Source organism: Cydia splendana, chromosome 8, assembly GCF_910591565.1.
Source record: "Cydia splendana chromosome 8, ilCydSple1.2, whole genome shotgun sequence".
Classification (NCBI taxonomy): domain Eukaryota; kingdom Metazoa; phylum Arthropoda; class Insecta; order Lepidoptera; family Tortricidae; genus Cydia; species Cydia splendana.
The window spans coordinates 16664714-16725661 of NC_085967.1; the positions used below are offsets into that span (position 1 = coordinate 16664714).

The 60948-nt window shown below is 35.8% G+C and overlaps 3 protein-coding genes and 1 non-coding gene across 4 annotated transcripts; 1 reads left to right on the top strand and 3 right to left on the bottom strand.

Moving 5' to 3' along the window:
- Positions 1-9082: 9082 nt before the first annotated feature.
- LOC134792924 (troponin C, isoallergen Bla g 6.0101-like) lies at positions 9083-15794 on the bottom strand. Its single transcript, XM_063764385.1, has 5 exons — positions 15653-15794; positions 14828-14971; positions 13774-13902; positions 9931-10062; positions 9083-9304 (listed from the first exon to the last, which is right to left on the bottom strand). Exons 1-5 carry the CDS (start codon positions 15741-15743, stop codon positions 9276-9278), a joined length of 525 nt encoding a protein of 174 aa, XP_063620455.1. The 5' UTR covers positions 15744-15794; the 3' UTR covers positions 9083-9275.
- A 3727-nt stretch (positions 15795-19521) lies between these two features.
- Positions 19522-27030, bottom strand: LOC134792925 (troponin C, isoallergen Bla g 6.0101-like). The gene is made up of 6 exons (XM_063764386.1): positions 26936-27030; positions 26808-26835; positions 23003-23146; positions 21141-21269; positions 20372-20503; positions 19522-19811 (listed from the first exon to the last, which is right to left on the bottom strand). The coding sequence occupies exons 1-6, from the start codon at positions 26936-26938 to the stop codon at positions 19783-19785; spliced, it is 465 nt and encodes a 154-aa protein (XP_063620456.1). The 5' UTR covers positions 26939-27030; the 3' UTR covers positions 19522-19782.
- Trnah-gug (transfer RNA histidin (anticodon GUG)) lies at positions 22276-22347 on the top strand. Its single transcript has one exon. It is a non-coding gene; the product is annotated as a tRNA-His (tRNA).
- Positions 27031-36339: 9309 nt separating the features above from the next.
- LOC134793060 (troponin C, isoallergen Bla g 6.0101-like) lies at positions 36340-59922 on the bottom strand. The gene is made up of 6 exons (XM_063764583.1): positions 59812-59922; positions 50927-50954; positions 48243-48386; positions 40589-40708; positions 38245-38376; positions 36340-36573 (listed from the first exon to the last, which is right to left on the bottom strand). Exons 1-6 carry the CDS (start codon positions 59920-59922, stop codon positions 36539-36541), a joined length of 570 nt encoding a protein of 189 aa, XP_063620653.1. The 3' UTR covers positions 36340-36538.
- Between the last annotated feature and the right edge of the window lie 1026 nt (positions 59923-60948).

Sequence of the window (60948 nt, forward strand, 5' to 3'; positions counted from 1 at the left end):
AAACGATGCGCCGGAAGCTCCGGCCCGGACACGGCCCGGTCTAACGTGAGTCATCCTTCTGCCTATGTTTATTTTAAAGTGATGTAGAAACAAAAATATAATTTAATTATTTTTTTAACACGAATGTTTGTTGGACCGTGTAAACTGTTGCAGGGTCTCAAAGCTTCAATTGCATAAAATGTCCCTTTATAATTGACAATAAGAAGTATGGCGAATTGTCCATTGTCATCGGGGGATTTAGGCTGTTCATTGTGTGGTTTCGCCATTTTACCTTGCGCAGGTCATTGGCGAGTGAAGCTTAGTTTAGTAACCTTTTGTTGGAGAGATGAGGGAGATCTGATCGTCCACAGGGTCAGGCTATGCTTGGATGGTTAGCAAACGTTTTGATATCAATAGTTTTCAAGCAGGTTTCCTCACGATGTTTTCCTTCATCGAAATATAAAATGGTAAATATCAAATGATATTTCGTACATAAGTTCCGCATAACTCATTGGTACGAGCCAGGATTTGAACTCGCGACCTCCGGATTGAAAGTCGGACGTCACATCCACTCGGCCACCATCGCTTAGAAAAAGAATTTAAAAAATGCAATAAAAAGAAATTCAAAGATGTATGTGAAGTCCCCAATCCGCATTGGGCTAGCGTGGGAACTATAGCCCAAGCCCTCTCGCGCTTGAAAGGAGGACTGTGCCCAGCAGTGGGACGTATATAGGCTGAAATTATTATTATTATTTTAGTTTTCAAGCAATTCAAGATGAAAGGGTGAAAGTATAAAAAAACAGGACAAGTGCGAGTCGGACTCGCGCACGTAGGGTTCCATATCATTACGCAAAAAACGGCAAAAAATCACGTTGTATGGGAGCCTCACTTAAATATTTTTTTTTTGTTTTTAGTATTCGTTATTATAGCGTCAACAGAAATACATCATCTGTGAAAATTTCAACTGTCTAGCTATCACGGCTCATGAGTTAGAGTCTTGTGACAGATAGACAGGCGGACGGACAGTGGAGTCTTAGTAATAGGGTCCCGTTTTTAAACTTTGGGTGCGGAACCCTAAAAAAGGGCGAGACACAAAAACTTTTTGGGGACAACAGCTCATTAGCGTGCTTAATCTCAGTTTCAGCTGAAGATTCCACACTTTTCTATCGGCGGAAAAACCTCCAATCAATATAAAAAGTGATACAACAGTAGTAGTAGTAGTTATCACTTTATTGTACACAACACAGGTTTACATAATATTTACAGAAATGAAGGTACAAAGGCGAACTTATCCCTGTAAGGGATCTCTTCCAGCTAACCTTCAACAGTACAAGTTCTTAGTAAATATTAAGTACCTACCTATGTTAAGCAAGCTTACACCCGATTAATAACAGAACTTTGTTTAACGTTGTACATAATTACACATGTTCTCATGCTCACGTGATATAAAATAGTAATAATTAGTGTGTTATACCTCGATTAGTCGAGAAAATATTTACAATGTGATAATAAACTGTGGGAGACGGCTGCAAGGCTACTCGAGTTTTCGAGGCATTACAGCCCATTTAATGTTTGAATATTTTGCCCATAATTTTAAAAATATATAAATTGTTGTTTAATAAAAAAATGTTATAAGTTGTAAATGTTTTATCAAATTTCCAATTATGTCCCATTTATAAATAAACAAAGACATAACTATGTTAATTTTTTTTTATCTAAAATAAGTGGATTTAAGGCAATACAATTTTAAAAATCAAACGAAGTATGCACGAATTTAGTTTGTATCAAAAAAATATACTCGAATGTTATGTCAGAAATCGCACCTTAATTGAAATAGATTTCTAATTACCTAAATATGTATCACAAAATTTTATTATGTTTCAACCTAGCGACATTGCTCGCATTTTAATTTCAGGAGACTGTTATCACGTAATTTGTCACGCGCTTGCAACTGATATTCAGGATGGTTAAGTTTTTATCGCCTGTCACTATGCCTCTCAAGTTCTAACAAGTAAGTATGTAAGTGGGAAAGTGACATGCGATAAAAACGCGACCATGCTAACGCTGCAGAATCAGGAACAATAAATTGACAGTAGTTAAATTATTTTTCTAAATCGTATTGTAAAAATAGTATTTACCTATTTAGTCATTCAAAGCATGTATAATATTTATACAATAACGCTGATAATGATAAAAGTGATAATGAAATACCTGCATGCCTAATTCTGAAACGGGGTATCAATAATTGATCCTCCAATTGTTAACCATTAATGTTTCCTGCTCCGTTAAAAAAAATATAAATTATAAATTGTACAACGGGACTTTATCGCGTATTTAAGTTCTAAGATTTACCTCCGACGTTTCGAGGAAGGCGTTGTTGTTATAGTTGTGTAAAAATCGTGAAAGTTTAAATTAGTGTTATACATGAACGTGTAAAACTATTGAATATGGTTTGAAATATAACTATTTAATGTGCCTAAACTCAGAAGTACTTAATATAACTAGGTAAGTATTAAATTATACAGCGACGAAGACTGGAGGAGGAACGATAATGTATCAAGTTCTCAGTGTTGTTAGTGGCGTGTGGACCAACATTATGAAGACAATGTCGGTCTAAACAGAAGTGTGAACAAAGAATCATAATGTTGCAGATAATCGCATTCTGTGCCTAATGAGTTTTATCTGATAATGATGGGTGAGTAACGTAGAGTAATTTATGACTGCTTTGATTTATTTTGGATATTTTGGATTGTTCAGTTACTAATCCATTATACTTACCTATTGTTATAGAATTTAGTTGGTGACAATTTTATAACGTAATAAATATGAAAAAAAAATCACTTCATTAATTCAAATTCAGTTAAGACGAAACAGCAGCTGAGTTTTAAATATTTTAGGTAAATATACCCGTCTCGCTGACGGAAGCGGCACCTAAAAGTAGTGCGATAAGGACAAGGCGAAAAATCCTGCGTAAAAATCTCAAAAATCGAGGTTTCGTACTCCTCTGTTTCCTCCTCCAAAACTTAACCAATCGTAACCAAATTTGTAAATCTAAATGATTATGAAATTATCTGTGTCGGACCGTTTTGCTTTTTTGGCTAATTGATATCAGTTTTGAATGCCACGCCTCTCATTGCGGCATAGTCAATTAGGCCATTTTGGCCATTTTTGAAGGGCTCTAGCGCCTTAAAAAACAAAAATATAAAAAAAGCAAAACGGTCCGACACAGATATTGACAATATTAATCTGTGTTGAAAAAATCATTGCTCTAGCTTCAAAAATCACGGAGGAAAACGAGGAGTACGTTTGTATGGAGAAATGACCACTCCCGTTGGCTCTTAAAGGCAGTTCGAGGCAGAGGCAGGCCAAAAACGAGATAGCGAAATTACCTGGAATCATTTTGTGGCGACTGGCGGGAGCATGCACAAAGCCCTGACGAGTGGCGGAAAACAGGGGAGGCCTTTGCCCAGCAGTGGGACACAGAATAAGCTTAAAAAATCGTTAATTAATGACCAAGTAAATTAAAAAACTAAAATAACCTAACAATAAGCATAACCTGAACTTCATCGTCGCTTCGAATTAAATCAAAATTCAGCTGTCGGCAAAGATTGATTTAATTACCGATAACAATGACCCTATGCGCCGTCCGGTCTGTAATCAACATGTCTAAACCTCTATGTTTGACAGGTCATAGATCATCTAACAATAGGCCTTAGGCTGTTCGTAATAAGGGCGGTGTGTTGATCCGGTTCGGCCTTGTCCGCGAAGGAGTCGTGTGGAAATGACCTTCGTTGTCTGACCTTAAGAAAGCTTGGAGCTACTTATTAATGTGATCAGGAATGCCGGCATGTGCACGCTATGCTTTGTTTAGCGTCGTGCAGTGTCATGGCGTGTTTATTTAAGCTATTAGCCTAAAATATGAATTACATTCTGTAGGTATCTGTCTATGTTGTAACTATTGTTAAAACTGTTTATTAACTAGACAACTAGTACAGTAAATATATACTAGAATCTTCATTATATTCGTTAAACTAAACACTCAGCTGTTATAAACCTATTTCCAATTCGAAACACCTACACGTACTTCCGGCCCATAAAATGACTGGAGTATGTTTGTTATACTCGATTTAACACCGACTAAATACATTGGTAAATATTGACTAGGAACCTATTCTGCAAACATAAGAGGAGCCTAACGCAAAGTTTTAGTTTTTATATTTAATTTTTCACGTTTTATTGAAGAGCAAATACTATCAAAAAATTCACTCGGAAATTAAACTATATTTGCGAGGGCAGAATTTGGGCAAACCATAAAAAGTTACAGTTGGCTCTATAGAACAAAATCACGAAAATATGTCCAATTTTAACATATTTTCAATTGTATAGCGTTACTCGTCTGCGTACCATAACAGTACAATTTTAGTATGAAATAGCTAATGATATAGCCGGAGGATTCGACGAGCGAAATTTTAAACAGAAGTATATCTTCAGAGTATTGAGGAAAAACTTCAAAACCTGCGCGATCGCGAAATCTTCCGTCGCAATTTTCGCGAGGCGTACGTAATATTTTATTCCTGTCTAATTTCCTGGTTTTACGCTGCCTTTTAACGCATTCACTGCCAGGGGGCGTGGCCTAGGAACAAACTTATATGACGGTGAACGCACATGTGCGTTGGGGGCAGTGAATGTGTTAAGGCATTAAATGTATAAGAAGATAAATAGCATTTAACGTAGCACGCTCCAGCGCTCCACCGTAATAGTAGGTTAGCTTACAGATTTAGGGCCACTTGCACCAGCCCACTTACCTGGGGTTAACCGGTTAAACCTGGAGTTACCATGGTTACCAGTACGATTTGACACTGGGTTAACGGTTTAACCGGTTATCCTCGGGTTAGTGGGATGATGCAAGTGGCGCGTAGAAAACTAATAATGTTATCCTTCCACGTGTTATCCGCTTAGTGGCCCCGACGTGAGCTGCCACATGCAGTCAGGCACCACAACTCAATCATGGGACAAATATTAATATATTGATTTCTTTTTAGGGTTCCGTAACAAAAAGGTACAAGAGGAACCCTTATGGTGCGAATCTGTCCGTCCGTTTTATTTACGTTACTTTACTAATAGGAGTATATCGACATGTTTAGTTTTAGATTTTATTCTAGAAATTCTAGACTAGTATTTTTTTATACAATCTTTTTAATGTTTGACGATCCTTTTGTGAAATTCTTAGTGTTAAATTTGATATGTATAATAATCCAATTTTATTATGGAATAATATTAACATCAATAAATTGCTCTGATAATTAGATTAAGATTAATTACGATTCATAAGAGCTTGTTGCTAGGCCTACATGAATAAAGTATATTTTTGATTTTGATTTTTGATTTTTGCTACAGTTAGGTATTTGCTAAATTTATTGAGCTGATCAGTCAGACGTCAAGGTTTTGACTTAAACAAGTTATTAGAACCGTTTTAATTATATGACCTGCATTTTTTTGTAATCGTTAAAGACAGCGGATTACACTGTTCGTGACAGCGGCGCGTGCGTCCAGCTGACACGCGATCTTGGACCACATCTGTTTATTTTCATTGCTTACGGAGCGCAAGCGAATATATCGTTAAGCGGAACCATTACATCTGTATACTGTATCCGTGACGACAATACGTAATCGGAGAGCATACGTATATTGGGTTCGCCTAAGCGCTGGACTCGCTTGTGCTTGGTCGGTAAGGGAATACGTCGGCTTAAGTCGCAAACCTCGTAACTCAATTTCAAGGAAATTAGTAATTGCTACCTTAGACAACAATACTTACAAGCCTCATAATCGTAAACCTCGTAACTCCCCCGGAGGAGTTCCGAGGTTTGCGATTGTGAGGCTTGGGAATTCGAATGTCATAACCCGGTGGAATGTGAGACTTTGCCGTCCCCGTTTAAGCACGCTAGGGGTAAGCAAAGCACGCATTGCAAGTATGATGACTTGATTATTTGGTACAATATTTTTCAAGAATTAGAACATTTTGATGTACTGCAGATGTTTTTTTTTTGATGCATTTGCAGTAACTTTTTGAGTGGTCATTTGTGGCGGCGCGTGAATCATACCGATTGGGTAAGCCAGAGTAATTTTACCAGCTTTATCTTTAAGATTTATATAATAACATGCAACGGGAAGAAAATTGACTCTCCCGTACAAAATATTAACACCAGACCAGCCCAAAATGGGTTGGTCCCATAGTAAAAGTTGCTCAGTATGACCCGTATTCGACCCGTAAATAATTGCAAGGGACTACAAAAACATCCTGCATATATTATACATATAAATCAATCGTGCCGACAAATAATAACCATAATTCTATTTTTGTAGATCACGTAAAGTGTGACCCATAATGTGGGGTATCGTTGGACAGGTCTTTCAAAACCAACATGTGAATAGGGTACCATTTTTTATTAAGTGAATGTTTCCTGATAAAATCGCTCCGGAAGGGAAATAAATGAGCCCCCCCTCGCCTCTCTCTATCTGTTGAACTATGGACCCAAAAAAGGTTTTGCCTGTCAAATCAAAAAACGCCTTCTGTATGTTACATGACATGATACATTATTATATCACTTTTATCAGGCAGTATCTTTTTAAATATATCCGGCAACTTGACATGTTGTTCTTAATATTTATTGCTAAGCTTTAATTAACTACATTAACTATCAGATGAATGAGTACTTAACATTCCACATGATTGCAACCTAAAGTGCCTATAAGAGGATAGCGGACAAACGCCTCTCCAGACAAAAGTAAAGCCTGACCAGGAATATATGATCACGCGCCATATTGCGGAATTTCACTAGAACTAATTTTTTCATACTTTACTGTCTGTCACCCTGTCAATGAGAATAACAGCGCCCATATGACCATATATTACCTACTGGTCAGGCTTTAGTCCCCATGCCCTTTTATAAATACCGACATAATAAAAAAACGGAGATAAAATTAGACATCCACTTTCCTTTTAAGCATCAAATCGAGTATGTAATTTCAATCACGTCATCTTCCGCCATGCAACAAATCAGCCAAGAAAGTTGGTGACCACAAACTCTGCGTAATAACACCATAAGTTAAGGAAACGAATTTTGTACCTTCGTGGTTTCCCTTACTATTACCAGAACGAGCATGGTTTTAGTAAAGTATTCAGTGGGCTGGAACGAATCTGTTTAGCTGTTATTTTTTAGACACACCTACCTATATGATGTCAAAAGCATTGCATCAGTAAGGTAAGGCAGTCAAGTGCCGGCGATATCTTATTAAAATAAAGAAGAAATCCCTGGAGGCGTATCCAGTTTTTTAACATGATACCAATATTAAAATATCCCTCTCGAATCATTACTCGAGATATGTTATGAAATCAGCTTAAAATCAGATTATTTTTTCCTTTGCGTATCGCAAGTCACTTATTGCTGCTAAAACCTAAAAGCTGCTAAAAATATAAACCATTATAAATTATGCCGTGATTTTGTTTCCAAGTTTTTTCGTCTAAGTTATTTAATAGGTACTTTTAAGTATATTTTTGCAAGCGCACAATAATAGATATCAACTTAAATGATAATTTACGTTTTTAGTGGTTTTCTTTATAGACGTACAAACTGTTTAACGACGTGATTGAGGGCAAGCACAACTAATGCAAATAACTTATTTCATAACGTAGCTTAAGTTTATTGTACGTTTCTTTTCATTTGTCGTACCTTTCGAATTAAATAGGACATAGGTTTGGCAACTAAATATTTTTCCCAGTCACTCGATAGCTGAAAAATTATAGAAAATGATTATTTTTTAAGCTATACCTGTTATCTTGAAATAATAGAGATACACCTAATGAGGCAAAATTAATTTAGATTTTATGTTTAACATAAAAATAAACATTATCTTTACTAACCGGACTATTATTTTGGGAAAGCGCTAGTGGCCTAGCGGTAAGATCGTGAGACTTTAAATCCGGCGGCCGCGGGTTCGAACCCTGGCTCGTACCAATAAGTTTTTCGGAACTAATGTACGAAATATCATTTGATATTTTAGTAGCCACTCTTCGGTGAAGGAAAATATCGTGAGGAAACCTATTGCATTTAAATGCACTGCAGTTAACTTTTAACCTTAAAATTTATTGATACGTTACATAAATACAATCAAAACCAATCTTGAAAAATGTAAGACTACAAATTATTTACAACTTCTGTCAGTTTTCTCAGTAATCATAATCAAAAATTATACTAACAAAATTGCAATCAACTGTAGTATAATGTCCTAGATACATGTCGCAATTTAGTCGGCATGTTTATCTGGCTTGGCCACAGTCTGTCATACAACTGGCACGGGTCCAGCATTTCAGGTGTCGTGCAATCCGTCTCGTCATTCGTCAAGGCGCGCGCAGCCAAGTCCAAGGCGAGGCTTTTGCAGCCAAAAAAAGTTGTAACTGTTACAATATGAAGGTTGACGGATTGAAACGATACGATAAAGTATGGTTGTTACGTTAGATATAATTATATTAAATATAAGTCGAAATATTAGAAGTCAATATGAGTTTAGATGAATAAAATTGTTTGAAGGTAACTGTCTTTTTTTAATATACGCGGGAATGGTACAGTCAGCTATAATAGTAGCGGATGACACGACTGCCACCCCGGAATACTTTTCTAAATAGGCACATATCTCTACAATTCGCATTGAAAAGTATCTTTCACATTCTATTTAATTGTTCTACCTACATATACAGAAATGTCCCTTTTTGCTAAGTTATTTGAGATACATTTGACGCGTAGTTTGATCCGCTACTTTTGATGCTGACTGTACTACGAGTAAGTAAAATAAAACCAAAGTTGAATATTTTAATTTATTGTTTATTTAAAATATTTTTAATCACTGCTCGCAGGTTTTTATTTTTTTATAAAATATATAGTAGGTGTAGGTGTAGGTATAGTAGGTGTAGTAGGTGTACTCGACTGCGATCGCCAACCCGCCTGCCAAGCGTGGCGATTATGGCATACACCCCCCAAAGGGGGAGGCCTATGTTCAGCAGTGGACGTCTTATGGCTGAGATGATGATGATGATGATAGTAGGTACCCAATAATAAATACATTAAAAGGTATCATCAAAATTCAACCTTCCAGTGCCTTAAACAGAGTAAAGGCTCAGCAAATTTGAATTTTGGTCGAAACTTAATCTAGATATCACTTAGGTTGTTTAATAATATAGTTAAATAACATATTTATAAATAAACTAATAATATAAAAGAGAACCTAAACCAGCCAGAAATTTATTCACCAGTCATGACTTCAAGGAACTCTGTAACAAAACGAAATAAATGAATGAAGAAACAACTAATTAACTCGAACGTCCCTTATAATAGGTACCTACATAATATTCGAAATTGATAACCTTAACCAGCCTCAACCTTATCTATTTCAAATAAAAAAAAACATTCAGGAAAAATTTGGAACGTCAGTTTTGACTTCTAGCTATTATCAATTTATCAGGTAGTGTGTGTATTTATGTACGATCCCGAAAAAAATCATCAATACAAAATATTGGCTAATGAGGCTACCTATCTTGTACATTTTTTAAACTTAACGAATAGTGCAAATAGTCTGATTATATTGAACAAGTTTAAAGTGCGAAATGAAGACGGAACAGGCAGTACCTAGTACCTAACTAGTTATCTTCGCTTGAGCTTGACTAAATATTGGTTAAACGCGTTTCAAGAATAATTCTTCGTTAGCTGCATACTTACTTCCACGTTAGTTATAAAATAAAAAATATTACAATAGAACAACATTAATGAGCAAAAAAAAGTTCTCGTGTCGACTTCGTAATCTTGAAGATAACCGGAAATCCTAACCGGTTACGTTGTGGTAGATAACGCTAACCTGTCATACCCGGACGCCGACTCAATAATGGAAGTAGAAACTTACCCTCAAAGTCAACAGTGCCCGAGCCATCAGAGTCAATGTCTTCAATCATGGCGTCCAAGTCATCTTTCGGAATAGAAGCGTCCAGTTCCTTGAAGATCTCACGCAGTACGTCCGTCGTGATGTAACCGTTACCTGGCAACATGAGATCAGACCATGTTGTCAAATTCACAAACAAAATCAAGAAAGCCGGGACATCACCGACAAAAGCTGTTCAGGATTATGTTTTCATTGCAAAGTAAGTATGTTTAATAATTATTGATTGGTACATATGTATTAATCTTAAAACTACTCAATAAGTTACAAATACCTATTCATTATACAATGGATTGGTATTTTGAAGTAATAGTAGGAAAATGTACAACCATGAATATGAAAGTAGTAAGGTCAATGCGCCCAAATCCGTCTGCGGGAAAGTCCATAAACGAGCGCGTTTTTCAGACAACAGTAGGTACTCTATATTGTCAACTCCATCGAACAAGCAGCGCTTAGTTTTAGTTCCAGCAGTCAAAAGCAAACGGTGACGGTAAAAAAAAATGCTCATGTATGGTATACGGAATTTCCCGCTGACGAATATGGCCACATTCACTTTAACTTCAATCTTTAAATTTACACCTTGACGCGATATTTAATTCACGATAATATTTTTATTTTAAACGAATGATGATACGGTTGATTTATTAATAATACCAAAGACATATGTAACTTCGTATAAGACGAATAAAGTCTAAGGAAAAAACGTGCCTCGGAATTCAAGCAAAAGTCATTCTCGAATAGATGGCGCACACACCTTTAGCCTATCCTCGGCTAGATGGCGTGACGACACCGTTTCATACTTAACAATTTTAACACATAGATATCAGTGAATGAACATGGATCAAAATTATATAAAAATAATAAAATCATTTATCCATATATATACATTTTTTGATAACTTTATACGTTTTCTTTTTGAGTTTTAGTCGTGTGTCGATAGATGGCAGTAAATTTACAGTGACTACAAAATTTACAATGACAGGACCCCTCTATACTATTCTTTTTGATAATACGAATACAAAGACTCGAGTTGCCCAATGACAAATATCCCGATGTTCAAAGACATTCTAAGAAAAGATATTTTGCGTTAGTAGGTATGTGTTTGAGTTACTTTTCCTTCACAAACTTACACCACAGAATAAGTTATAGTACTACCCTACAGAAAGGAAACTTCCTACAAATCTGAAGTTTGACAGCGATTCAGGGACGAATCATGCTGTCCCTTTCTTATGTATGTATGGTACGATCCATGTGATCCATGTGACGACCAGCTCAAATAGTGATGATACCGATGCGTCGAGCTTGCAGCGCAATTATAGAAAAGCAAACTTTCCCCTGCTCTATTATAGGTTATCTAACACTGATTGGTCCCCATTGATTACTTGTACTACCGTTGATGAATGTGTTAAAAGTTTTTACTTAATATTGGATGCAATAATTTCAGAATGTGTCCCACTAAAAAAGATCGCAAAAAATAGAAAAACCTACCCCGATTGGTTCACTAGTGAACTAATCCAACTAAATCAATTAAAAAACCAACACCACAAAATTTATAAACAAACAGGAAACCAGCTCCATTACGCATTCTTTTCATACTACAGGAAGCTAGTATTGTCCAAGTCTGAAGAATGCCAGAAATCGTTTCTTGAAGCCCTCCAATCAAATATAGTAAAGGACCCATCCTCATTCTGGTCATTTGTTAAACGAAATAGGATGTCTAACCAACCAGCAACTTTTGTAAACTTGTCCCCTAAAGGAGTTGCCGATTCATTTGCCGACTTTTTCAGAAATGTCTATCTACAGACACCTCCGACCCTAGATGTATCTGTCGCACAAGCGTCCGCAACTGCACGCGGTATCCAAGAAACCCATCGCCATGTAACTATTGATAACATTAGTGAGGATGATGTCCGTAAAGCAATAGCACGCTTACGCTCTAAACACACTCAAGGCCCTGATGGGATTCCTCAGTATATAGTCAAGGACTGTCGAGAAGTATTCGTGCAGCCTTTACGAGTAATTCTTAACCTTGCCCTAGACTCGAAGACATTTCCCTTGGCCTGGAAAATAACAAAAGTACTGCCGATACACAAGACTGGTTCAAAAACGGACATTCAAAACTACAGGCCAATTGCGGTGTTATCCATATTCGGGAAAATTTTTGAAAGTATCCTCTGCTCACACATAAATCGGCATCTCAAAGGCTGGTTCTGTGATGAGCAGCATGGGTTCTTATCAAAGCGTTCGACCTCATCGAACCTTATAAACGCAACAACCATAATTGCCAATAGCCTAGATAATAAAAAACAGGTCGATGTTGCCTATTTTGACTATCGAAAAGCCTTTGACACAGTAAATAACGACATACTACTTGGGAAAATGGCTTTAGCTGGTTTTTCCTGTCAGCTCTTATCCTTCTTAGCCTCTTACTTATCAGGGAGGCAACAGTATGTGCAATATGGCCAATCTAGGTCAAATCTGTACCCAGTACACTCAGGAATTGGTCAAGGTAGTAACCTGGGTCCTCTCCTTTTTCTGGTCTTAGTTAATGACCTGCCAGCAAATATTAGGCATTCCACTTGCTTAATGTTTGCTGATGACCTAAAATTAGTCAAACCGGTTGGAGACCACGACGATTGTCTAAAGTTGCAGCAAGACATTGACAGTGTCTGTGCTTGGAGTGTCCAAAACAAATTGTCTCTAAACGTAGGGAAATGTTCGGTCATGTCATACACCCGTGCTCGACATCCTCAAAAATGTTATTACAGGATCGGAAATAATTCTCTGCAGCAAGTTGCATCAGTTCGTGATCTTGGCACAATATTCGATCAACAGCTCACATTCAATGACCACATTGTCAGCGCCTGTAAGGTTGCAAGAAAATACCTAGGTTTCGTAATCCGCCAATCAAAATCTTTCAGTACACAGAATGCACTTAGAATACTGTACAACGCGTATGTACGAAGCCGACTTGAGACGAATGCGATAATTTGGAGTCCCCATGAACAACACTACACACTTATGTTGGAGAGGGTCCAGAAATCGTTCATTCGTCATCTATATAATAAAACTTATGGTTACTATCCATACATGTACCCTAGTCTATATATTCTCGGAATGGTTAACTACACCACCCTCGAGGCCAGAAGAAATGTGGCACTCGTAAGATATTTTTATCTCCTAATCCGTGGCCAAATACATAACCCTCAGTTGCTAGCACTTGTACCGTTTCGAGTACCTGTCCACAGCAGTATTCAGCTGCGCCCTCGTCGCCGCGCGCTGTTTGCAGTCCCGGCGGCGCGGACCCGGGCATTATCCCACTCACCGCTGCACCACGCATTGTCTCTCCTGAACGATATATTGGACAGCGACAGCGAACTTGACATATTCCAATGCACGGAACCTAGTTTTTTGTCAGTTAGTAGCCGATACCTGGAGTCAATAGCGACGCCGAGCTCAATTAATGTATAGTTAGCACTTAAGTAAAATCTTACTCTCAATGTTTATATAATGTCACTCCTTTTAACATGTGTAGCTTGACTGTAAATGTTAATTTAAGGAATAAATAAATAATAAAAAAAATAATAATAAAAATCCCTTTCGGCTATTTAGGGTTGTCAAAATTCAGGGTATTAATTATCTTATCTGTGGTCGTACACGCAAAGGGACGTCAAGTTGTGTCAACCCTAATAATTGATTGGAGCACTGCGCCGAACGGAGCCGAAAACGCCCCGCACACTAGTTTCCTACCCCTGCTTAAACTTGTATTTCCTTTTTCTTTACAAAATAGTGTATGATATGTCAAATTACCTTCTTTGTCGTATAATCTGAAGGCCTCTCTGAGCTCGGCCGTCATGGCCTCACTGTCGGGCTCCTCGTCTTCTGTGAGGAACTGCGCCGCCAGCTTGCAGAACTCATTGAACTCCAATTCGCCCGAACCTATAGTTTTTTTTTTAATTAGAATTAACTAGGTCTTTCGCCGTTGTTTGAAAATGAGACTTAATTGTAACAGGTCCTTCGCCGTTGTATATTTAATGTTAATTTAATATTGCCTCGATTTTCAGATAGGTTAGTAAAACCGTTTTCCGAAACGTAATAATTGCGCTTTATACACATGTACAAACAGCAACACTCCTAACATCGGTGGACCTTATTACAAAAGGCATAAGGTCCACCGATCTGTAGTTTTTTTTTATTTTATTTTTTTATGGCATCGCGTTCCTGGCGCATTCAGCCACGATGTGTAGTTAATAATGTGGGCGATGGTACCAGTCAGCCAAACTATTAGCTTAGCACTCCTGCTTACGAATATGTATTCAGGGATGCTAAGCAAATCATTTTACAGTACATATAGTCCTATTTTCCCGCACTACGTAAAATAGCATATGTCAAAAGTTTAAAGGGCCATATGCACTGTAAAACGTTATACGATACACGTGCGAATAGGTAATTCGAATTTCCTCTTTTCCTCACTTGTATCGTAAATAACTATTCCTGACTGCTATATAGATTCTTACTTATACAATATACATCAATTTTATTAATTTATGAATAATACACATACGTACAGCAAGCTGCTGAGATAACTGACCGCCCTGCATATAAACTTGTTTTCAAGGGGGGTCGTCTATATACCTACAAATGCCTATTTATTTGACAGTAAAATTACAACCCCCACTTTTTTTACCAGGCGGGTCTAAAGATATTTGACAAAATTCTCTATTTTAATTTTAATCTACCTAAATTTCATGTAACAGCGCCATCTGTCATCACACGAAGGCATTAGACTGCAGTATCTGCTCATGCTCGTGGCATAGAGCGCCATCTACATATTTTATATAAAACTGCTAAGCCAGTGACTTACCGTCCTCGTCAACCTCGTCAATGATTTCTTTTAAGGAGTCATCATCAATCTCGTGTCCTAACATTTCCAGGATTGTACCAATCATGTCAGTGCTGATGATTCCTTTCTTCTCATGGTCGAAGGCGTCGAAGGCATTCTTCAGAACTGAGGAGAAAATATAATTTTAAAAAGTCTACCTTGATTATTTTTACGTATTCTCCTTTCTTCTACGATTGCAACATAGTGGTACCGGTACCTAATATTTAGATTCATTTACTTAGGTTGGTATTCCACTTGTCCAATTTCTTGGTCCAATGTGCATTGCGTCTCACTCTCTCACTAAGCAAACTGTGAGACGCAAATACACATTGGACAGGTGAAATACCACCCTTACTCACTGCGTCTAAATAAAGTGATGTTCAGAATTTCCAGTAAACAGATAGCTTTACCTTACCGATTATATTATGTATACTTTTTTATTATCGCGTTATCTGTCATTTCGACTTAGGCATGTATTTGTAACAAGGGGATAACATAAATTAATTATTAAAGACTTGTTAATTTTCATGAATAACCGTGGACTATTGGTTCAAATCACATCACAGAATCAAATCAAACTACATAACTGACTAGGGTTTTAAAAGAAATTACTTCAAATAAATATGGCCAAACTAATTACATACATTCGTAAAAAAATATTAATCATTCACAGTTACTAAAGAAAACAGAATAGGGAAAAGAAATGAGGAGTTTATTTTCAAAAGGACTTATTTCCCAATGAACACTATTCTAAATTAAGCTCTTTTGAAAAGAGACTCCTCTAATATTTTAGTAACTTTTACTTACGGGTCAATTGAGTCTTGTCAAGTTCCTCCTGCGCACAGCACATAAAACAAAAATACAATATTAAAAACCTCCACAACATTTTGACGTTCATACACTAAACAATAGTCACTGAACTTACGCACCATATTTAATGGTCAGTACAGTAGATAGGTTCGCTGTCAAGCAAATACTGTCAATATGATCCAGACTTTGTAGATGTGAGTTTATATTATATGCATAACAAGATTGACGCATTCTGCCTGGGAGGAATAGTTCAGGGGTGTTCAACTGTATTGGAATTAAATAAGCTAATTAATATAAAACTGTTTACGGATTATATCGCGTATAATGAATTTAAAATACATTCCGACGTTCGGGCCCTTTACAAAATCTGTGATAAACGGGAGAAACTGAGGAAAATCAAAATTACAATATCTTAATATAGGCATTTAAATTCTACTAATAGAATAGAAAACGAGTGGTCAATATATACCACTAGATTCCCAATTTATATCGCTCGTATTTCAAAAATTAGCATTTATCCGTTTTCCGAGTGACGAAATCGAACGATCGGAATTCAAAAATCAGCCCCCTGCAAGCAACAGTTGAGCACTCCTGCGGCTCGCTTGGAATCCCATCACCGTCATTACCGTCACCGACTAGTCCATTGCTATCGACGGGGCCGAATTTAGTGCCGCAACTACGTATATAACAACCAAACGCTCTTCATCCCTCTCAGACTAAAGCGAACTAACTCATCTAACTAATACGTTCCAAAAGAAAACCTAATGCGCGATGATACAGTCTAAATTTGAACACGCTTAATCCCGAAGTAAGACACTTTGGTTTTAGATAGAAAATTCGGGGTACAGGGGTATAATGATGATTGATGATTCATTATTTTAAACCAAATTAGACCTTAATTGTTAAACGATTGAGATGAAAATCTATTTTAAAATTGAAATGCACAAAAGACATTATGGATATTATCTTTGAGAACAAAATGCTAGTGTGAAGAAGGTTCCGGAAGTTATTTTCTTATAACAGCTCGATATAAATAAACATTTGATCCATAGAAAACCGCAATAATTACGTAGGAAAGTCGCCAAATTTTAAACATACTTGTTTATATGCGAAGGTTTGCATTGACCTTTTCAGATTAACATACTTAGGTATGTATATTTATGAAAGGTAAAAAGGGTCCTTCGATTTCAATATTTATGATGTCCTCAGGTAATCGTGCTGGGCCCAGCATGTTCTACTTAGATAAGGCGTGATCTGATCAGCATTGAGATAAGGATAGGTATATTATTGGAGTTCCGTTTCCAATTCCAATACTTTTAGCAGAACGATATTGAGATCTTTGCTTCCGTGAACTTCTTGAGAATATCATATCCCTAAAATGATTAAATCGGGTAAAACCTTGAACAGAAAGTTCATATTAAATAAAAAAATATATTATATTTATCCAATATTTTTTTCAATCGGTACGTATGGAGGTCCAAGGGGGAGACCTATGTGTCAGCAGTGGACGTCTTATGGCTGAGATGATGATGATGATGAATATTTTTTTCGTTATCTACAGAGTTATTTTGACAATACATTATTTTTATTTAATTTCCAACATACTATCACCATAATATGGTAGTAAACCTACGTTATTATCTTAATTTATAACTACATATTTTAGGTTTACGCAGGTTTACTCCAGCCCAGCCAAACAAAATTGACACGGAATTTTTCAGTTAAAAATGGTACCTACTGCATATTATCGTCGTTGCGTCAATTTTTTAGAAAATAAGCGTTTATTTATTTAGGGTAGTTTCATTTCGGTTTTCAAAAATTGTTGTGGTTTTTTGAAAACCGAAATGAAATTCACAAGCGCAGCGACAATATAGGAGTTAATGAATCAAAACAATTTCTTTAAAAAAAAACGCTTCTAAAGGCTTTATAACTGTTGTTAATATGTACCACTTATTTTCCCCCCCAAAGCTCTTCCTGATCTAATCACCTAATCGGTACTTCGTTTCGTTTACCCCTGTTTTACCCGATGCCATTGGGATATAATATATACCTCTGGCCTTTGGACTGTTCCCTCCCGACCTTCCACTCACCAAATTACTGACCCTCGTTAAGATGTATGATTAGTGATTACGGACCCCTGGCCACAGAGAAAAAAGTACGTAGAGTGCTCACTCCATACATAGGGTTGCCATAATAGGGCCATATTACGCCTCAGAAACTTCGCGCGGGCTACCGAGAGGGGGGGGGGGGTGTATCTGGTTGCTGCTGTTTGAAGCTGCGGTTTGGAGAGCCCTGTTCTAGAGCGCTATTAATAAATAAATAAATATATAGGCAGGGTCACTACCGAATAGGCCAGACCGGTCGACAAAATACGGGACAAAAACGGGACCAGTAAAAATACGGGACGTGATACTTAAATACGGTGACAGTCCCGTATATACGAGACGTATGGCAACCCTATCCATGCATCAGTTTTGGTACCAATACGACAATTATTTTCGTAGTCGACATCTAGCATCGAGTAGCGGTATTATCAGTACTGTTACTTGACAATACATAGAAGTTGCGACGACCGAAAAGTCTAATAATGCTCAACAATTTTCAGCTAATATAACCGGATGAACCGGAACTCTATTTTCAACTCCTGCTTATAATATTAGTTGTAAATTGTTGTTTGATACAATTTTCGTGAGTCGCAACACTTGAAACATCTAGTATCAAGTAGCGGTACTGATAATTCCGCTACTCGATGCTAGATGTCGACTACGAAAATAATAGTCGTTTTGGTACCAAAACTGATGTATGGAGTGAGCACTCTATGTTAACTATATTTCTCTATGCCCCTGGCGTAAAGATTGCATATACTACGAGTAATCGCGTACATTTCTAAATAAGTTCCAATCAGATTACGGAGCTTTCGGAATTTATGTTAGGATTTTTTGACTAATGTTGGCTTTATAGGGTGAAATTGATAACCAAATGATAACACCGGAAGAGCTGTTTTATTTATGTTTTTACCCCCGGAGCAAACAGAGGGCTGCTATACCGCTTGACTGCTATTGTGCGTGTGTCTGTCTGTGGCACCGTAACTCTTAAGAGCCCATCAACGTGCACACTAGCGCCACTGCTAAATAATCGTGATTATTCAAATTCAACGAAAGATATTTAAAAAAAGGGGGCCGCTACGTACCGTATTCTGTATTTAAGTACCTTTTGAATACATCAAACTAGTTTTTATGTTGCTGGATTCGTCGATGTATTAACTCAAAACAAAAACGGCCGTTTTAACTTTGGACGCATAGATTGACGAATCCAGCAACATAAAAACTAGTTTGATGTATTCAAAGGGTACTTAAATACAAAATACAGTACGTAGCGGCCCCCTTTTTTAAATACCTATCGTTAAATTAAAATAATCACGATTATTTAGCAGTGGCGCTAGTGTGCACGTTGATGGGCTCTTAAGGGCCGTTTGCACCAAACCGTCTGACAGTGTTAAAGCGTTCGCTATTTTTTATTGTATGCGAAGTTTCATATATCTCTGCTCCGTGACGGTGATTAGTCTGCTCAGGCTGTGGTTGGTGCAACTGACCCTAATAACTAATGACCCTAACAACTGACCCTTATTGTTCTACATACCTCTTTTTGGTATGCTATTAGAGAATGGGAGATACTTTTGACACGTATTCGGGTACAGATCGATACCTCTGTTATCTATTCTTGTGAATAATCGTTATTCAGAAATGTTCAGGTATTAAACAAACCTCTGTTATCAATTCTTGTGAATAATCGTTATTCAGAAATTTTCAGGTATTAAACAAATTAAACGCAAGTATATGTGTAACTAATTATTTATAAAAAAAAGATCCCCTGCGAGCAGTGTTTGTACATTATCAGTAGAATATTTACAAAATACAATTAGGTATATAGGTTTCATAAAAATTCAATCTGTCATAGTCTCAGACATTTGTTATAGACGCTTCATGGTGATTGAATTTTGGTCGTAACTTAATCTAAATATCACTTTGTTTAGCTTAAGAATTAACATAATTACAGTGAAGTAATACTAACATGGTAAAAAGGGCTTATAATTAGTAGACTTATAAGCTAAACTGTCGAGTTGAAGTTTATTCACCAGTCATGACTTCAAGGAATTCTGAAACAGAAAGAATTAACGTCATTTAAACTGTTAAACTGTTAACCTAGTATCAAATTGTACTGGTAACTGTGGTAACTCCAGGTTTAACCGGTTAACCCTGGGTTAGTGGGATGGTGCAAGTGGCGCTAATTGATTTAAAACACCTGTGGGGCTTTTGAAAAAAAAAGGAGTAGGTTCTCAATTCGTCAGAATATTTTGATTTTAAACAAAGGTTGTCAAATGAATGAATGACTGAATGAATGAATTAAAGCATTTATTTCGTGTGACTAAAGATTTACTTATTCAAATTTTAGTGGACGTGACGTGCCTTATGTACAACTAATGGGGTTGGCCGGTCGAAGTATATTTAACAGATGGCGCCACCATAGCTTGCCCTGTCAATTCCTAGAATTCTGTCAAATTTTTGTTTTTTCATGGAATTTGATGCCCTGCATGCCAGCCAAATCTTATAGAACTAAACTAGTGAAAGGGGTAAGCTATGATAGCGCCATCTATGCAAACTTTTGACAGTTGCCAACCCCATTGTGTTGACACATACAACTAGGTTTAAAATGTACCCTCAAAGTCCACTGTGCCCGAACCGTCAGAGTCAATGTCCTCAATCATGGCGTCCATGTCATCCTTCGGGATGGAGCTGTCCAGCTCCATAAAGATCTCACGCAGCACGTCTGTCGTGATGTAACCGTTACCTGATACAATTAATAATACCCTTGTTCATAAACGTCTGCTAAAGTTGACAAGCCGATAATAATCGTTTGTCCCTTTTCGACGTATTGGTATAATGGAAAGGGACAAACGATTGTTATCGGCTTGTCAACTTTAGTAGACGTTTATTAATAAGGGGGTAAATGTTTAAACTACTTGAAATGTCTTTAAGGTCAGGTGGGGTAACAGTAACATAATTTATTTTGTTCGGATAGAGAAATCGTATGAGGAAAATCCTTCTACGTAAGTGTTTTAAATACATTTTGTTTATGCATTAGTTTTATTGCTAGTATTATCATTTGATTTAGTTTTTAATACCTTTTATCCCAGGGTTTCTTAGATTCCACTTAACCCTGTTTATGTATGTATTAGGTAAGTAAGTAAGGAAGCTTTTTTTTTTGTAAGTGGGACACTGAGGGCAAATCCGAAACTAATATAGAAGGTATCTATAGGGAAACTGTTCTAGAAATTTCTCTTTTTGTGAGAACAATTTTAGTAATGTCGAATAGTTGGAACATTTCAAAATAAAGTTTTTTCCATAATATACCAAAGTTAAAAGGGCCCATAGAGATAATTGTTTAGTATGAATGAGTAGAAATGGTAGCAGGACATGTCCAATACCTTCTTTGTCGTATAATCTGAAGGCCTCTCTGAGCTCGGCCGTCATGGCCTCACTGTCTGGCTCCTCCTCCTCTGTGAGGAACTGCGCCGCCAGCTTGCAGAACTCATTGAACTCCAATTCACCCGAACCTGTAGTCACAGAGAAATTATGAATGAATTCGCCGTGCACTTTTACGGCTGATGGTACATGTAGTGTATCCAACACACTCGTGTATACAGGGTGGCCAAAAAATAAGTGCATTCCCGTTGCCAGGGAGGTTTTGGGATTATACTGAGCAACTTTTACTATAGGACCAATCCCGAAATCGCGAAAAAAAATTTACCCTCCCATAGAAAATGAACCGGCCAAAATGTATGAAACAGCCAAATTTTTTTTTCGCAAACTCGGGGTTTGCCCCATAGTGACAACCTCCCTCCCTATCTATCGAAACAAAACTAATACAAAATAGATAAACACAATACCTAATAAGCTCATAAAAAATACATTCATAAAATTAAATAATTTGGTTTCACTGCACCTTAAATTCATTATAATTATGATAGGAAAAATTATTACCTATATTTCCGTTTCGCCATTTAAAATCAAAATAAAACCATTTAAATTAAAATAAAACTAAATTAAATCATTTATGTTCAGGCAACTACTCTGAAAATCATAATTAGATTCCAAAAAAAGTAAGACAATGTTGCCACTTTTTACTAGCGCGTCTTGTATTTATGTAAACTTAAGTAAATAAAAGTACTTTTTTAAATCGTAGGTGTAAAATTACCAATAAATAAATTATCTTAGCGTGTTTATTTATAAAAAGGAATTTACTATTTTACAAACAAATTATTGCAGTGGCAACATTGACTTACTTTTTTTGGAATCTAATTATGATTTTCATTTTAAGGCCCATGGGTATATATACCTTGAAATGTTATATATCATCATCATTCATCATCACCATCCATATCATTTGTGTTGAAAAGTTGGTATTTCACCAATTTATATTACTATTAATTTTCACACTATTGAAACAACCTATTCCTTTCAGATTATTGGATAACTATTTAGTATGATGATGATAGTAACGTTTTACAACGCCAACACAACAAGTTTGTTAATTTCGCCCGTGTCTCTTAAGCCTCGATAGCCGTGATCGTCTAGTGGTTAGGACCCTACGTTGTGGCCGTAGTAACCCAGGTTCGAATCCTGGTCACGGCAATGCAGTAGCATTGTCACGGAGAGGTGTTTTTTTGCTTTTTCATGTTATTGTATTTTGTTTTTCTTTTTGTGTCTTTTATTCCTTTTTATTTTATTTTATAACGCATTCGCTCATACATTATTATTGCAAAAAGTCACCGTTCAAGTATTCATGTGTTTTATTTAAATCTATGAAAAATTATATACGGAACAAAATTTTTTTTTTGTAAAAATTTTAAACCAAACTAATTTTTGTAGTTTAAATTACAAAAAATAACTTCTTATATTTATAACTGAAGAAAGACAAATATTTCGACAACTTGTTACCTATATAAATAAAATGTGACAAGTTTAGTGATATATATTATTATAACAACAATCGATAACATTATTAAGGCCCACTTGTACCATTCCACTAACCCGGGGTTAACCCGTCAAACCTGGAGTTGTCATGGTTACCAGTACAATTTGACACTAGGTTAACGGTTTAACCGCTTAACCCTGGATTAGTGAGATGGTGCAAGTGGGCCTTAGTATAATAATTTTTTTATTGTTACTGTTTTTAACAATTGATGACAGCGCCATCTATGCTTACAAGAGAGAATCAAGTACATCGGTCCACGGCTATCAGCGCCATCTAGCTAATACACACGGAACTTCTATGATGAAGACTTACCGTCCTCGTCAACTTCTGCTATAATTTCTTTCAAGGAATCGTCATCAATCTCGTGTCCTAACATTTCCAGAATGGTGCCAATCATGTCTGTGCTTATGACTCCTTTCTTCTCGTGGTCGAAAGCGTCGAAGGCATTCTTCAGAACTGTGGGCAAAGTAATATATGTACACATAGATGCACATGTAAAATAAGGGTGTTCTAATACGACAGGTAGGGTAGAATTATATTTGCAATGTATACCTATATCTATATGTAGGTACTTACGTGGAGCCAGATGAACAAACATTTATCAAATTGATTGGTTCGACATGGGACCCGAAAACAAGATAATTAAATAGGTAAACTTGATATTTTGTAGGAACCCAATCTTAACACAATTTTATTTTTTGGACTTAATTTAAGTTAACTCTCGTGCTAAATTTATTAGGTAATGAAACTAATGAATTACTTATGAAAGCATTTTAATAATACAATTCATATCTTTAACCCCTTACGTTCAAGCCCTGGAAGTTTATTTTAATTTGAGGCTACAGTAATGTTCTAATCGGCATTGCTTACCAAAATTATAAGAAAACTAGTCTAGGTTCAAACAATTTTCGTTTACCTATGATCGAAAGATAGGTAAAGAATTATATTACTAAATTATTGATTTAGTCAATTGCTTGCCTATCGTTCCCATCGAAAGATAAACTTTAACCACCAAGAGCAAGACAATTATAATTATCACAAGCCCTGGTGGCAATGGGCACTTTCTCAAGTTCTTAAAGTGTCATTAAAACGTCCAACTTCGCGTTCATTATATTGTTTCTCTTCTAAATAGTTGCCGGAAGTCGTTTTGTGTTGAGAGAACTTAAACTGTCTCAATTAAATCTTACGAGTCAACGAAAAGTTAGTGATTAGAGGCGCGAACAATTGGCAATTGTGTGCTTAAGGATGACGTTAATGATGTGACATTTGATTACCTGGCCCCTATTTCACCACGGTGACAGGTGCGACAATTCGACATATCTCACTGTTACTGACGTCACAGGCCTCCATAGGCTACGGTAACCGCTTACCATCGGACGGGCCGTAGGTATTCCTGTTTGTCACCATCATTGTATTATTTAAAAAAACTTTATTATATCGGCAAAAAACAGGTATTTCTCTTGCGATGTTTATGATGATAATGATGACAATTGTCACAAGATTTAAAAGAACTTTCGGTAATTCTTGACAGCAAATGAGTTCTGTGTCGGAATTTCGTGACAATTGTCGTGTTTCTTGTGACAATTGTCATTCATTAGCTTCGCAAAATAAAGTAGGTACTTATTAACTGGCGATACAGTGGAGTTTTTTTTTAATTAACGTGTTGGTGGCAAACAAGCACACCGCCCGTCTGATGGTAAGCGGTTACCGTAGCCTATGGAGGCCTGTGACGTCAGTAACAGTGATGTCGACAATTGTCGCACCTGTCACGGTAGTGAAATAGGGGCCTGACCATCCTGAAATCTTTCTCGGTTTCGTTACGAATGTGTATAGTCCTCATAATTATGAAGACAGCAACTACTAAATAACAGCCCGTTCACACAGGGTCTCCGTTTTACTGTTCCGTTTTATCGTATACGTTTTTTTTCATTGATGGCGTATGGAGTTGTATGAGCGACTTCACATATGACACAGTATTCAGTATACAGTAAAAAATGTCGGTCCGTTAAATTATGACATTCCGTTTTGTCATCGAAATACTGGATGAACGGAATACGTAGCCGTCATGTATCCGTACGTTTTTACTGGATATAAACTGTGTGTGGGGTGCGGGGCGGGGGGAGCTCTTTTGTTAAATATATTGTTGTTGTTGATGCTGTTGTTTGTGCTGTTGTTGGTGCTGTAGTTTTTGTGTAGTAGTTTGTTTTCCAGAGGGAAAAGGAAATGAAGTTGTACTTTTGCTAGAAAGAAAAGATCCGTATGCGAGCACTTCATTCCCGCAGCTCGGCCTTCGGCCTCGCGTGCTTGGGAACTCGTAAGGGACGCTCCGGGCCTTCGGCCCTACGCGGAGCTCGGCCGTCGGCCTTCGCTGGGTTTCGAAGCTCAGCGTCGGGCCTTCGGCCCGCCGCTTCGCTTATTAAAACACTTGGGATGGTTGGTTTTGCTCCGGGGCTCAAGCGGGAAGTTGGAGCTTAAACACGACCCAATAGTAAAAGTGTCTTGACAAGCTCACCCTCTCGTGTGACGCGTCGGGCCTTCAGCCCTACGCGGAGCTCGGCCTTCGGCCTTCGCTAGCCTCGACGCTTCGCCGTCGGGCCTTCGGCCCGCCGGCTCCGCTTATCAAGACAGTTGACTTGGTAGAACGCTGGGGAGCACTTCATTCACGCAGCTCGGCCTTCGGCCTCGCGTGCTAGCGCGTACGTAAAGGACGCTCCGGGCCTTCAGCCCTACGCGGAGCTCGGCCTTCGCTGGGTTTCGAAGCTCAGCGTCAGGCCTTCGGCCCGCCGCTTCGCTTATTAAAACACTTGTAGGGTTGACTTTTGTCCTAGCGCGCTGAAATTTTGGTCACGGAATCTCAAAGCCCCCTAGATCCCTACGAAAATATTTTTTTTGGAAAAATGCTACAATTGTGGGAAAACTGGCCACTTTTATTTTGTATGGCAACTTTTAAACGGTGCGAGATAGGTGGGGGGTGCTCGACCAAATGTCATAGAGGGCCCCGAGACAAAACAAACTGCATTCAAAAAAATTAAAAATAGCCGACTTTTTTTTTTCAAGGTGGTCCGAGCGCGCTGAGATTTGGCATGCGGCGAGCCTGGGGACCCAAGATTAACACGTAAAAAAATTTTTTTTGAAAAATCGAAAATGGCGGTGGACACGGGCCAAACTCAAATTTCCAAGTAGATTAAGCGAGCCCGAAGGGCGAGCTTCAGGCTGGGAGGCCGAAGGCCGACCCCGCGGAGGGCCGTTAGGCCCGGAGCTTCATCCCGAATATCCAAGCGTGCCCCACCCCCAGTAATTTTTGGCGAGGCCGAAGGCCGAGCTGCGGGAATGACGAACAAAGCAAAATCCTATACAAAAACTGTGTTAAGCGAGCCCGGACGGAGACTATGTGTGAACGGGCTCTCAGTTAATGCCGGATACGTTGAACGTTATACGGTGCCTATGTGTGAACATAGCATAATTTTTTGTTGTATCCGTTAAAACGGGTACCGTAAATACGGAGACTCTGTGTGAACGGGCTGTTATATATGTGAAACATAGCTTATAGTTATTTTTTTATACAAAATGTTGATGAATACAAATGTCATCTTTTGTAATAATTTCTTAGCTTATAAAGATTATAAGCACCATTATTTGTAAAACGTAGCTTATCTTTGTTTTACAATTGGTATGTTGATATCAATTCAAAAGTTTTCCCTTTGTTATCTTTTCTAAGCTTTTACTTAATATTGGAAACGGAACTACTAGGGAACCATATGATACCAAACAAGTGACTCATTGTCTGGTTTTTACTGTCACTATAACAATCTCACGGTCCATTGGGGCTCGATTTTGCTCTATGTACGGATCCACCTGCTAGCAACTGCATGCTAGGTCAAAGTATTATCACCAGGCAATAATTACAAATATTATATTATCTATAACAATTAATTATTAAAAGCCTATCCAGGACTTATAAACGTAACTGTATAATGATGTTTTATGGTATTAAGTATATTATGTATCTACGTACGTCACATTGGACTGAATTAAATGAAATATGTACTTACTTTGAAAGCTTCAATGATTTTTGAAGATTATTTCGTGATGGTAAATTAAAGGCACAGTTACTTACGGGTCAGCTGGTTCTTGTCAAGTTCTTCCTACACACAGGACATAGAAGAAAAAACAACAGAATTAATAAAAAAATCCAGTACATTTTAGTAACTTAATCACTAAGCACTTGTGACTAAACCAACGCACCATTTTTAATGAGGTATAGGAGTAGATACGTTGACTATCTCAAGCAGTTTCTGACAGTCAAAGTGATCCTGACTTTGGGTACACAGGTAGTATATATATCATACGATCGACGTATTCCGATTGGGCGGGATGATTTCAGAGGTGCTGAACTGTTTTGGATTGCACTTACATTAATTGTTTCTGTCAATCAAGTTCTTTCTGTTCCAATATTCGAATGATATTTTTGTAACTATTTAAGGTGCAGTGGGTTCAGAAAACGAAGTTTTTAAAAAGCCGTAGCTCTTTTTTGCTTCACAATACGGCTGCCATACATTCAATTAGCAATCTTGAGGGCTTTTTCTAGTGACTTCCGCGATTCGAATCCTAAGTTTTTGACTTTTGCTCGATAGAAAACGATCACGAACATAGGTCTAAAACGGACTTTAAACATTCGTAACAATTTGTGCACAAAAGATAAAAATATGAAAACTGCTTCTAATAACGCGCAATTTTATGCTTGAGCGAATTCCGCGATTACTTTTTTTTTTAATTTAACATTAAATAAATAAGTTCAAAAACATGATATCAGCGGTCCCGTGCACGCAACTTCTTTGATCAGATGCCCGCTGGGCTTGAACGAAGGCGGTCCTATCGCGGGGCGCACTAAACTGACAGTTGGATTTTGCAATTATTTTGACATTAAATCATATACGTATACGAAAAAGTATACCAGTAGACAAATTGTATTTAAAAAATAGGGTAAATTAATTATCATCACATAGAGCTCGAGTCTCATCTTAAATTTGATTTGTTGTTGTTTACGGGGGATAATTATTGAAAAACGCAGTAAACTATCTTAAAACAATACGGTTCTAAAATCATTTAAGTAATTTGCTCCTTGAAACCCCGCTTAAAATGAAAAAAGTTTGAAGACTAATACTTACTGATTGGAGTTAATTTTCATTATGCTGGTATTACCTAATATTGCGTAATTTTAAAAACGTACCCATGTGACTTCTGTACGTCAACGTCAATGAACTGATTGTGATGACAATTTTGTGATCTTTTATTTATGTTAGAGAACTTTTGATCTTCAAATATTACCTTCAAATAATACGGAACGATATGTAAATATTTCGTGTACTACTTGAAAATCTTGAAGCGGTACACCTATTTTGTTGCTGTGAGGTCCGCCCAGATATATAATGCGGTTACGTGCTGTTCTGCAAACCTTCATGAAATCAAGAATAAATAAACGACTATGGTCTAGCCTCAGTCCTAGTGAGTTTTTGCGGCTCGTGAGGCCGAGATATACTTGCCTACGAGGCTTACAGGCCAATACCGTTGCGGACTGGTTTACTGTGATTGTCTATGTATCGATTGTTATCCAAATTTACTATAAAATAAAACAAAGTTTCTAGTTAAATTATATTCTGTGCATATTTAATTTTATTTTTTATACCTCGTCGATGACAAACAAGCATACGGCCCGCCTGATGGTAAGCAGTCTCCGTAGCCTATGGACGCCTGCAACTCCAGAGGTGTTAGGTACATGCGCGTTGCCGTGCCTAACCCTCCGCACCCTCGTTGATAACCATACTCACCGGCAGGAACAATACTATGAGTAGGATCTAGTGTTATTTGGCTGCAGATTTCTGTAAGGTTGAGCTCTGCTCTAGATCTGGAATGACATCCGCTGTGCTGTGTCCTACCACACAAAGCGAGATGTAATTCACAGTGCCCATACCTCTCTTTTGGACGTAGTTCAAGGACCAGAGGAATGTCCATATATCTTCGTTCAGTATTTTCGTACTAAATAACTACACAGATTCAGATTCTGAACATATAACCGTAAGTTTACCAAAAATTTGGCGTAGCTGTACAGTCAGATGCAGAGAAAAACAATCCGCCAAAATTAAATTTCCACCCTGCCAGGACATTATTTATTGATGAAGATAACGATATGTTTGCAAAAATGTAGTGATGAACATAGGTGGACAGTAATTTTGGATGCGTAGGGGAGAGCGGGGAGAAACGCAACACTTTGTACTTTGACCTTAGTTTCTGGCTAACCGTTATTATATTTAATTACACAAACGGGTCTACCGCGATATGATTTCATTGTTTTTACCTTTAATTCCGACGTTTCAGCTGAGTTGCACCAGCTGTGGTCACGGAAAGACACCGTTATTAACCGTTATTATATTGATGAAATTAATGTAGTCATATATAACTTCATTGCATGTTCTGTACATTAACATCTTGATTAACCTTATAATTGTGTATTTTGTATGTAAGTACCAGAGTGACTAAAAAATCTTCTTTTGTTACTCATGACCCCGTTGGCGTGCAGAAAGTAACACGTGTGGGTCAAAAGTAACAAGACACAGTGGGCTGTAATTAATATAATATGATAGTTATATCAAATCAAAAAAGTACTAATTAAATATGTAAATTATTATTGATCACACACTTTAATATTTGCATTTTAACTACATAAACATTAGCATTTTAAGAAAATAAATCAATATTAAGTCCGTCCGTCCGTCCGTCCGTCTGTCACCAGGCTGTATCTCACGAACCGTGATAGCTAGACAGTTGAAATTTTCACAGATGATGTATTTCTGTTGCCGCTATAACAACAAATACTAAAAACAGAATAAAATAAAGATTTAAATGGGGCTCCCATACAACAAACGTGATTTTTGACCAAAGTTAAGCAACGTCGGGAGTGGTCAGTACTTGGATGGGTGACCGTTTTTTTTTTGCTTTTTTTTTGTTTTTTTTTTATATGGTACGGAACCCTTCGTGCGTGAGTCCGACTCGCACTTGCCCGAATTTTTATTTCAAGTGATGAGATCAATTATTCTGTTATAAACATGTTTTCTACTCAGATAATTCAGGGTCAGAGTTTTTTCACTCACAAATATGGCATACATCGTTTAAATCATCATTGACGCATTAAGCATGTGACACCATATTAGATATAGGTATATATTGTATGGGATGTAAATGTTACTTTTGTACCTGTACGGCTTTGTTACTTTTGTACCCGACCGCATTTTTCTGAAAACATGAAAGATATCTTTGAAACGGAACGTGCTCGAGAAAATAAATTGCAATCAAGCTAATCAATAATCAATATCCCTTCTGGTGGCAGGGCCTCCGGTTGAAGAGTAGGAGAAATGGCGCGGCCATTTTTTTAAATATGCCCCTGCGTGGCAGAGGGCGGGAGCCGGACACTTCCCTAATTGGCGGCGAACCGGGAGACGGTTCCGTCATAACAAGCCCGTGAGTGGCAGAGACCGTCTCCCGGCCTCTGTGCGACATCGTATTTCGCGCCTAAAATAAAACCGTTAAAACTATGCCTTGCTTGCTCACTCTTGCAAGATGCATTCGTCAATAAACAAGGATGGTATTCCTTAACGGTCGAATTCCCGCGTAAAATAAAGTTTGTTAGAACTGTGTGAATCATATTAAATGTATTGTTTTGTCATAAAAACTGCTTTTTCTACAATCAATTGTTTTATTTCCTAATTATACGTATTTTTATACATGAAAGTAGAAAAAAATTGGTAATAATATGAGATTTGATCAAGTCCAGCATAATTCACATAAAATAGAATGTAATTCATTGGTATACAATCAAATAAACCATTTTATGCTGAATTCAATAATACATAGTTAATATATATAATTCATACATATTTTTTGAGAAATGGTCATATTTCTAACGCGCGACCACCCTGGAGGCCCCACCACTTCACGTATATTTTTCCAAAATGGCCGCGCCACTCAACCTCAACCCACCGTTAAATCTGAGGCGCCGCCATTCAACGGCTCGTTATGTCTGTCCGTCTCCCGGCTCCCCGCCACTTACCGTAGAGACCGAGAGCCGGACAATGCCACTCTAGGAGATATGCAAATACCCAGAAAATGTATGTATTTTAATACAACGTAAAGATAAAATAACTAAAAGTCGAAAAAACGTACTTTTGATTCGAAAAATCACGTTGCGTCCTCTCACACAACCACGTGGCGCCCGTTTCGACTAAATGCAAGTGAAGGGGGCGCCTTTGTCTATCACCTAATAGCAGCGGAGTGGTATTTTTGTTTATTAGATAAACCTACAGAGCAATAGTTACTTTCCTTTCCACCCGCCGTTACGTCTGTCCCCGCTCTCCCCTAAATTTCACTTGAATAAGCATGAAAAATTTTCTTATTAGCTAGGTACTACAACTAAATATATACAGATTGAAGCTACGCTAAGGTAAGTAAGTTATATAATAATAAGATCATCGGAATACACATATGATTTCAATGAAATTGTCATTAAGCCTTATCGAAAGCCCTATTGAATAGAGTAGTACCTAAATAACGTTTTTCATCTGACGACTTCTGTATTTATTCGGTTTATTTAGTACGCGTATCTAATGAATTCGATTTTAGTTAATTTACATTTAAATACGTCACATGTGACATGAACAGACAAGGAGAGTAAGATAAAATATATTGTTTCTCTTCCTTCTTTCAATGGAACTTTTTTAGAGTTTCTCTTCCTCAAAGGAGGCTAGTGGTTAACACGAAACTCAAAATACTCTCATTTGCATTAAAAAAAAAACAGGATGGGTCACTGACCTGTCCCAGTAAAGTGAGGTAGTGTGCGTGAAGTGTGCTTGTGTGTGAAATGGGGTAATTTGACAGAATCTGAAAATTTTCCTCGGGCATACCTCGCCTTAAAACAAACGAATTATGTTGTTTTATGCAAATTATTGGGTTGCAATGCAACCTAACCTGCCTGGAGATTGACGATGAGGTCGAGGATATTATTGTAATTTTATTTGCGTTGCTCCAACATAAATACTTTGTTGCAGTGCTACTGCAGTTACCGGGAAACGAATGAAATAAACTCTACCCAGTTAGAGGTCGCCGGGATTAAAGGATAAATGCAGCGAATGTCCCAGGTAAGAATTAAATTTACTCGTAACTAGGCTGGCTTCGAAATGAAAAGACATCTGTTTGCGTCTAACGTTTTTATATAGCTTAGATGCTCAACTAAATTAAGCTGTAAGTAGTAACGCTAATTCAAAACACAAGATATAATTATACAACCATTAACATTGGTAGTCTCGATTATTATTAGTCAGGTTCAGGTGTGATATACCTACATTCATTGCAAAAATGGAACAAATTGAGGACACATTCATTGAGTATGAGGTACAAAATATTGTAACTGCTACTTGGTATTTTATACTAGGTTGTTTATTATGAAAATATCGCATAACATGTATGTGGGTCTCTATTGTTTCTCATAAAGTTTTAAGTCATAATATTGTTTGTCCGAATTTTTGTTAGTCATAATTTGCTTTTTCTCAGAAACGCGAAAATTTTTCAGGATTACCATAAAACCAACCTAACCTAACCCATCTATAGGATAACCTTGCGAAAATCCTGAAAAGCTAACGGTTTCAGCATTATGACTAATGATAATCTGACAATCATTACATTATGACTTTCAATAATTATGTCAAACAAAGGGATCTGCATGTATGTATTTTTTTGTCAAAACAAATATTTTCATGTCTTGTTTATGTTACATAGGACACAATTTCATATCAACAGTTTTTATTTTTCCGCTCCACCAATAACCTATAAAACTGAATGGCCTGTGCAACAGATGGGTGGCATCCCGGCCCGCGCTGACTCCCGGAAACATGGAGTATATTACTCTCGACGGTCGTGTCACCCCGTCCGTCGATAGGAACTACCGGCGCCTATTTCACCTCCAGACAAATGATACCCTGGGCCCGATTCGGATTTTGAAATAGATATCTATTAGATATCATTTAAATAGACATCACCAAGATACGATAACGATATGTTTAAGATCTAACCTGTCAAATTTGACATTTGCGCGATTCTGGAGATACTGTTGAACGATTTCCACAGGATATGACTTAGAGAACCAATTCACATCTAATAGATATCTTACTCTAGCTAACGTAAAAGTGACATTGGTTGCCCGAATTGCGCTGCAAAAGAGAACTAGTTGATATCTAAAACTATAACGTATCTAGAATGGATCTAGTACGTGTCGTCTCTTATTGTCAATATCTTGAAGTTCGAATACGGCAGACACTGACAATTTCCTGTACATTTCTGGATCGATAAGATAAGTAGCAACAGTACCTACACAACATCAACACATATTGTTGGACCGAAATGTACGACGATTTGTCATTGTCAGGTGGTAATTGTCACAGTGGTAAAACAGGGGCCTGGAACTTATTACATAGACGAAATTCCTAGTTTCTGGGACGTTATAGAGACGGATTTATTTTAGGCTTTACGCGTTCTATGTCAAATATGTCAACTCAACCAATCGCTCGTTTTCGCAAATAGAGCTACGTAGGTATGTACCTAGTACCTAGCTTATCAATTTTACAATTTTAATATCTATAGGTAGGTACAGTCAGCGTCATATCAAAAAGGTAAAGTCAGACCGAGAAAAGTCTGCAGCGATTTTGATACCCCACACAGCGCAAGTGTCATTTTAATCGTCAAATTTTATGAAATGATGACGTGTCAATAACACTTGCACTACGTGGGCTGTCAAAATCGCTGCAGACTTTTCTTGGTCTAACTCTAGCAGGTAGGTAGGTAGTAGTAGGTAGGTTTGAATACTTTGGATGCTACCTCCTATACGACGTTGACAGTACATCCAGTTGTAAAAGTGCACGGCCACTTTATGAATGAATTCCATTCCTAATATCTCCATGCAATTTTGCAGCTCGCTTTACCTATACAATTTAAAAAATAAGGAAAAATTTGGGTGTAATATTGCTCTGGAATAACGTGGGATAATCTTAGCATATCGATAAAATCAAATAATATCCCATACATGTAAGTATATGGTATGTATATGGTACAAAAACAAGTCAAAAATCAATAAATAAAAATAACTTAAAATTAAACTAAATACTTACAAAGTATTCTTAAATAAAATAATATCAAATTACATATTGCCTATATGTATAATAAATATAAGTTGTTTGCCTATTTAAGAGTGTGGGCAATTGGGCATATAATTAAGTTATACTTATGCATTAAAAAATATCTGCTACGAGTTGTACAAAAACAGGGTTTTGTTTTACGTACATTACACGCTTCATCTTTTATTTATTCGACCTTATCTATTTTCATAGGATAAGACGTCAAAATAACAAAACGTTATTTTTACAGGTGCACAGATACTAATATAAAAATGTTTTAAAGAAGTATATTTTATTATAATACTGACTGGTTTTAAGTTATAAAAATTAAGGACCTAAAAACGGTTGTGCACGGCTGCGGCTTGTGCGGAATCTCAACACTTTCAAGTGCATTAATTGCTATCAACGACTAATTTAGTGCCACTGTTAATGTCGCCAACCACTTGTCAACCCTTCAGACCCAGTGAGCACTAAATCGAACGATTACTCCAGTCCAATTGCACACTTATCACATGCCGATTAGGTCTGAAATTGAACTTGTTTATACATGCCGACTTCAGTTTCAGTGTTGAAAAGCAACTTCGTAGAGCAGAAGAATAACGAAGATTTAATTAATTACGTCAAATGAAAATAGACCTTATTAGTGATGCTTCGCAAAACAAAATAGTATTACAGATTATCAGACTAAAGGCTTTTTTATCTTATATGAGTTGACTTGTTACTTTCTTAGAGGTACGCTTGGAATCACAGGTAGAAAAATTTACGATGACAAGCGGCAGACAGGCTGTTTTTAATCAATAATGGACCTTATTACGGTGTTCTTTAAGGTACAGTGCTATTTTAAAAACAAAATGTACAATAGACATTTGTCTTTTAATGTCGCAGCTACATGTGAATAGACAAGGATTTCCCGGTAGTTCATTTACGTCATTCATTAATCATTATTCGTCAACTTTATACCTGGTTGATAAGTGTGTACTATTTGTAACCGTGACATTGTTGTCGAGGAAAGCTAGCTTCGAGATATAATTATACATGGCAATGAATTGTGAAATCCTTTTTTAGCATCATAGATGTATTTATTCATGTTTATAGATATAGAGGCTTGGATAAGTACAACGCTGATTTTATATGGCTTAGGTATTTAAATCGCTAAGAATACTTACTCGTATGTATCTCCTATGCCTCCTCGTTCCCCTGTTTTATGTTCCTACGCTACATGAATAATCCTCGAGCGGCATTCAAAATTACAAATTGATCTCATTTTGAAATTACTTAATTAAAAAAAATCTTGTATGATCCTCGAATCAATTCTCGCTTCAGCATCGGTATTGCTATTCAGCGTGATAATGCAGCCACCATTATTGATACCATACCTAATAAAGTTTAGGCCCTATTACAGGAAAATACATAATATGATTAATAGTTTATCAGCTAACTAGTTTCTGTTCGCGAAGCTTCGTCTGGGTAGATGATGATGATTGATAAAAACTATCCTATGTCCTTCCCCGGGCCTCAAACTATCTCCACACCAAATGTCATCTAAATCGGTTTAAGCGTGAAGAGGTGACAGACAGAATTGTTTCAACAAGATTTGTCCTTATTTCAATAAGATTAATTTGTGAATCTCGAATGCTGCTACTGTACAAACAGCAACACTCAACTGTCCATCGGTGGACCTTATGCTTTTTGTAATAAGGTTTAAACTGTCAGTTAACAGTGTGGGCCTAATCTAAGGCGGCTGCCGCCCGCCAACAGACATCTCTAGTAATATTTATAGTCCATTTGCACACCCGTTATAATTGCTTCAGTAAGCGAGAGAAGCAAACAACTTCAGTTTCATAATTGCTACGTTTGACATAACGCTGTCTCTTACCAACTTTTAGTTTAAAACAGAGACACGAATATCATTCTAGCGGTGTAGGGTTTTTATTATTAATAATGTGCAGTATAAACAACGCACTCGACACATACGTATTAACTCTCTTTCGTTGTATAAAATGTGGTTGACTGTTATAAATGATGTCGTTATTTGCGTGCTGAGGCGATTAGCTGTCAACCGCGCTGTGACCAACATTATTCATAATAACGTTGCTACATTTTGCATCGTAAATTTCAAGTTTATTAAGATAATTAATATAATTAGTAATTACCATAAGGTTTAATATTAATCAACATTTATAATAAAGTGGCGTAGACCATTTTTTGAAAGATCGTCTGTTGACGAGATTTTATATTTGGTCTAGTCTAATTTTCAAGTCATCGATTCTTTTTTATTATTAAATACAGCTGCAGTCTCTTATTATTGTACGATGTCAAAAAGTACTAAAAGTATACTGAGTGACGTCATATTATGTGCAATAAGTATGACAATAATACTTTACCAGAATATTAAACAGATTGTAACTGTGCAAAAATTAAAGACATGCATACTCTTAGGATATTGTTTTATTCTTATAAAATATCTTATAATTAGTTAAATAAATATATTATAGAGGTACATTAAAGTTTTTTGCTAATCATAATATGATTATTATCAAATTGGTCTTCCGATGTATAAATAAATTAATATTGTGTAGTAGACATAGATAAAATTTGTATCATTATAACACAAACTTGACCAAATGGTCGTTCAGTCGTCGCCGCCCGTCATAACTTCCATGAATTCTGAAATTTAAGAAAAGTTTTTAAAGTGCAAATCCAGAAGATTTCTTGCAGTGTTAACAAGGTGGCATGAAATTTTCATAAGCAAAATAAGCTAGGGAAATTCTGGGAAGTCCACAGTTTCAGTCACAATTACGGCAAGTCAAACGTACTGAATTATTCAAGGGATATCACAAACTTTTTGTAATTTGATGCTGTTGGAAAACTCCTTTTTATCTGTATGTATGAGATCAATTCCTGAAAGGTATTTTAATTTTTCTTACCCCTTGAAGTAATTAAATTACCTATATATCGACGCTTATCATGAATAGTGACACAAAACAAAATGAATTGCCATTCGACTTTAAATCTTACCAGTAAAAGATAGAATATTCAATGCAATAGCATTTCATTTTTAGTTGTACCACTGTTCATGATAAGCAACGAATTATATTTATTATTCGAATTAGTGTTAAGTAAACGTAGGTATTTTAGATTAAAATGGTATTGAGCGAACAACTAATAGCAGTTACATTAATAGAGGTCAAATAACCATTTAAAAAATATAACATAATAATAGGTCATAATACAAATATGAGGTAGAGTAGAGTACTGTACAAACCCCACAGTTTACTTATCGTTACCGATCAATAGGTAGTACTTTTAATAGTTTGAATATCTATAAATATTATTACTGTCCATTATTTTTTACTACAAATGAGCTTGACTATCGATATGCTTGCGAGACTGCCATTTAAGCCTTTACAGCTTTAATGACAATTAGGTACAATACGCTCGGGCATGCCTTTACAGCACATTATTAATTATAATAATCAAGTGTTTGAAGTAGAAGTCAATTAAAATGAAAATTCCGCAGGTTTGTACAGCTACACAAATAATTATTTATGTAGGTAAATAAAGGAAAACCTTTATAAAGAAACTAACTGAACCGAATACCATTTAAGTTCACAATTTCTTCATAATTAGTAAAGTTATGCTTATTTTTAGAAATAGACTCATTATCCTTTGCCGCTATCATTTCTCTTTGTAGTCGTATTTATCACTAAATTCAGTCATTATTAATTTTATATTCTTTTCCTTTTGGTTTCGTTTCACACAACTTATATAACCCGCAATATAATAATGCAACTGGTAATGGCGTCTTTTTTTTCTATGAAGATACCCTTATCTCGTTTAGACATGGTTTAGGTAGCATGGTAGCAAATGGTAGGTAGGTAGATAGTTTTAAAGAAGGTCAAAGCAAAAGTTTAAATCAATTCAATATTCAGCCAAAGGCAAACTTGGGTTTGGCACGTTACTAGATCGGACGCGATATTATAAATTCTAAATTATAATAGTCGATGTCACATTCAATTTAGTTAACAATGACGTAGTGCTTGTATTTTATGCCAGAATACTAAGTATTTCAACGTATTGGAGCGTTACAAAATTATGTTGCTACGAGTATGATTAATGCTTTAGATTTTGTTGTTAGATTGGTGTTGAGTAAAGTTTATTTGTGTTTGTAAAACTTGTTTTTAAAATGAGAACAGAATAAAATTATTACCAAATAACCATGTGGTAGCATGACAATATTGTTCGGGTATGAATCGTGCGGAAAGCCATAAAAATTATATATATATATTACATTACATATTCTCAGAGAATGAGCCTGATAATGACGGTGATGCATACCATCAAAGTCAACTGTGCCAGAGCCGTCAGAGTCAATTTCCTCAATCATCATGTCCAACTCCTCTGCGCTGATCTTGTCGTCCAGCTCTCTGAGGATCTCCCGTAGCACTGCTGTCGTGATGTAGCCGTTACCTGAAAACGTTTCATCACATTGCCTATACTTATACACTTATTAATAAAACTTACGTCTCTGTTAAATTTTTTAACAAAATATATCAAAATGACGCAAAGAGAAACGATTTTCAACGGCGTATTAGACTTACTAATATCATAGTTGTTTATAAACAAGTACAGCCATTAAACCCCATAATATGGCAAGCAGTGGTGAGCAGTCGTGTTAGAGCTTTTAGACCCAGTAGTTCAAACATTTTATAATTTTCGTTCGAAATTCTAACGGCTCGATTCGGAAAATGAATTAGATTTCTACTAGACTTCAACAAGTTACGATACGGATAATTTAAAGATATTTGTAAGATAGATATGTCAAATTTGACGTTTCTGCGATTCTGGAGGTCCTCTTGAACGATTTCGACAAGTTATGACTTAGATATCCAAGTCACATCTAGTCGATATCTAATGCAGATCTAGTTGATCTATAAATTGTCTCAAGATCTTGTGATTATCTCGAAATCCGAATAGGCCTGTAAATCTCGAACACATTTGCTTGCGCGCTTAAATTTGTCGCGTCGTCACTTGTTTTTACCCGAGATCCGCTCATTTTTGTTCGAAGTTGGATTACACGGTATAAATCGGTGTACACTGCTGTGGGTCGCTGCGCTAGAGGAGTAAGTAAGTAGGTAGTATTAAACGCATACTGCTAGACATAAGCCATCTCTCAATGTACTGCAGATTTTTGGAGTGTAGTCCCTAAGCAAAGCTAATGCAATTGAGGACATCCCTATTTAATATTATAAATGCGAATAGACATACGAAAGTTTTTATTAATCATCATCATAATGCTATGCAAATTAAGTAGCTGACAGAAGTTTGTTTTGAATAAATCTACTTAATTTTCCTTTTAATGTCTTTAATCGTATAAAATCTAAAAAATAGTATACTTAAATTTTGTGTATCATATATATGTAGATACCTACTTTATTATGTATCGAAGGTCAACAAAAGATAGGTGTAGGACCTGAGTAAGATTACAATCTTACCCTCAGTATTTTCTTTAATAACAAAACCAAAATCACCCTAGAAATCACCCCACCAAATGAAACTTGTTAAATAACTAACAAGGGTCAGGCTTTGTGAGGGTCATATGAATGTCTAGAATTTGTCCAACGGCTAAATTTCATTCAGCCAGACACATTCGCCTCTGAGCGAGAGTGTTTGATTACTTTAGCCTGTAATGTGGTTTTACGCGTTCAAATCCCGCATTTAATAACACAGTACCTACACAGCAAAATCCTTAATTAATTGGTAATGTACATAAAGCTTAAAGGCAGGGACACACTTATCCCACGTACGCAACATATGCAATGCATTATGACAATCTGAACCCTGAAAGTTGTAGGCTTAGAAACATACTTGTCATGCGTTGCGTTGCGTATGACAAGTATGTTTCTAAGCATACAAATTTCAGGATACAGATTGTCATAATGCATACGTTGTTGCGTACGTCGGATAAGTGTGTCCCGAGCCATGGCATTGGTTAATTATACAGGGTGTCCCTAGCCATTGGACAAAGCCGAAATGTACATATGCATTAGGGTATTTAGAACCAGTATACAAAGTATCATAACAATCGGTGTAGCGGTTACGAAGAAATTAACAAATTACGATTTTTTTACTTTGGAGCAACCTATATGTGTTAGTAGCTCCTGAGGTAATAAATAGTATGAAACCTTCTTCGACCGTTTTGATTATCTTTTTTATTTATGACATTAATAAGATTCTGGCTTTTGACAAATGTCATCATTGTCGCACATTTTCAAACAAATTGTCAAAAGTACTGCCAATGATTAATACAGTTTTTTTTTTTTGTTGTCGATTATTGCAAATAACTTTTGTTTGATAATTTATTGTTTTATTTTTTGTTCTAATTAAAAAAATATTACCGTTAGAGCATTTCTGAGAAGTAACCCTACGTGGGATTTCAGGGTTTGTCCAATGGCTAAGGTCACCCGGTATATAGCTCGGGATATTCTATTATTTACTACGGGTTACGGAGGATTAATGCTTTATAGGTATATACAGGCTGTTGGGGAGGAATCCGAAGTGTTTTAATGGTGTGCTCCTAAAGGTCAACCTTTTCATATACTCGTCGGAATAAAATAATTCAAATCGTATCCTGAAGTATGTTGGGAATGGTTATCTTTCCTAGTAAGTAATATTTATTTACCTTCTTTGTCGTACAACCGGAATGCTTCTTTAAGTTCTTGTTGCATAGCTTCGGCGTCCTCTTCAACCATAAATCTCGACGCTAATGTTACAAACTCTTCAAACTCCAGCTCCCCGGATCCTGTAGCAAGGACAAAAATGTTAATTTTATCGTAAATGTATCTACAATCATCTTCTGGTCAATCATGGTCATAAAACTTTATGCTTACGAATACAAGAGGATAAAAGAGCGGCTAAGCACGTCTCATCCATAGGTATAGTAGAAATAACTAGTTATGATATTTTGTGTTTCTGCGATAATATCGATAGGTACGTTTTTATGTAAATGAAACTTTTTTGAACACAAATCGTATTTACTTTGAAATAAATGTTTCTATAGATTCAATCTTTTATTGAATTTAATAACATAGGTACATAATAATTAAAAAGTTGGAATTATAGGAAAACTTAGAAATTAAAATGTAGAAAAGTAACTGGGGTCAAGATTGTTTAGTTCCAGTGTAAGCAAAACTGGGTGCTAATTGTTTTATTACCCTATTGCAAAAAAATGGCTTTTGCGATTATGTATTTTGAAGCGGACTAAAAACTTCACATCACACCTATTTTTCTTCAAGTCTTTATGTAGTGAAGGGAGCCTATTATTTGGCCAAAAGAATTAATTTTGTCGCAGGTCAAGAAATTATTTGAATTACGTGTACGATTTGCTTTCACTATATCAACGTCACCGTAATAAATTAATATTGTTTACTGTAATGGCCTCAGTTTACTAACCAATCTAACAATTGTAATAGCCTCTAAATAGATGTTTATCACTTTAGTTATTCACATTCAATGCGAAATAACATATAATGGCTTTGGCTTACTCTACGCTCATATTTCACCAAACTTTGACAGTCCCAGCAGCGAACCATTTACGCAACTAAAATAACTTCAGTTCAAAAATATTGCAAAAGTTTAATCTCTAATACGCCAAGCGAATCTTTTTTTATCGAAGCGATAACACTATCACTTGGAAGGATAAAGTCGCATGTGGCTATATGGGCTAAGTCGCTTGAGATCTTTGTGTTCTGATAGTAGTAGACCGGGAGATAGTGACACATTTTACTGGGTCATTTGTACCAGTATGGCGGTTCGTCAGGGGTCTAAGCATGTAATGAAGGAAAGAAAATGCTATGACCATAGCGCTGGTACCGGCGGCCCAATCGCGTGGGCGTTAGTCGAACGTGTCGGATAAAATACGAGTGTCGAACGATTTGTACCACAAAAATCCTCGTATTATTCGATAGTCCATAAAAAAGAAGTAGGCGGTAGCGTAATGCCATACTTCTCCGGTGTGACTTACAGCCCGCCATACTGAGGCGAACACGTTAATTAAAAAAAAACAATTCAACCATTTGTACCAAGCTAATTTTTGCACAGGTGATCATCGTCGAGCAGCCATTCATGGACATCACCATGCCATACTTTTCGGATGGTTCCAAATGCCCGCCATACCGCCGCAAGGGAGTTAATTCTTTTTTTATTGCTAAACGATTTGTACCATCTTGAATTTTTTTTTCAACACTTTCTGTGTGATCATAAATAGAAATCTCATAATGCCATACCTATAGGAGGTGGCAAATGTGCACAATATTTTTTTTTTATTGTAAGATTTTATTCGTATTTTTGACGATTTGTACCAGTATGGCACTAATTTTCCCTGAAAGTTTAAGTTTTACCGAATATAAATCCAAAATTTCAAAGACGTAGGTGGCGGCAATCTTGTCTTATAACTATATATTATGTTGAATAATATTGTACGGCTACCACCGCTCGAACGATTTCTCGAATCATAGAGATCTCGGCTCATCGTGCTGTAAACCTCCATTCACCATTAAATTACATCAAATCTACCACTGTGTTGCCAGTAAAATGAAACGTTTTATTAATAGTAAATATATTTATCGGCGGAAGAATGCACATAAGTAAATAAATTACTACTAATTAAAAATACAATATTTAAATGCTTATTTTAAATAATCAGTCTTCTAAAAAGCTGTCCCATGAATTAATATTGAATTATAACTATTTTGAGGTAGAAAAGTTCGTATTGAATTGGTAATACTTCAGGTCCTTAGAGAATATAACCAACGGAGTGGTCATTAACAGGCGTTCCCCTCTGTCGAAAAAAGGCGGCCAATGGTCAACGACTTGTCAACCATATCTATGGAATGACGTTTATCTGACATGGCTATGTTGGCGTTACGTATACATTTGATGTGCCCTCCCCCGCAAAAAACGGCAGACTATTTTGTACCGAAAATTATAGACATGGCGTCTCCGTTGGTTATATCCTCTAAGTTCAGGTCTAAACAACATTTGGTATTCCGTTTTAATACAATAACATTATCGTCTTACGATGTGCGTATATTTTTATACCTTAAAACGCAAATTCGAAAACGACAAGTTCGACTAAGATCGGACACCGGGTAAGATCGTATTATTGAAATTTCTGCCTGTTGCGGGGTTTTTTTTTTGAATGCTCGCAAGGTGAAGGTGGATGCAAGGTGATGCAATGCGCTGTTTTGTCCCGCAACCCCCTTCAGGCCGCACTTGTCGCTCCGACTAACACGTCGCCAGATAAGTGCAAAAGTCCAAAAAATGAGATTTTTTGTTGTGTCCGGAAATACCCTTCGCAGTTTTTCTTGAATAACTGGCAAGTTGAAGCGTTATTTGTTTCTTTTACAGATTGCATGTTATTTTTATTAAATTTGTGACAAATCTGTATATTTGGAATTTTGATACGATACCTGTAGGCCGAGATCCGGTCTTACCCGAAGTGGTAAAAGATCGGATGCTAAACATCCGATATTAAATTCTCAGGGATGCTCAAACTTTATTCGTGTCACCACTATATCTGATTAAATTAGGTATTAGGTAAATGTAATTAATAGTAGATATTAAATCACAATAAAGCTCCCAAATCATCTTGTATTGATCGCTACACTTAACTAAGTAACGCCACATACTTAATTAATCTCTTATTCTTAAACGAATATGTTTCCATCTTTCGTAATATCAACTTTTTCAAGTATGGTGCCCCTTTTTCCCCCTATTAGAAGTATGGCAAATACAATAATGGTCACATTGCATCATCTAATTTCCAAAAATCCAAATGCCATACTGGTACAAATCGTCAAATTTTTTTTATATTTTTAAGTCTTGGATTAAGTCTCACAGTCGTCCGCCCCGTAGTTATAATCCGGAATAATTTATTTTTAGGTATAATTGTATCCAATCAAACAGAATATGATGATGCCATGCTGTAAAAAAATATTTTACGTATTGTATAGTCGTATTTTTGAAACGTGTCGATTAAATAAGTTTTTCAAGTATGGCAGCACTTTTTCCCCCTACTATAAGTATGGCAATTATAATAACGGTCACATTTTATCAAATACTCTCCAAAAATTTAAATGCAATACTGGTACAAATCGTTTAGCAAAAAAAAAAAATTAACTTCCTTGCGGCGGTATGGCGGGCATTTGGAACCATCCGAAAAGTATGGCATGGTGATGTCCATGAATGGCTGCTCGACGATGATCACCTGTGCAAAAATTAGCTTGGTACAAATGGTTGAATTGTTTTTTTTTAATTAACGTGTTCGCCTCAGTCTGGCGGGCTGTAAGTCACACCGGAGAAGTATGGCATTACGCTACCGCCTACTTCTTTTTTATGGACTATCTAATAATACGAGGATTTTTGTGGTACAAATCGTTCGACACTCGTATTTTATCCGACACGTTCGACTAACGCCCACGCGATTGGGCCGCCGGTACCAGCGCTATGGTCATAGCATTTTCTTTCCTTCATTACATGCTTAGACCCCTGACGAACCGCCATACTGGTACAAATGACCCAGTAAAATGTGTCACTATCTCCCGGTCTATAGGCAGAGTGAAAGAGTATTTGCGTTCTCCGAGAGCACTCAGAAAATTAGTGGCGGATCGGGGAGCATCGTTTAATAGGTATTGCTGTAGGTATTCTACTCTATTAATATCAGATGAAGCACATGGGTGAAAAATTTAATTAAGTCGAAAACTATAAATTGGTTCCGCAACGCTAGTTGTAAACAGTAGTTTTGTTTACTATAAATTTTAGCTAAAATCTTAACTTTAATCATTAACAGAAATGAAAGGTTCGTAGAAAATATAAGAATAAAAAAATTTTAAGTAAATAAAATAAATAATTAGTCGCAATAAAAACCTTTCGTCGTTTCTCTGAAAGCCTTGAATCATAATCCCAAGTAATTGGTTTACATTTATTTGGAAAGGGTTTTCGTCTACGGAGCAATTAATTATATTTTAGTAGCTAAGAGAGTTATTTATGATTATTATTTATTACAGAAACTTACGAAAATCGAAAATCTTTATAAATATCTATTGGGCGTCTTTGATATTTCAGTTTTATCCGGTTATCGCTTCACATTGATATTTATTTATACACGGTGAAATTTAATCAGTGATCAGGAGTTAAAAATTCACCTAAACGAAATTCAATGCGCGAGATCTCATGCAATTAAATCACTATCCAATTAATTACAGTTATTAATATCGTTAAAATAAACCGGTATCGTTAAAATATATCATTATAATAAACACTGGATACGTACACCCTATCAATCGCATTAATATGAATTTGATAATGAGAAATTCACAGCTTATTGCTCATAAATCTTTAGTTTTGTGTGGCTGTTAAGTACTTTAGAAAGAGGTTTTAAACACTGTAGTCGAAACCGTAATTGTTAAGGCGACAATAATACCAATTAAAATTTCATTTCAACTTAAAAATGAGGTATTATAATAAAAGAACTTGGCTGTGTTAGTGCTGCATAAATGTGATCGATTACTGAATTCGAAAAATGAGTTCCTGATCACCGATTAAATTTCACTGTTTATTAACATGCTCAATATTGAATCTGGATGGTAATATACCAATTTCTTCAATATCAATTTCTTAATTATGTTCTGTCGACCCAATTTCAGCAGTTTATTGCATTACCTCTTCCTGAATTGTGCCTTTGTTTTCTTTTGGGAGGGCTATTCAATAATTATATAAGGATCTTTACCATGTTAATTAATAGGTACTAGCAAGGTAACTAAAAAGACTATACTCTGTAAGTTCAGCTTAGAAATTAATACCTATGCAATATTAACATTAAGACAAAAGTATTAATATTTTTGTATTATAAAACACTAAAAGTGACTACTTACATGAATATAGTGATTTATGTACTTCTCAAATGAAACTGCCAAAAATTCATATGCCTACACTTAAACTCGCTTAGTAAATTATTCGATCAATATTTCTTGTCTAAAAAAGGGCTTTTATTAGAGCTTTTACTCCACATAATATATAACTACATAAATTACACGAGGCTCCAGAGACCGTTACATGTTATCTAACCAAAACTTACATAAATAACGCAAGTGCGTGTATAAAAATAAAATACAATGTTCATAACTAAACATGAGGTCCTTATCGCCCTTCATATAATTTACTTCTCTCGCTTGAACTTGCTTTCAGTTAGATAACCAAGATTTAAGGTCACCTAAGATTAAGGCGACTACACTACAGTGGAATATTCTGGAAGCTTAAAGGCTCTCAAATTCACCAACCGAAAACATCGGAATAAATGTACGTTTTTTTCTGGCTTACTCCCTGCAATTTTGCACAGAGTGAATTTGCCAATGTCGGTGTTGACTTTCACACATGAGGAAAATGGGAAATGTATGTTAAGAGGCCCACTGATTACCAGTTCACCGGACGATATCAGCCTGTCAGTTAAACGCAAAATTTGACAGCTCCGAACAACTGACAGGCTGATATCGTCCGGCGAACTGGTAATCTGTGGGCCCCTTTAAACCTTAATATGTTACTTTTGTTATTATTTATTAATTACAATTAAAAAAACTATAACTAATATGTCAAATTGTATCTATCGAGGTTGTTTTTAACGACTAGTGATGGTCGCTCGTTAGATTAATTGATTAACTTTAAATCTGCCGGTCGATTTAACTAAAGGAATACTCGTACCTATTTTAATCTTTTAACGTTAAAGGATCCAGCGTAAGAAAGAAAAATGTGAAGTTAGTTAAATTTAACGAAATATTGGCATATATATATATATATATATATATATATATATATATATATATATATATATATATATATATATATATATATATATATATATATATATATATATATATACACCTAGAAATGTAATCGGTGATCAGGAACCAATTTTTCTAATTCAGTCATCGATGGCGATCACATTTAACTAAGGGACCAAACTCGAAATCCCAAAAAAAAATTTTCCTGTTTCATACATTTGGGCTGGTCCGATGTTGATATTTTCTATGAGAGAGTTTTTTTTTTCGCGATTTCGCGGTTGGTTTCATAGTTGTTCATGTGATCGCCGTCGCTGACTGATTTAGAAAAATTGGTTCCTGATCACCGATTAAAAATCATCGTGTATATAACATCTCAATACTACTAAATACCTTTTGTACCTAGGCCTACTTAGATCTCAAATAAATAAAAATCTAAACGGGTAAAACACATCGTACCTAAGACACCGGTTTGTGCCTAAGTAAATTTTCGACTTTTGGATGATTTTATGTTTCGAATTTGGGCGAAATGTTTAATGTAGTGTTAAGGTCTTTTAGGGCACAAGTCGCCTTAAAGGGGCGCTTTATTGTTCTCGACGCTCGCTTGAGGCGATCCGTTGATTCTCGGCAGTCCTAAACAAAGACTATGCTTATTACTCCACTTGGGCCAGTATCAAAGACATGCTGTATTTATTTTGTTATTAGAATTTGATGTTGCTTCTGAAGTCTGTTTTGGTTTTTGAAAAGCTGATTAGCGATGACAATTGTTCTTGGAAAATTGAAGGTTTGTATTTATTGTGGGCCAACACATTTTCTGTATCTCATTTCTCATTAGTCATTATGAAGGTAAATTATGTGTCGCTTTGTGTTGTTCCTTGTTGATCTTTGATGTTTTCATTATAAATTATTGTTTAATTTAATTAAAACTGACTCATGAGAAGGATCGTTACTTAAATTTTAATATATATTTCAATTATCGCACTATTAGCATAAAAAATTCGCTTAGCTTAAATAATCGTTTGATCTGAAAAGCCTTTCTTCATTATAAAATCTGCCCACATTTCTGTCTGAAACTGATTGCTTCTTAGATTAGATATTGGACAGCCCACTTTCCTTTATTATGACGGACGGATGACGAATGTATTTTGTGAGTACCAAGGATGTTTTCTTATAAGGGCGGATTTTTATTCGATTATGTCGAATTTTTTCGTCACACATGGATACAATTATCTGGTTTGAAAAGCTTCTCATTTTGGGCGGAATAAATACGAAAACACAACTTGATCCAAAAAAGAATGTATTTTCCGGTGAGTTAATACCATACTTGTTAGTAGGTAACCCAAAGAAAGATTTTTTATGACATACGGTGAAACTGCGCATTTATTTATACAGAATAGGGACTCTATCTATTCTATTCACCAAATTTAATCGAAATGTGACGAAAAAAAAATTGACAACATAATAAATTGCTGCCCATAAAAGGGTAAATTAAAGATTACTGACCATCTTCGTCCACTTCTTCAATGATCTCCTTTAAGGTCTCGTCGGTGACGCCAAGACCCAGCATGCCGAAGATGGTGCCCACCATCACGGTGCCGATGCAACCCTTTTTCTCGTGGTCGAAGGCTTCAAACGCCTTCTTGAGGACTGAAAATAAAGCAGCAACAGAGTAGCATACAGAACAAGTATAATGACCTCTTATATTTTAGTTCTATCTGTATTTAAACGAAGATAATGACACCTTATTCAATTGGGAAATTGTGACTAACTTTTTGCCAAAGTAGGTAAACATCGTAAAATATTATCTTAAAAATGGTCAATATTGAAAATAAAATAGGTTGCCAAATAATTTCTGTCCGCTTACAAAAAGTTGGGCGAGATATGCCTTTTTTCGAAGTCTACAAAAAAACTACATTTGACTGCTACTTAAACTAAACTCATCTTTTGTTAAAGTTGTTGTTTTTTTAAATTAAGAGTAAAGTTTTTATTTTATCCAAAACGAATACTTCTAGCTGAACATTGTAATTTCATTTAAAGGTTCTACCTATATAATTTGCCTCCGTTTGATCTATCCTCGTGCCACCCAATGTACATTAGGATGTACACTCAGTTTCGATGCAATTTCAATCTTAATTAAAAACAAAGTAGGTAGCATTTCATTTGTCTCGTAAAATTTTCGAACAAATGAAATTCAACCCAATTGAAAATACTACAAGATTCTAACTTCCTTGGCGATAATTGTGTATGGTTGGCGGCACGAGACTATACTGAATGCGACACCGTGTATTGACGCTTACCCAGAGACGGCCCCGTAACTAAGCAAACTATTTACGGAGCGTGAGCTTTTTCAGGTAACTGCTGACCCAATATTATGAGACGCTCTCAGCCTAGAAATGTGAGATACCAGTACCTATCAGTCTTTCCGAGTAAAAAAAGTACTGACAAATTGTACACAATTCATTATTTATACACCTATTATTCTATGGGTAACTCTTTTAATCACATATCAATTTATCAGTTTAAAGGATAGGTACTAAAGCATGAGATATTTACCTATAATATGCAAGAATTGTTTTTAATTAATATACGTAACATTATTTTTTCAATCCAAAAGCAATCTGTAACCAAAATCTGATCTGACCCGTTTTAAAGAAAATTGGCAGTGACAGAAGTGCGATGGACGCATGAAATTAATAAAAAAAATGTTTAAGTGTAAATGTATATTATAATATAAAAAAATATCTAAGCGGGCAAGTTGTTGAAAATTAACAAAATACTTACAAGTTTATTGTTAAGAGAATAATATCATGGGCAAGTCATTTTGAACACCTCGCCTGCTTAACTACTTCTGATCCTGACTTTTCACATTAATTGCTCTTATTAGAATCATTCTACACACACTGTAATGTAAATTAAATCTCTACTTAAGATCAGCACATAAGACTTGAGTATTAAAGGAGAAGTCTCGCTGGAAACAAGTAAAACGGAAAACACGTTCCATTTTCCTAGGTTAATTAAATTAAATGGTTATTACTCTCCAGAGTAATTCTTAGCTGCAATCACACTTGCTGAAGCGAAGCAGATCAGATGACGCTATGAACTCGCGTTATATTGCACCTTTTAAATTATCCTGCACGTTTAGTTAAAATGGAAAATTGACTCCATTTTCCACGTAAAAAGCCAATATGAAGTAATTGAATTTATTTTTATTTTGATCCACGTATGTTAAGTTAGATAGTGAAATAGGGATAAACTCTTAGTGATTCTGCATATATATCAAAGATATAAAATAGATGCTCAGTTTTCAGTCATACTATGACTATTTGAAATACGATTCAAAGTTACAACGAATACTTTTAAAGACTCCTCTTCACGTTGGGCCAACGCCAACGAGGGACGCAGCCATGCGGTAGAATGAGATAGCAATATCACTTGCTCCCTCTAACGCATAAATGCGTCCCTCGTTGGCGTTGGCGTTGGCCCAACGTGAAGAGGAGCCTTTAAATTAATGTTATATTGCCACATGAAACGGCCAATGTATGTTAGGCGTACATTATAAAACTTTTTTCATATGACCTGCAACTGCATACCTATTTGCCTTGTAAAGGCTCTATGACTCAACGTTAAAAAAACACCATTAGGCTCTGGTTAGATAATGTAAATTTTACATATCTGTTTGCTCGTACCAAGCATGAGTTTTATAATTAGTAGCTATGAAATTTGAAAACGAGGTACTAAATAATATTTAAAACCCAAGCCCTGAATTCCAAACATAAGATTATCTGTCAGCTTCTCGATGTTTGGATTTTTCACATAAACTAATTTCATATATCTAATATCATTTGATTTCATATAGGTACATTATCTTGGCACATATCACATATTAATTGGAATGAGATCTACTGGATCACCTGAGGTGAACCACTTGATAAGTGGTTGAAATAACTCAACAACGCCATTGAAAATAATTCATATTTACGGATTTTAACGTTGACAAATATTTTGTAATAAGTTTACCTACTAATGAACTCGATAATGGGAGTGTGATGAAACTGATGAAATGATAATAACATAAAACATTATAAATAATATTTAGTTGTCATACGAAATCGATAAGCCGATTTTGATAATTATATTGTCGACCTGTTATAATTGTAACTACTGGGTTAATATGCAAAAATACTCACTTGCTAGCTGGTCCTTATTAAGATCATCCTGTAAAAATTAACTGCACGTTAGCTTTTAATAATTTTAAATATATAACACGAAAGTTAATTGAGACACGATAAAAGATTAGATATAGGAAATTCGGAAACGCACTTCACTATCTAATTAAAGTTTTTAATCACAATAAGTATTGCAAAATGTTTATTTTATAGAAAGAAACGGCACAAAATTATTTTTAAAAACAATGTCGAATTAAAATCTCACCATTTTTATTTAAAGGAATTGAATAATGTGGTACGCAATTCCGAACCAAAGAATGAGGAACACAAGTCCTTTTATCTGGATGGAGTGTGCGACTACTCTAAGACGCGCGACGATGTCACCCAGGTTGCCTCTGGTTTAGGGACTTGGTACTGCCCCTTTCTGCCCACGATTCACCGCGTCTTGGCTTCGGCGATCGCTTTTAACTGTTATTGTTGAGGTCATCATACATTATGTTCTGTTGCCGGATGATATCTGGGAACGTATACGTCACGCTAGCGGGTCGTCTTTCTAATTACCGTAAAACCTCCCAAATAGTCCAATACTGCAACGGTCCACAATTTTAATAACAAAACTTCCGTGAGACACAGACATATTAAATATATTAACAACGGGTCACTCACGTATTTTAAGTCGAAAAACGCTCGACATGTTTCACTCCGTACCGAGGAGTTAAACATGTGTTGGCGGGTTTTTTCGACTTAAAATACGTGAGTGACCCGTTGTTAATATATTTAATATGGTCGACAAGTTCAAAAGGAAATTAAGTATAAATACCAATGTTCCTTTTGGTTTACTCCGAGTTTTTTCTTCCTTTTATAAACATAATCTTGCCTTAGAACTACAAAAAATACAGTAAAAGTCACACCTGAACGAAAAAATACAGTAAATTTTTGACCATAGTTGGGAGCTTTGGACTATAGTTGGGAGGTTTTACAGCAAAGAGTTTTTTTTTATTTGATTAACATTCCAAAATACCCATACCCAGTATCAAAGAGAATAGATAGTATAGAGGGGTCCTGTCATAGTAAATTTTGTAGTCTCAGTAAATTTACTACCATCTATCGACACACAATTAATACTCAAAATGAAAACGTATTAAATTATCAAAAAAATGTATATATATGGATAAATTATTTTATTATTTTTATATAATTTTGACCCATGTTCATTCACTGATATCTATGTGTTAAAATTGTTAAATATGAAACGGTGTCGTCACGCCATCTAGCCGAGCATAGGCCAAAGGTGTGGCCATCTATCCGAGAATGACTTTTTCTTGATTTCCGAGGCACGTTTTTTCCTTAGACTTTATTCATCTTATACGAAGTTATATATGTCTTTGCCAGTATTTTGCTGCATTACATTCTGTATTTTGTTAAGGAGAGAAGATTATAATTGTTATTTTTCATTATTTTTTCTTGTGACCAAACAATTTTGACAAAATTCTAGTTGGTACTGGTATAATCAAAATTATTAATAATTATAAAAAATCCTCCTCCTACCCCCTAGTCTCTTCTTAACTCTATGGATTCTATTTAGAAGTAATACCAAATAGAATATTTCTAATTTACGTTATATTATGATAATTCGTATTAACGCTAGCAGATATTATTTTGCTCTAAAGCTAGCAATAAATATCCTTATTTTCCCCTGAGGCTCTCAAAGTAAATCATAAATAATAGAAATGACTGCCACTCTTAATGGTGTACAATAGGGGAAAAGCTCTCTCAGAATTTATACGATTTGTTATTGAATAACCACATAGAAAATGTAAATTGGGTAAAGTATACTCGTATTAAGAATAAACCGGATAAATGCGTATGTCCTGACTGACTCACTTATCAACGAAGAGCCTGAAGCTAGAACTAAAAAGACTAGAAAGAAATGTGTAGGTACATCAAGTTACATTTTATAACGTCTACAAGTGAAGTACCTAATAAAAAAAATCTAACTAGATTTAGGGTTTGATTTAGAAAAAGTGCTTGAAAGGTTGTATGTGGTACGAGTTTTATTTAAACTAGGAACTTGAAACTTACAAATAAAATATTTTATTATGAATTCAAGAAAAGTTGATTCAACGTTTTTGAAAGTTCATCGCCAGGGGGGTTAAAGATTAAAGATGGGTACAAAGTTTGTAAGGGAAACGATTTCGGTAAGAGACTTGAATCTTCGTAGAAAAATACAATATGTATTAGAATAGCAGAAAAGTCAGATCAGCGTTTTTTAAAAATTCATTCCCTAAAGTGTAAAAAAGAGTTGAAAGTATGTATCGGGTACCTACGAAACTGTTTTGAGTGAGGGACTTGCAACTTCTTAGAAAGATATTATGACAGGCAAATGTTAATGTTTTAAATTTTTTACCCAACTGCTAATTTTTGCTGTACAATGATTATGTAAAATACCACAATTTAATCACCAATATACCTAAAATCCATGCAAACGAAGACATGAGCAACAGCTAGTTGTATTAGGTATATAAAACTTTTCCCTGAAAAACTTTGTACGTTGGACTGTAGGAGTATTCTTCAAGACATTTTCCTTTCATTATAAAATTGTGTTTCATCTCAATTTAAAACATTTTACTTAGGTATGATTTAATCACAGAATTACTTAAGTATATACTTTAAAAAACAAAACTAACATACAACTTTAGCATAGCTCTGCTATGAAAACGCACACATAGTAATATTGAATAAATGTTTAGTTCTAAATGAGGGCTGAGGCAATGGGGGGCAGGGGAGCCAGTGGGGGGAGGCAGGTGTTCCCGATCGTGGACAGTGACATATTTGTTGCGATCTACGCTTTCCACTGGCGCCGATGGTTGCCAACTGCACTTGAATGCAGCAAAAGTTAATAGCGCGAGTTTGAAAACAGTTTTTAACGGGAATTGTGACTATGTTTAAATTATCAGATTTTGCCGTTTTGCTTTTGTTTTCGATTCTATTGTCTATTGCATACAGCCTGTAGTGCATAATGGTTTTCCATCGTATTTTCTCGGAAACGTTCGTATTCGTCATGTTCAGTCAATGTCAGTACTTTTTGTACCGAGACTGACTGAAATAACAAGACACATTCGTAAGTTTTCGTGAAAACACGATGGAAAATAATTGTGCACTACATCTGTACAGGCCTACGGGTCCAATTTTACTTCGTGGGAAAGTAACATACATGACATACATAGCCATATTTAATTATTTATCGCTGCTATATCGCTTCTTTTGTGATAGAAGGCGTTGTCAAATCCGAACTCTTAAAGTTTGTGACAAATTGTAGGTGACATATATATAGCATATCAATACCCTCGTCACCTGTCACTTTCTCGAGTTAAATTGGGTCCCAAAGTTTTTGACACGGTAATGGATCTAATATACCTTTCAATAATCTGTTATATTATGCAATAACATAACATGGTCATCAATCAAGCGTTGACTTGAAATAGAACCTTCACCCCACATACTTAATTTAACTATAGGAACTTTGCGTAAACGCCTTTCATGCCTCTGAAAACTTGCCACTATAATTTACAATAAAATATAATTACAGTGCAGTAGAATTACAAGTATTGTTATTTCTGCATACGAAGTAAAATTTAATTAACAATTATGTTATTTTTAATGTTTATTCTTCAAATGGCTACTAATAGTGCAGGCACAGGAAATATTAATAATATTCATTCATTGAAATTAATAAGATCAATGATGACGCATTAATAATGTTATTACAGAATTTTTATAACACTATATTACACAAAATAAGTACATAACACAGAGAAAATACAATGAATGTGTATGTGTACAAAGGCTCCTTTGCACGATCCTTACCAGCTATCCATTTTTATTTATTTATTTAAAACACATGCAGTTTACAGTGCTGAACCAAAACACTTACACGTTAATTACATTTTTATCATTAAAACATTTAAAAATTAATGTATGCTTTGCAAGCCTCATACATATTTTATACAGAACCATTTTTACAATAGTAGTTTGTGTTACAAGGGATCAAAATGATATATTTCAGTCAAGGGCGTACATTGAATCCTGAATGAACCGATGGTTTCTAAAGTACAATCCTGAGCGTAATGAGGGATTCAAGTGTTAACGCCCAAGACGAAATAATTTTGATACCGTGTGACACATACTGCTTTTCACATCAACTATGAGGAAATTGTTATGTTCCAAAATATGTATTATTTGACCAAAAAAAATAGTATGCGAGAAAGAAAAAATCGTGTACTAGAACAGAAAAGTACAACTTTGATCCCTCCTAGCCCTTTTTCGAATAGGTCATGTGAAAAAAATAGGTATTTCTTACAAATAAGCTTCATTTTTGCAGCGAGGTAACTTAAATCAAATCCATGTTTCAATTCCACCCCGTCATATTTCAGCTGGCCCTCGCACGCCTTCATCGAGCTGCTAGTAATAAATTATTTTGAACCTACATTTTGATATAGGGTTATTACTTTTTTATGTCACAAGCGGCGAGTCCCTTTAGAGGTGATGCTAAACATATGCTTCTATCGGGATACGTTCGCTATGGCGTCCACTTTAGGGTTTCTGGGCTTATGATAATCTTAGTCCTTCCTTTCTTGGCGCTTATTTGAACAATGCAAGATTTTATTTTAAGATTATTTTTTAAATATGTATACCTTGTAAAGTTTAAAACTTTCGCGTTATATTAACTCACATTTATAGACGGGTCTATCAGTTAGCCACAACCACGACCAGTGAAACCTGTGAGTTAAATTTTTAATGAGTTAATTTTACCTAAGCTCAAATAACCTAATCCACGTTTTACCTACTGCACGTTTCACCTAAAGCTATTACACCTAATGCACGAATCACCTATAGCTGATATACCTAATGGACGATACACCTAAAGCTGATATACCTAATGAACGATGTACCTAAACTTGATTTACCTGATGGACGAAATACCTAAAACTGTTAAATTTATCGCACGAAATACCTAAAGTTGATATACCTCCTGAACGAATTACCTAACGTCGATATGCCTAATGCACGGAATACCTAAATTCTATATACCTAGCACAAAATTCATATCATTTTGCCGAATGATCAAGTGGCAACTCCACCCAATAAATAGTGTGATTTCCCAACCTTACAGTAGCAACTGTTTGTTTGGATTACAACTTAAAAATACACTTTTTGAAACGCTACTTTTTAGGTAGTAGAATGATTTCGTAAGTCTAATAAAAATTAAGGTATCTTATCTTATCAAAAACTTAATTTTTGTAAGTTAACATCATGACGATGAAATTAAAGCCGGTTTTGGCACTGTTTGGTCGCAGTTAACCTAACACGCTCCTCGTCGCTTTGCTCATCGTCGCACCTATTTCGACTCTGTCAAATGACTAGACCTTATATTATAATAAAAAATAGTAAGCCGACGTTTAGTTGACGACCGGTCTGGCCTAGTGGGTAGTGACCCTGCCTATGAAGCCGATGGTCCCGGGTTCGAATCCTGGTAAGGGCATTTATTTGTATGATGATACAGATATTTGTTCCTGAGTCATGGTTGTTTTCTATGTATTTAAGTATTTATATATTATATATTATATCGTTGTCTGAGTACCCACAACACAAGCCTTCTTGAGCTTAAAGGGGCTTAGTCAATTTGTGTAAGAATGTCCCTATAATATTTATTTATTATTTATTTATTTATTTAATTGAATGATTTGGCAAAAAAATTATACCAAATGTTGTATGTCCTAATAATATTATTCTAAACAATAATTATATTTTAGATTTTAGGTATTTCGTTCATTAAGTGCATCTACTTTAGGTAATTCAATCATTAGGTATACCGAGTTTAGGTACTTCGTGCATTAGGTATATCAACATTAGGTGTTTCGTGTATTAGGTATATTAGCTTTAGATATTTCGATTATTAGGTATTTCAACTTTAGGTAAATCGACCATAGGTATTCTGAGCTTAGGTAAACCAATTGTAGGTGAAACGTGCAATAGGTAATTCGTTCATTAGGTGTTATGAGCTTAGGTTAATTAATCATTAGGTATTTAAAAAAATAGGTGTAACGAGCATAGGTGAGTCAACATTAGGTAAATAGATTTTCGGTATTCTGATATGTAACCTTTTAAACGTCAAACTTCTATGAAATTCGTCAAATGTTCGTTTAATTTTTTACGACATAATTGTCATCAATAACACTTGCACTTCGTATGCTATCGAAATTGTTGCGGACTTTTCTTGGTCTAACTCTATCAAAAATGGATATAACCCACCTACAGATAGGTATTATTAAGACTTAGTATAGGTAATAAAACGAAGCTAAAACCCCTAGTTTTGTGTATGTCAAATGTTGTCACTTTAACATTTTACTTTAATTACAATTTTTACCTAAATACGTGTAATATTTTTACATTTTGTTAAAGTATTGTATTGTTGTTAAGGTGTATTGTAGTAAATAATTTTAGATTACAGTTGTTAGTACTGCATTAGTTCGTTTGTAAGTACTTTGTCATACATATCCATTGACTTTATAATTTTCAAATAAAAATGTAGTCAATAACTTTCAAAACAAATAATTAAAACATTAAATCGCCGCCGACGGCAATGTCACGTAAACTTGTCGAGTGTTCTTGACGTCTGAGAACTGCTGCATTTGTCCTTTTTCCCATTTCCGTTCGCAACGTAAAAATCACTTTACGACAGAAGACGTACTCCATTCGGGAATACTTGTCGGGAGTTAAGAGTGCCGAAGATACAATTAGTACCTAATTTTTTTTTTTTAGTAATTTAGTACCTAATTCGAATGAAACATTAATTCTATATATCACTATAGTCTTGATTGGACTAAATACTACAGATGCTGGCTAAATGGGATTTGCCTCATTTTTGTACTCATTTCCTTTTAACCACGTAGCATGCTTACTTTGAATAATGATAATCATATTGAATAATTATTAATTTTACGGTTTAGACTCACTTCTTTAAGTCGCGCGAGTGACTTAAAACAAGTGAGTCTAAACCGTAAAATTATTCAATATTAGTATGTCTCACAACTATTTAAATTCGTTAAATGATAATCTTAATAAAAAACATGGGTGTCCGTGGAGTAGATGGCATTATTTGCGGCCCTTAACCAAGTTTTGAGATCCCAGCAAGACATACCTAACACACCTTTAATAATACGGATACGGCCAAGGTCCTAAAATACTCTGTAGCTGACTAAGCAATTTTTTATCATACATTCATGCATTCCAGCGGGATTGGCGGGATTGCTCAGCACAGGGAGGATTGGAAAGGAAGAGGGGAGGCCTTTGCCCAGCAGTGGGACACGCACATAAGCTAATAAATAAAAAGTACATTCATACAAAATACATTGTAGTTTTTAGGGTTCCGTACCCAAAGGGTAAAACGGGACCCTATTACTAAGACTTCGCTGTCCGTCCGTCCGTCCGTCCGTCCGTCTGTCACCAGGCTGTATCTCACGAACCGTGATAGCTAGACAGTTGAAATTTTCACAGATGATGTATTTCTGTTGCCGCTATAACAACAAATACTAAAAACAGAATAAAATAAAGATTTAAATGGGGCTCCCATACAACAAACGTGATTTTTGACCAAAGTTAAGCAACGTCGGGAGTGGTCAGTACTTGGATGGGTGACCGTTTTTTTTTGCTTTTTTTTAGTTTTTTTTTTGCATTATGGTACGGAACCCTTCGTGCGCGAGTCCGACTCGCACTTGCCCGGTTTTTTCGTATTTTATTTATGTCCCATCCATTACAAACGATTGTCAACGCAAACAATAGTAACGTCCAACATGGTTGCCAGAAGGGTTTCATTTTACTCGGTTGCACTGAAATCCGATTTGCGTGAAGTCAAATGTCTGTAGTGTTCTAATGATGTTTTATTTTTGTACCATTTTAAACGGACGCTGACTTAACCCATTTTTAAAACTATGTCAATATAAAATATAACTATTTTATCGGATTATATCGTTTATACTTCCTGACGTTTTAAACTGTTTCAAGCTTTTGTGGCCAACGGGACTCTGAAGGAAAATATTTACCACATAAAAAAAATATAAACAAATAGGCTCTAGACTAACTAGTTTATATTGTAACAATTTACGCGAATTAGGTGCCTGTAGATGCTTAACATGCTTCTGAAGTAAATGTGTAACTTATCAACTTAAATATATCCCTACAATTGTCGGGATATATTTTTAATTCATTATACGCGATATAATCCGTTAAAAAAGTTTTATTTTATGAGTAAAATTATACTATACTAAAAATTAAAAAGCTATTGATGACAGACCACACCACACCACAATTGTGTATTTCGATAAAAAAACTTATAAGAATGTTTATTACTTAGAAGAATCTTATTCTAATCAAACCAGGTACTCATATAGTTCTTTGGTATAATGATAGCTGACAGCCTCAATCCCCAAGCACGCGAGATGTTTATTATATGCTGACGACCGACCTAAAGCTCATTTCGTCGGGTGACAAGCAAAAGTCACTAACTAACACCATTGAAATTATTGGACAATAAACTGTGTTACAAGTGTAATAAAGTGCATTGTTACTTTAATTTTTTGATAGTACTTAGTGACTTTTGCTTGTCACCCGACGATTTATGGAGTGCAGCGATCGTCGGATTGTGCATCTTTGCAGGAGAAAATTGATCGTCTTCATCAGTGGAGCAGTGGAGCAGCAGTAAGCTCCTTTTTAATCATTTAAAGTGTTCCGTCATGTGATGACGTTTAGCCGTGCCAATAGTCCCATATTCGCTCAATACCAGGTAGTCCCTGAGGACCTACCGCGAACCACGTTCGACGTATTGCCTTCCTGTCACACTTACGTACAAAGTTACAAGTGCGACAGAGAGGCAACACGTCGAACGTGGTTTGCGGTAGGTCTCTGATCCCTTGAATCGTGTTGACTCTAACGACTTGGGTTTCATCCTCGATATGCATCTCAACTTTCATGAGCACATGAAAACGGTGGCCACTACCTGCTATCGGAGTTTAGGGTTTGTCGTTCGTATGAAAACAAATACCTACATCTTGTTTTTGAAAAAAAAATCCAGAAATCCTTTCTACATACCTATACGAAATTGTTCATGATAAAATGTGATCGATGTTATTATGTGTGTGATGAGTGTGATGACAGGTCATAATGCTACAGAAAACTATGTCAAGTACTTATTGTCGGTTAGGGTGTTACGCATGAGCTCTACAGGAACTTTTATAACCCATTGACATACGCTAACTGACTCTTTCTTCATCATAATATAAAATATTAAATTAGCTATAATACTTTTATAAACTGTACATTTTCAAATGGAATAATTTTTCTTTGAGGACGAGGCCACCGCTTCTCGACCCACCTACGGAACCTCTGCTGACGTTTTGAAGGTTTAATGCTACAACTTTCTGAATCATCCTTTTAGTTCACTCCATAGAGAAAAATTATTGATTTCAGAAACTTTTAACTTGGCCCGTACACGATAACAATATATTATAAGGCTATCTACTATATGTATATAGTAGATAGCCTTAATAAGGACTGTATTTTTTCTAGTGTTTTCAAATAACTTTTAAAATATATTGAGTTACTTTTTCTGTAGTAAAACATATAAAAAAAATTACATATGTCATTTCCCAAACAAAATTTTAATTGTCTTCCATTATTATGCCTACTTTGTATTTTTAACAATATCCTGTATTTATTATTGTGAGGGAATAACAATATTAATCAACAACTATGCAACTAGCTATAATTTGTAACTCGACAAACCATTGGGATCTAACATTTACTATCTAATTAACTATTAGAACGGCCGAACTAAATTATTTCATCAACGCGCAAATAATTTTAGCACGGCAAAAATTAAATACGACATGTAGTTAGTCTAAAACTAACATACGCATTCTATATTAAGAGCTAGGAGTAGTTTTCTCTTATGGTTTACATTAGTGGGAAAGAGACAGTAACAGGTT

Bases quoted from the DNA above. Each gene is read 5' to 3' on its own strand.
- LOC134792924 (XM_063764385.1), bottom strand. From the start codon at position 15,743: ATGAACGTCAAAATGTTGTGGAGGTTTTTAATATTGTATTTTTGTTTT. The intron at 13,903-14,827 runs GTAAGTCACTGG...AAAAAACTATAG, and splicing joins TGACGAGGTTGACGAGGACG to GTTCGGGCGAATTGGAGTTC. The intron at 10,063-13,773 runs GTAATTTGACAT...TCATGTTGCCAG, and splicing joins CAGATTATACGACAAAGAAG to GTAACGGTTACATCACGACG.
- LOC134792925 (XM_063764386.1), bottom strand. The intron at 23,147-26,807 runs GTAAGTAACTGT...CTTTGCCCACAG, and splicing joins TGACAAGAACCAGCTGACCC to TTCTGAAGAATGCCTTCGAC. The intron at 19,812-20,371 runs GTACATTTTAAA...TTTCTGTTTCAG, and splicing joins GGGCACAGTGGACTTTGAGG to AATTCCTTGAAGTCATGACT.
- LOC134793060 (XM_063764583.1), bottom strand. From the start codon at position 59,922: ATGCATATCGAGGATGAAACCCAAGTCGTTAGAGTCAACACGATTCAA. The intron at 48,387-50,926 runs GTGAGTATTTTT...CTTTATTTTCAG, and splicing joins TAATAAGGACCAGCTAGCAA to TCCTCAAGAAGGCGTTTGAA. The intron at 36,574-38,244 runs GTATGCATCACC...CTTAAATTTCAG, and splicing joins TGGCACAGTTGACTTTGATG to AATTCATGGAAGTTATGACG.